The sequence below is a fragment of the Saccostrea cucullata genome, unplaced genomic scaffold (assembly GCF_032062105.1).
Source record: "Saccostrea cucullata isolate Sc308-1 unplaced genomic scaffold, CSIRO_AGI_Scuc_v1 ctg2209, whole genome shotgun sequence".
NCBI classification, from domain to species: domain Eukaryota; kingdom Metazoa; phylum Mollusca; class Bivalvia; order Ostreida; family Ostreidae; genus Saccostrea; species Saccostrea cuccullata.
This window is the reverse complement of record NW_026936807.1, coordinates 5,001-73,018: the sequence shown is the minus strand read 5'-3', so window position 1 is coordinate 73,018 and position 68,018 is coordinate 5,001. Positions and strand designations below refer to the sequence as shown.

At 36.0% G+C, this 68,018-nt stretch overlaps 2 protein-coding genes and 1 long non-coding RNA gene across 8 annotated transcripts; all 3 read right to left on the bottom strand.

Annotated features, from left to right (window-relative positions):
- Positions 1–36,982: 36,982 nt before the first annotated feature.
- LOC134246642 (uncharacterized) lies at positions 36,983–45,110 on the bottom strand. The gene is made up of 3 exons (XR_009987669.1): positions 44,871–45,110; positions 44,056–44,262; positions 36,983–37,027 (listed from the first exon to the last, which is right to left on the bottom strand). It is a non-coding gene; the product is annotated as an uncharacterized LOC134246642 (long non-coding RNA).
- Positions 45,111–45,546: 436 nt separating this feature from the next.
- LOC134246643 (uncharacterized) lies at positions 45,547–57,455 on the bottom strand. 6 transcript variants are annotated; one of them, XM_062729013.1, is made up of 8 exons: positions 57,333–57,455; positions 52,312–52,546; positions 51,929–52,146; positions 51,463–51,625; positions 49,553–49,662; positions 49,229–49,390; positions 46,389–46,593; positions 45,547–45,893 (listed from the first exon to the last, which is right to left on the bottom strand). In XM_062729013.1, the coding sequence occupies exons 2-8, from the start codon at positions 52,529–52,531 to the stop codon at positions 45,583–45,585; spliced, it is 1,389 nt and encodes a 462-aa protein (XP_062584997.1). In that variant the 5' UTR covers positions 52,532–52,546; positions 57,333–57,455; the 3' UTR covers positions 45,547–45,582. The 6 variants fall into 6 exon arrangements, with proteins under 6 accessions (XP_062584997.1, XP_062584999.1, XP_062584995.1 ...); XM_062729015.1 differs by having other exon boundaries at positions 52,312–52,542; positions 57,333–57,429; XM_062729011.1 differs by having other exon boundaries at positions 52,312–52,542; positions 57,282–57,376.
- A 681-nt stretch (positions 57,456–58,136) lies between these two features.
- LOC134246640 (uncharacterized protein K02A2.6-like) lies at positions 58,137–62,057 on the bottom strand. The gene has a single exon (XM_062729010.1). It carries the CDS (start codon positions 62,055–62,057, stop codon positions 58,137–58,139), a length of 3,921 nt encoding a protein of 1,306 aa, XP_062584994.1.
- Positions 62,058–68,018: the final 5,961 nt, after the last annotated feature.

Sequence of the window (68,018 nt, the reverse complement as noted above, 5' to 3'; positions counted from 1 at the left end):
ATAACAGACTTCTACAAGAAGATATGGTCACATGCACATGCATACACGTGCGTGTACGTGCGCTGCAATCTGATTGGCTTAAACTTTAAACAGCTATAACTCCCTTGGTTTACAACCAAATGGGGAGGGATTTAGAACATAGATAGATGTAATGGACTTCTACAAGAAGGTATGGTCACCATGCTCATGTATGCACGTGCGTGCACGTGAAAAGAGTAAAATAAAAAATACACTTGAATGAGCGTATTTTTAAATACTTTTTGATTAAATACTTTAATATTTAGTATATTAAAATATATAGATTGTGTAGACAAGATGATATGGTCATTACGCACATGCATTCACATGCACACGCGTGCAATGCTAAAATTTGAATGAACTTTGTACACTTCTGGGTAAACGTTGTTAAAGTCTTAGATGCATCGAGTTTGTCTTATTTAATGAAGCTTACAGGGAATATGGCACCAAAAGGGAGTTGGGGAGCGTTTGGGGAACATCTGTAACGGTCCCCGTTACAATTAGCACTAGTTATAATTGAAATGTATATTGATATTACTAATGGGACTGTTGTAGGTATCAATGACATCATATATTTTTGTGCATTTGATATGCCGGACAGTATCAATCGATGCAGCATTGAATTGTCTCCAATGCTTTGGGAGATCGATAAGGTTAGACCTCATCATATTGCTTATTATGCTTAAAAACCAGAAATCTCTGTCGAGACTGAAACTCTACTGGTTTGTACTTATAGCAACGGGAGAGAAAAGTACTTAAGCAGTTGGGAATCGGAACTTTACAACAGCAATAAATAGAATAATGATCATTGATAAAGTCTCTTTAAGTTCTTAGTGTAGTCTACTTGCATGCCACATTATAATATTATCAGACAAAAACTGTTTTTGTAGTAGCATTTTGAGAAAATTTCACAGAAATTTCTCTTTTTAGTAACCACGGCAACACCGTTCATCGAAAGCAAAAACCGATGCACAGAATTATGTTTCTTAGTGTAGTCTACTTGTGTGCCAAGTTATATTGAAATCAGACCAAAACTGTAGGAGGAGTAGCAATTTGAAAAATTGCATGTTTACAGACACACGGACGGACGCCGGACGCATTACTATCGCATAAGCTCTTCTGGTCTCTGACCAGTAGAGCTAAACAGAAATATTATGCAAATACGTGTTCAAAATGGTTTTGATATTAAAAGCATGCCCTTTCTTTAAATGAACGATATATACTACGTTACATGCTGGATACACACAGATGATTAAAACTCATATTTATCAAAAAGTAAGATCCCAAATCTTTTTTACAGGAAAAACCACACTCCATAAGTGAAAGCTATCATCTTAACAGTAACCGCTACCTGCAGACAAGAATATCCACTGAAAGCACAATGTATTCATTTTCTCTCAGAAACATATCCTTAAGTAAGTATCACATTCCTTGTTATTTTAGGTTAAAATAATAGTTTTAAAATGTGTCGTTTTGCAAATATATAGGAAAGAAACTCTTTTTGAACATTACTGACAACTTTTTGTAGAAAATGAAAGTTGCCTTCAAGTAAAGTATTTTACACGCGATCCCACAAATCAAATGCTACGTATTCAGGTAATAAAAGATGGTCATTTGATGAGTAATAGGCTGTTCCAAGGAAGAGATTGGTCTACCGCCCGTGTTCCCTTAAAAGCACCTTCCAGGATCAAGGTATCTTTGCAGGCTTCAATAATAAAGGGAGTTCTTGGATATTTTCAAAACTATGTCTATTTTCAGTATAAAAAGGCATTATTTCCCTTTTGCATTTGTAGATTCATTTCATTGTTTATGTCTTCAATAATTTGCCGGTGCTTATAGATGACATAATCATAAGGACTAAGAGATGTGGTAATGTGTTGATATTTTTTATGTCTTATTATGTTCCCCAAACGGAGTTGGGGAACATATTGTTTTTACTCTGTTTCTTCTTATTATTTTTCTTCTTCCTGGGTACTTATTTGTCCGCGAATAATCTTGTAAATTGTTCATCTGATGTAGGTAAAATCTTTTTAGAGTAAGTAGACATGTTATGTAGATTTGCGGAATCGAGGTCATTTTGCGCACACGTGCTTGCAACAGCGCGCACGTGCAACATGTGAAATGACCAATATAATTGATATAGCCGTAACTTTTTCTATTTTCTGATAAAATGTGTTGAAACTCAGAATATAAGAATATATATGTATTAAAGACAAGAGGACATGGTCAAATTATCATGAACTCACGCGCATGCACGTGCGCTTCGCTCTGATTGGCTGAAACAAAAATCTCAATAACTTATTCGTTTTTTGACGAAATTCTTTGAAATTTAAAACATAGTCATGCATTAAGATATCCTACGATATGATATAAAATAATTTTCATGAAACCATGCGCATGCACGTGCGCTGCAATCTGATTGGCTAAAACTTTAAATGGCTATAACTCCCTCGGTTTTCAGCCAAACAGAATGGGATTTAGAACATAGATAGTCTTAATGGACCCCTACAAGAGGATAATGGTCATCATGCACATGCATGCACGTGCAATACGTATAATTACAAAACTTGATTTAGCGTATTTTCGAATACTTTTTGATTAAATGCCTTGATATTAAGTACATTAAAATAGATTAATAGTGTAGATACAATGATATGGTCATTCCGCATATGCATGCAAGTAGTGTGTACATGTGTAATGCAAAAAAATTGCAAAAAATTTGCTATATACTTGGTATACTTTAGGAAAAACGTTGTTTAAGTTTAAGATGCATAGCGTTCAGTTTATTTGATGAAGCTTAGAGGGAATGAGGCACCAAAATGAATTTGGGGAGCGTTTGGGGAACATCTGTAACGGTTCCCGTTACAGTTAGCACTAGTAATATATGGATTTAAAAACTATATATTTTTATATTAATGATATTTGATTTGATTTATGAAAAAAAAATGTGGTAAGATAAATATAACAATCTAATACACATATTCTATATTGAAATCATCGAATGTTAAAACTTTTTTTAAAGCTATTTTTACATATCTAATCTTTATTACATTTTCAACTGTGAAATACTGTAATTCATTACTGGAATAAAAGTGATATTCATCCATGCTGGGAAGAGTTATCAAAATGATATTCTTTCGTACTTTGAACAAATATAAAATGTGCGGCAATACTCTAGATATTCCTTCCGTTTACGATGGAATTGTCCATAACTGCAAAACATCGAATACCCACTATTGACAGGAGATGCTCACTCCTCCATGTCACCTGATCCCACCTCTGATGTTTTAAACATCCATTTTTTCTTTGCTGCCTATTTGTATTGTTTTAATGGACTTTGTGCTTGAATACTGTTTGTCATCTCCATACTTCAATAAAAAAAAAATGCCACAAAAAAAGAAAAGGGACGTTGTTTGTTATGCCGTCTTTCACGGGTAGATAACTCAGACTTAAAGAAAATTCAATTGCATCGATATCTTTCAAAAATATTCCTTTTAATAACAGATATGCCTGAAAAAAAGTTTTGCGGGAAAAAAATCATAGAAATGTGTACATTCTAGTTTCTTCAAATTTCCATGATTAGAATGGAACTTCAATACGTGATCAAAGTTATATATAAAATATGTAGGATTTTTAAAAAATACCCCCTTTTACTCTAGAACAGTATAGTTAAGCTATGTTAAGTCATATTTATACAGAAGTATCTTCAGAAAGTGTACATGCATTTTTTCTTCAAAATATGACCTCCGATATTAGGTCGGGCAATATAAGCTGATTTACTTGGAAATATATATATGGGGATAAAATATAAAATCGATTCAAGAAAAGCAAAAGATGATTAGTTATATTAGAAAAAGATTTTTTTTATTTGAAAAGTTAAAACCTATGTGAAAGCTTTGAATAATTAAATAAATAATAATTATTCTAAATTGTTCAAGTCATGCCCCTGGGATATAATGGAGGGGGTAGTTTTTAAGAAAATGTTTAATATTAAATCTTATTTTGATGAAATGTTTTTTAATGCATGTATACAGAATTTTCTCTTTAGTAACTGCATGACCATGAAATTACTTTGAAATTACAGGAAAATCAACAATGTAAAACAATGTTATATCCAACATTTTTTTAAAAAATTACTTTTATCTTATACAGGAGCTTGTTCACAGTGGCGTTATGGCTCAGATTGTGAAAAGGTGTCGAAATGTAACCGTACAAACACTCTTTCAATTGACCACAAAGACCACTGCAACTGCAAGCTAAACTGGTATGGTGAAAAATGTGACTGTTTGAAATCAGAGAACGATGCATGCCTCAAACAGGGAGAGATCTGTTTGGGGAATACCTGTTCATGCGCGGATGGATATAGAAGAGCTGGATTGGGGTGCAGAGGTATTAATGACAAAAAACAGTGTTTATTTTACAACTTTACAATTTTACAACTTTTGTTAATTCCCTCACTGTTTTGTATCAGGAAGGGGGAATGTTTACTTTTGTAATGTTTGTTAAATTGAGGCGTATTGTACTTAAAATTGTGTTCTTTACAGGATATCAATCTTTAGAATTATTTTTTACAGATATTGATGAATGCAGATTTTTATGTCAAAATTCTTGGCAAACATGCAAAAATACGAATGGATCGTTTTCATGTGTTTGTAATAAGGGCACTTTTGGAGATGGTGTTATTTGCTCAGGTACTCGGTTTTAATTGAAAGTTTCACTTTATATGAACCTTTTGTTACCTCTGTCACTCTGTCATGTATTAAGTCTCATATTATACATATTTTAATCAACATTGTCCATGTTGTCTCTAGCAGTGAAAGAGATTCAATTGAGCTTTGGTGAGCAAAAGGTGTCTGCCGTCCATATGTTTGTTATGTGTCAAGTTTTGTCAAAATATTTTCACATTTTTCACTTTTTCTCTAGAACAACACGGGCGATTTCAACCAAGCTTGCCGCAAAGCATCCTTGGGTATATGAATTTAAATTTGTTCTAAGGAAGTGCAACGCGAGATAATAAATCATTTGTGAAAATTTTGTGACTTCTTTTCAAAATATTCTTCTCGAGAATCACTTGGTCAGAAGAGATGGAACTTATGTGAGAGCTTCATTACAAAGTGAAGCTTTTTAGCTCACCTGAGTCGAAGGCTCAAATGAGCTTTTCTAATCACATTTTGTCCGTCGTCCGTCTGTCTGTCCGTCTGTAAACTTCACATTTACGACTTCTTCTCAAAAACCGCTGGGCCAACTTTCACCAAACTTGGTACAAAGCAGCCTTAGGTAAAGGCCTAGTCCCTTCACAAGGGGAGATAATCAAGAAAAGACAAAAATACGATGGGGTCATTAAAAAACCTTCTTCCCAAGAAACACTGGGCCAGAAAAACTGAAACTTATATGAGAGCATACTGGCATAGTGTAAATTCTGATTTGTTCAAATCATGACCCTCAGGGGTAGGGCGGGCCACAGTAGGGAAACAAAGTTTAACATAGAAATATAAAGAAAAAATCTGTGAAAATCTTTTTCTCTAGAACCACTGGGCCAGAAAAGCAGAAACTTATGTGGAAGCATAGATTCTAAATTGTTTAAGTCATCACATCCGGGGGTATGGCGGGCCGGGCCACAATGGGGAATCAAAGTTTTACATAGAAATTTATAGTAAAAATATTTGAAAATCTTCTTCTCAAGAACCACTGGGCCAGAAAAGCTGAAACTTATGTGGAAGCATCCTGGAGAAGGGTAGATTTTAAATTGTTCAAATCATGATCCCCGGGGGTTGGGCGGGGCCACATTGGGTAATCAAATCTACATAGAAATGTATAGGAAAAATCTTTGAAAACTTCTTCTCAAGAACCATTGGGCCTGAAAAGCTGAAACTTATTTGGAAGCATCCTGGGATAAAGTAGATTTTGATGTGTCCAAATTATTACCCGTGGGGTAGGGCGGGGTCACAATAGGTATGACAAAGGGGGACTTTGGTAAACAACAGCATGGTCAAAGCTTCTCATGTGAGCGATGTGGCCCATGGGCCTCCTGTTCATGACTCCCAGGGGAAGGGCAAGGCCACAACATGAGGGAAAGTTTTTCATAGGAATATATTGCAAACCACTTTGTCTTAAGAACAGCAAAGGTATCATTAGTCATATTGATATAAAAGCATCCCAGGGAAGTGTAGATTCAATATTGTTGACAACATGACCTCTAGTGGTAGGACAAAGTCATAGGGATACTGTTATTTTATTTATATTCATAGACAATTTTCGTGGATTAAGTAAAAATCACAGTTTCCAGGATACATAAATTCTTGGATGATGGTCCTTACAGAAAAAAAAATGTCATCTCTTCATATTTCTTCACTGTATGCTTTCGCGGGAACCATCATTTCATATGCAATGTTACATGTAGGAGTACGTATACTAATTTTTTTTTTTTTTTGAAAAATACTAACAGATGAAGAAACTTTCATTCATTATTTATTTTTTAGTCTGTTAGATGGCTCAAGTGAGCTTTTCTGATAATATTTTGTCCGGCGTCCGTCTGTCTGTCTGTAAACCTTTCACATTTTCGACTTCTTCTCAAGAACCGCTTCGCCAATTTCAACCAAACTTGCCACAAAGCATCCTTGGGTGAAGGGGGTTCAAGTTTGTTCAATTGAAGGGCCACGCCACATTCAAGGGGAGATAATTGAGAATTAATAACACTTTGGTGGTATGTTTTAAAAATCTTCTCCTCAAGAACCACTGTGCTAGGAAAGATGAAACTTATGGAGAAACATCTTCAGGTAGTATAGATTCAAGAGTGTTCAAATCATGACCCCCGGGGGTAGGACGGGGTCCCTATGGCCGACCAAAGTTTTACATAGAAATATATAGGAAAATTCTTTAAAAATCTTCTTCTCAAGAATAACAAAGCCATAATTGATCATATTTATATGTAGGGAGATACAAATTAAAAACAAATTGGGTTTTTTTTTTTGGCTTATTTATTCTTCTATACAACAGGGGCCCGTTTTACAAAAGAACTTACGACTAAGACCAAAAACTTTAAATGATTGTAAAATTTTGCTAAATAAATAATTCTCTGAGAAATTGTTCGTGTAAGAGCATCTTACCATATTCACTTTGAGAAGTTAAAAATAATTTTCGATTTGAAGTGAATTAAAAAGTTATCTGAAGAATTAAATTTGGTCTTAAGTCGTAAGCCCTTTTGTTAAACGGGCCCCAGGGTTCTAAGATCTAAAATTGAACATTAAGATAACATAATATATGTATATGATGAACTGATCTCTGTGACATTATTATAGTAATTAGTTCATTAAGGTATTGTATTGTATGGAATAAATAATAACAGAATTTCTGATTATTTTTACTAGTTTTCTTCGACAAACATATTTTTGCAATTTTTGTCGAATTCAATTGATGATATTTTACTTCAAGGTAGTTCTTAATTTGTTTAACTTTAAAAGAATTAAACTTGTTTTTCAAAGTAAAAATGCGAAATAGCATAGGTGAAATTTTCCAAAACAACTTAAGAATTGTATGTTTTAGAATCCTCTCTTGCAATCGCAAATGGGTCTACGCCAATGGATGGAACCGTATTGATGTGGCGAGACAATGTCTGGGGTGCAGTCTGTCAGTCCTTTGATCTATTTACAGCTATGCTAGCCTGCAATACACTTTTTGATAATATGTAAGATGTGAAGGACATTTTATTTAAAATGACTTTGCTAGAGGCACATTACTACTCATATCATAAAGAATACGTGTTAAATATTCAAATTCTTTATTTAATCCTCAATTAAATACTACTTTCGAGTCAGTGTTACAGTTAGAATTAGAATTCAATGCTAATGTTTTATTCATATCTGACCCCAGACATGGTGTTCATCTTGCTCAGAAAGGAGGCTACAAATCGCCAAATGGAGTTACATACACGTCCTTTGTATGTGATCAAAAAAGTAAAGGATTTGACCTCACAAAATGCAACGTTTCGGTAGAACCATGTGACACAGAGAGAGATGCAATGCATCTGTCCTGTGGTGGTGAGTATACGTCAAAGATATCTTCATAAAAATATATGTCTCTGAATAATTACTTAAATATTTTGCAAGAAAGGCCGTTCAGTTTCAAATTAGGATGAGAATTTTTCACTCATATGGAGACTGCAAAGTAATACCTAAACCTGGCACTAAGGACCATTGATCAGTGAAGGATATTTTACCTGCCAGCACCTAATGCGAAACAGGACCTCAGTTTATATGGTCTCATCCGAAGGACCGGTCTCCACGTCCCGCAGTAGATTCGAACCTGTAATGTAAGGATCAACTCCTTACTTCTGACTCTAGACCAGACATTTTGACGTTTCGCACGATGTTGGTGAGTTACAAAAACGTCAAAATGATGTTATTTTACGTGCAGTTCTAAGAAAATAATTTGACCTGAGTTATTTTGCTACAATTTTTATGAGGGAAAAATAAAAACCCAGTAATGACTCCAATTATATACTGAGGTTCATTGAAAACACATGTCATAAATTCTCTGCCCTATAGCATGCATATTGCGGGAGGAAAATAGAAGCATGATTTGCCTCATTTAATAAAAAGTTTGGTTGAAATTAAAAAAAAAATTGTTCGACATTGTATTTTAGATTCACATGCTTAAATCATTTGATTGAAAGAAATTAAAAACAATTTCATATCAATAGGCCCTAGAATCTGTCCTTTGTTTTCAGTTAATTGTACGATTGTAGATATGTTGCTTATTCATTCCACCGGAATATGGCTGAAATATTGCCGACTGTGCGTAAAGCAACAATAATCAATCAATCAATCTCAAGAATGATAGAATAATCAAAGTACTCAGAAGTACAGAAAGCCGGGCTCATTTACAGAGTTACATGAATCACGTTTATATTCTGATGAAAAAAAAATATTTAAAAACTATCAATGTAAATGATACTGTATGACACTGACAGTGAGTTTTTCAATCCTAACACCACGGTCCGATTTTGTCAGAATCAGAATTAATCTGGTACCGCAGCTGAATGTAAACAAATAGGCCAGTCTGGTTCCCTCTCCTGCTTTACCTCGTATTTGTAGAGAACTACGGTAACACTTATTATCAAGAATCATTACGCTAATAAACTATTTTCTTTGACTTAGGAAGTTTTCAAAGTCATTACTACTAATGATTATTTACATAGATAAATTAAAACGAAAATAGTCTTCAAATCAATTTTACAGTTGGCTTTACACAGCAAATGTAAATATAGAAATTTGAACGTCATGGATTTCTAATGGATTTCATAAGGAAAATTACACTGAATGTAAATATAAAGGGTTGACGCGCGTTCAGTGGATTACATACATGCCGTTGGGTTTGAAAAATAATGCATTTCACACGTTAAAAGTTACAATCAGGCAAATATAAAGTATGAATAAGTCACAAATGTAAATATAAGTAATAAGGTATCATTTTAAAACATATATCGGACTATAAATATGGGTAGGTACGAGATTAAATTCATCATAAAGCCCTACGGACTTAATGAAATTTAATCTCGTAACCAACCCGTATTCATTTCCCGATAGCTGTTTAAAAATTATTTCTTAATAAATCCTATTGCCTAATTCTAAATACTAATGAGAGTATACGTAAATCATAATCTAATGCTGACATTCAGGATCTTTTTTTTAAATTTTTACAAGGAATATGGTATTTTATCTTCAAATAATGAAAACGATTATGCATTAACAGATTTTCAAGTTCTCTCAAATATAGATTTAAATCACGTTATAAATTATTTAACCTTTAACATGTGAAGAAATATCTACATGAACTCGCATGCCTAAATTGAAAAAGCTTGTGGAGAAGATGGAATATTCAATGAATATATTAAAAATACAACAAAAATTTATTTAAATTAGATGTATATTAAACATATTTTTGAGTCAGGTATATAAGTATTCCCATCGCAATGGTCAAAGATTATATTGAAAAAATAGTTTTTAGCAATACACCTTTCTAACTAGTGCTAATTGTAACGGGAACCGTTACAGATGTTCCCCAAACGCTCCCCAACTCCCTTTTGGTGCCTTATTCCCTGTAAGCTTGATTAAATAAGACAAACGCCATACATTAAAGACTTTAACAAAGTTTTACCAGAAATATTCAATTTAAGCATTGCACGCATGCGCATTTGAACGCATGTGCGTAATGACCATATCATCTTGTCTACACTATTGATATATTTTAATATACTAAATATTACAGCATTAAATCCAAAAATATGTTGAATCTAGTGTATTTGGAATTTTACTCATTTCACGTGCATGCATGTGCATGATGACCATTCCCTGCTGTAGGAGTCTATAATATCTATCTATGTTCTGAATCCCATCTTGTTTGGTTGAAAATCAAGGGAGTTATAGCCATTTAAAGTTTCAGCCAATCAGATTGCAGCGCACGTGCATGCGCGTGATTTGATGAAAATTATTATATATCATATTGTAGGATATCCTAAAGCATGCCTTTGTTTTAAATTTCAAAGCATTTTGTCAAAAAACAAAAAAGATATTGAGATTTTTCTTTCAGCCAATCAGAGCGAAGCGCACGTTCATGCACGTGCAAGTATGCTTATGTTGACTATACCTTCTTCTAGGAGTCCATTATGTTTGTCTACGTTCTAAATCCCATGCTGTTTGGTTGAAAAACACGGGAGTTATAGCCATTTAAATTTTGAGCCAATCAGATTGCAGCGCACGTGCATGCGCGTGATTTGATGAAAATTCTTATATACCATATTGTAGAACATCCTAAAGCATGCCTATGTTTTAAATTTCAAAGCATTTTGTCAAACAACAGAGAAGATATTGAGATTTTTGTTTCAGCCAATCAGAGCGAAGCGCACGTGCATGCGCGTGAGTTCGTGCAAATTTGACAGTATCACATTATGTACACTACTAATCTATCCTTATATAATGAGATTCAAATCATTTCATCAAAAAATGTAAAAGATATAGCTATATTAAGTATATCAGTCAATTCACTCATTTCACGCGCACGCACGTGCATGCGTATGCGCGCAAAATGACCTTTGTTCCGCACACCTACACTACACACCTATTAACCCTAAAAAGTTTTTAGCTCAGTTGGGTGAACAGTTTCTGAGAACACTCGCGGACAAAAAAGTACCGGAGAACAAATAAGAAAAAAAATAATAATAACTAGTGCTAATTGTAACGGGGACCGTTACAGATGTTCCCCAAACGCTCCCCAACTCCCTTTTGGTGCTATATTTCCTGTAAGCTTCATTAAATAAGACAAACTCTATGCATTTGAGACTTTAACAACGTTTACGCAGAAGTGTACCAAGTTCATTCAAATTTTAGCATTGCACGCGTGCACATGTAAATGCATGTGCGTAATGACCATATTATCTTGTCTACACAATGTATATATTCTACTATACTAAATATTAAAGAATTGAATCAAAAAGTATTTAAAAATACGCTCATTCAAGTGTATTTTTAATTTTACTCATTTCACGTGCACGCACGTGCATACACGAGCATGGTGACGATACCTTCTTGTAGAATTCCATTACATCTATCTATGTTCTAAATCACGTCCCGTTTGGCTGAAAACCAAGGGAGTTATAGCTGTTCAAAGTTTCAGCCAATCAGATTGCAGCGCACGTACACGCACGTTTACGCATGTGCAGGTGACCATACTTTCTTGTAGAAGTCCATTATATCTATCTATGTTCCAAATCCCACCCCGTTTGGTTGTAAAGCAAGGGAGTTATAGCTATTTAAAGTTTCAGCCAATCAGATTGCAGCGCACGTGCATGCACGTGATTTTATTATAATTGTTATATATTATTTTGTAGGATATCCTAATGCATGGCTATGTTCAAAATTTCAAAAGATTTTGCTAAAAAACAAAAAAGATATTGAGACTTTAGTTTCAGCCAATCAGAGCGAAGTGCACGCGCATGCGCGTGAGATCTTGCTTTTTTAATCATGTGATATTGCCTATGCTACTAATATATCCTATATTATGAGTTTTAAAGCATTTCATCAAAAATGTAAAAAGTTACGCCTATATCAATTAAATCGGTCATTTCACGTGTTGCACGTGCACGCTCTTGCAAGCACGTGCGCGCAAAATGACCTTCGTTCCGCAAATCTGCATAACATGTCTACTGACCCTAAAAACATTTCACCTAAATCGGATGTGTAGTTTACAAGATCATTCGCGGACAAAATTTTCCCGAGAAGAAAAATAATAATAATAATAATAATAAGAAACCGAGTAAAAACAATATGTTCCCCAACTTCGTTTGGGGAACATAACTAGTGCTAATTGTAACGGGGACCGTTACAGATGTTCCCCAAACGCTCCCAACTCCCTTTTGGTACCATATTCCCTTTAAGCTTCATTAAATAAGTCAAACTCTATGTATTTGAGATTTTAACAACGTTTACCCAGAAGTGTACCAAGTTCATTCAAATTTTAGCATTGCACGCGTGCGCATGTGAATGCATGTGCATAATGACCATATCATCTTGTCTACACAATCTATATATTTAAATATACTAAATATTAAAGTATTTAATCCAAAAGTATTAAAAAAATACGCTCATTCAAGTGTATTTTTGATTTTACTAATTTCATGTGCACGCACGTGCAAGCATGAGCATGGTGACCATACCTTCTTGTAGAAGTCCATTACATCTATCTATGTTCTAAATCCCACCCCGTTTGGTTGAAAACCAAGGGAGTTATAGCTGTTAAAGTTTCAGCCAATCAGATTGCAGCGCACGTATACGCACGTGTATGCATGTGCATGGTGACCATACCTTCTTGTAGAAATCCATTATATCTATCTATGTTCCAAATCCCATCCTGTTTGGTTGAAAATCAAGGGAGTTATAGCTATTTAAAGTTTAAGCCAATCAGATTGCAGCGCACGTGCATGTACGTGTTTTCATGATAATTGCTATATATCACGTTGTAGGATATCCTAATGCATGGCTATGTTCAAAATTTCAAAGAATTTCGTCAAAAATCAAAAAAGATATTGAGATTTTAGTTTCAGCCAATCAGAGCGAAGTGCACGTGCATGCGCTTGAGATCTTGCTATTTTGACCATGTCATATTGTTTATATTACTTCTATATCTTTACATTATGAGTTTCAAATCATTTCATCAAAAAAAAGAAAAGTTACGGCAGTATACATTATATTGGTGATTTCACGTGTTGCACGTGCCCGCTCTTGCAAGCACGTGCGCGCAAAATGACCTTCGTTCGGCAACTCTACATAACATGCCTACTGACCCTAAAAAGGTTTCACCTAAGTCGGATGTATAGTTTACAAGATCACTCGTGGACAAAATTTTCCCAGGAAGAAGAAAAATAATAATAACTAGATGCGTTCTTGTTGCTAAAGCAACAAGCGGTCTTCCGACCGACTTTTCGTTAGATATCTATGCTGCGTCATCCCATGAAATAGGTTTCAGAATGTATTTTTCCCTTTACGTTCATTTACAGCAGTCTCTCAACATATATCATGATTATTACAGATAAACCTCAAAATATCTTTAAATATAGCTTTCAAAAATCGGCAAAATATTTCATACATGTTATAAAAAGTGAGAAAAGTCATTTACAATTGAAAAATGATAGAAACAAAGAAAAAATTTGGGATCGCCCACGGCGGGATTCGAACCCCCGACAGTGGGACAAAGTTTGGTTCGATCATATCTTTTCAATAAATGCACGCATCAAGATTCTGAATACATATTTAGAATTCTCATAAGACACACTATAAACCCTGTAAATCAAAAAGAAAAATATTGAAAAACAAAAAAGTTGAAAAATGAGACTTTTTGAATTCACTTCCGTTTGCGACCGGAAGTGCCGACGACGAAAAATAAAGGTCGTTCCCCATAATGGAGTTCGATGTTCTATCACCTCAGTGAGTTTCACTTTCATATCTTAAGCCGTTCTCGAGAAAAATGCTGGACAAAATGCCTTTTAAAAAAAACAAAAATCCCCAAAAATCGCGAACGAAAGTGAATTTCGAAAAAATAAAAAACACGTCTGGAGATATTCTCATGATGCATCATCCCTGTGAAAATCTTTTAAATCCATCCACGCACAGCTGAGATATCGCTCTAACTATGAAAAAAAGAATAATAATAATAATAACTAGATGCGTTCTTGTTGCTAAAGCAACAAGCGGTCTTCCGACCGACTTTTCGTTAGATATCTATGCTGCGTCATCCCATGAAATAGGTTTCAGAATGTATTTTTTCCTTTACGTTCATTTACAGCAGTCTCTCAACATATATCATGATTATTACAGATAAACCTCAAAATATCTTTAAATATAGCTTTCAAAAATCGGCAAAATATTTCATACATGTTATAAAAATGAGAAAAGTCATTTACAATTGAAAAATGATAGAAACAAAGAAAAAAATTGGGAACGCCCACGGCGGGATTCGAACCCCCGACAGTGGGACAAAGTTTGGTTCGATCATATCTTTTCAATAAATGCACGCATCAAGATTCTGAATACATATTTAGAATTCTCATAAGACACACTATAAACCCTGAAAATCAAAAAGAAAAATATTGAAAAACAAAAAAGTTGAAAAATAAGACTTTTTGAATTCACTTCCGTTTGCAACCGGAAGTGCCGACGACGAAAAATAAAGGTCGTTCCCCATAATGGAGTTCGATGTTCTATCACCTCAGTGAGTTTCACTTTCATATCTTAAGCCGTTCTCGAGAAAAATGCTGGACAAAATGCCTTTTAAAAAAAACAAAAATCCCCAAAAATCGCGAACGAAAGTGAAATTCGAAAAAATAAAAAACACGTCTGGAGATATTCTCATGATGCATCATCCCTGTGAAAATCTTTCAAATCCATCCACGCACAGCTGAGATATCGCCCTAACTATGAAAAAAAGAATAATAATAATAATAATAATAATAATAAAAAACAGACGAATAACAATAAGGTCTTCCGAAGGAAGTCGGAAGACCTTAATAATAAAAAACAGACGAATAACAATAAGGTCTTCCGAAGGAAGTCGGAAGACCTTAATAAGAAACAGAGTAAAAACAATATGTTCCCCAACTTCGTTTGGGGAACATAACTAGATGCGTTCTTGTTGCTAGAGCAACAAGCGGTCTTCCGACCGACTTTTCGTTAGAGTTCTATGCTGTGTCATCCCATGAAATAGACTTCAGAATGTATTTTTTTGGTTTACGTTTATTCACAGCAGTCTCTCAACATACATCATGAAAATTACAGGTATTCCTCAAAATTTCTCAAAAAATAGCTTTTAAAAATCGGCAAAATATTCCAGATATGTTATAAATGAGACAAAAGTTATCTGCAACTGAAAAAAGACATAAACAAAGAAAAAATTTTTGCAACGCCTCCAGCGGGATTCGAACCCCCGACAATGGGGCAAAGTTTGGTTCGGTCATATCTTTTCACTATATGCACGCATCAAGATACTGAACACATATTTAGAATTCACATAAGACGCACTATAAACCCTGTAAATCCTGAAGAAAAATATTGAAAAACAAAAAAGTTGAGAAATGAGACTTTTTGAATCCACTTCCGTTAGCGACCGGAAGTGCCGACGACGAAAAATAAAGGTCGTTGTTCATAATGGAGTTCGATGTTCTATCACCTCAGTGAGTTTCATTTTCATATCTTTAGCCGTTCTCGAGAAAACTGCTGGACAAAATGCTTTTTAAAAAATACAAAAATCCCCAAAAATCGCGAACGAATGTGAGTTTCGAAAAAATGAAAAACACGTCTGGAGATATTTTCATGATGCATCATCCCTGTAAAAATCTTTTAAATCCGTCTACGCACAGCTGAGATACCGCCCTAACTATGAAAAAAGAAAAATAATAATAATAAAAAACAGACGAATAACAGTAAGGTCTTCCGAAGGAAGTCGGAAGACCTTAATAATAATAATAATAATAAGAAGAAACAGAGTAAAAACAATATGTTCCCAAACTCCGTTTGGGGAACATAATAAGTATAGAGAATAGGGACGCTGACGCTAACGCCAACGCCTTGGTCATCGATTAGCTCATCCCGACATCGTTGTGGTGAGCTGAAAATCAACACAATTCTACATCCACACTTGTTTGATGATTTTGAAATTAAATCATAATGATTGACTCAAGTTCTTGGATAAATTATTCGAGTATAACCTGGTTTGGGCCAGTCTGCGCTGTTTTATAAATCGCATCGGAATGGATGAATTAGAGTCATTCCTAAAAATGTAAAAAAAAGTCATACCTAAAAAAAAAAAAAAAAAAAAAAAAAAAAAGAATACTCTGAATACCCCATTGATAATTCTACAAATAGAACAATATGTCAAATTGTTCAGAAAATTGATTAGCAGTAACTGTTGCCATCCTCACTTCAGAAATTTCATACATTTGATTTTCAATAATTTCGTCATAATGATACGTATACATGTATCTTTAAATATAAGAAGTTCTTTACATTTGTCAGTATTTCCTTAAATATTTTATAATGCAGTTCATACTCTAAAATGTTGTTATTACAGTCTGTGGTGGGGTTTACACATCTCAGTTCGGTCTTGTGGAGCCTCCTCTCCAAGTCCCCCCAAATACATTGTGTTTCTTTTTATTGAATCCATTCAACGCAAAGACGATCAAAGCAACATTAATTTCTTTCTTAATGAATTCAAATGATCAATTTCAAAGAAGGCGATCCTCATCAATAACACAAAGTCAATGCGACGACACTTATCTCGAGGTTTGAATGCACAAACATTCTCATCTAAATTTTGAAAAATAATGCTAAAGGTCTTGATTATATAGTACACTATATGCTTTCTTTTCATATCAACTTGACATTTACTTTTCAATTTTAGATATTTGATGGTCCAGATGCAGATTCACCTCTGATTGGACGATATTGTGACAGCCAATCTCGATTCTCTGTCACATCTACAAGACGTAACTTATTTTTTATTTATAAAACATCTAGAAATACATCAAAACACGATTTCCAGGTAATCTACGAAACAGAGGAGACTGTAGAAGAAGGTGAGTTAAACCTTTATTTCAGATGAAATTCATGTAGTAATACGGTAACAATTTCAAGTTTTTCCTGCGTCTCTGATCAAAATTTGTCCGTCGTCGTCGTTGTCGTCGTTGTTGTCGTAAACTTTTCACATTTTCTTCATCTTCTCAAGAACCACTGAGCCGATTTCAACCAAACTTGCCATAAAGTATCCTTGGGTGAAGGGGATTCAATTTTGTTCAAATGAAGGGCCACGCCCTTTTTAATAATAATAATAATAACTAGAAACGATCTCGTTGCGAGCAACGAGAGGTCTTCCGTCCAGTTCTGAAATAAAAAACGAAAAATCTAGCAGAAAAAGTAAAAAAAAAAGATTTGCACACAAGGGGGATTGAACCCAAGTTGTCAGCATGAAATGCCAACGCGCTAAATATTACGCTAATGGGACCTCTGCTCTAAATCTACTTGTATAATACTTCTGCAACAGTACTTCTTTCTAAGAATTACGAACGAGTCACTTTTCAAAATTTCGCGCTAAACGCCACGAGTTAATCTTCGCGCCTTTTCTTTGGAATGTTCTATTAAATTGTATTTCCTATAATACATTCAGATCCAAAATCAAATTGCACACACTTAATTGGCACATTTTGACAACTTGATTCCGACATGATAATGTTTACACTTAGAGCCAAATGGCCTGCAAAACGTCATAAAAGTGAGGATTGTGGGAAATATTTAGCAAGCGCGATAACTTTATCTCTCAACATGGCAGCCTCCAGCAGCCAGTTTACTCATAACTTTGATGTCTTATTACTTTATAATTAAGTTAAAACAAATGGCAGTAACAGGTAAAATTCATTATTGACCATTCAATGAATGAAATATCAAAAAAAATTTTTTAGACCCAACGTTTCCTTTAAGATCTGTTTTTCCGTGGTGCACAAAAGATATTAGGTATCGAATTTCATTTACACAATTAGTCTTTTTTCTACTTTGAGAACCAACCAAAACCAGTTATAGAAAGATGTTAGTTTGACACAGAATTGCAACGTAACTACAACGTGACAATCCAAGTAGTCCTTTACACTTCATCTATCCTTATGTTACCTTCGTTCATGCAAACGCTCGACTGATTCCGTAAATCCCTATTGCGAAATGCCGGAGACAGCCGCCATTTTGGACCCGCTTCAGATTTTTGAATGCTAATATCTAGACTTTAGATTTATCAATATTCAAACAAATTATATAGTAAGCATTATAAAAAGCATCTCTATTTATATACCAATAATGAATGAAAAATATCAAATAACAAAAAAGTTGAAAAATTGCATTTTTTAAAATATGCTTCCGGTAGATACCGGAAGTGCTGACGACGCACGAAAAGGCAATTCTGCAAACCACAAAGTCATAATTTATCATCTCAAATAAGTCTCCAGTTCATATCCTCAACCATTTTCGATAAAAGTGCGCGACAAAATTGCATTTTAAAATCAGAAAATTGTCCATAACTTGGCACCGGAAGCGAATTTCCCAAAATAAATTATCGACTGCACAAGTTCATGTAATGACGCATATTTTGTGATAGTTTCATTGAAAACCGCTGAGTAGTGTTCGAGAAATCGCGTGCACAAAATTTTGTCAAAAAAAGAATAATAATAATAAGAAATAGTAGAATCACTATAAGGTCTTCCGTGAAGACGAAAGACCTTAATAATAATACTTTATTTAAAGAGGGTAACCCGATAAGTGCAATACACTAGTCTTCCTCGGGTCCCTCTAAAACACATTCACAATAATACAATTATAAAGACATCGTACAATATTATGATAAATAATACAACATGACGTGAAAATACAAGTACATACACAGATCGATTCAAGAACATGAAATTATATAACTTTTAGTTGCGGCATGTTATAATGAATTTTTCTATATTTTTACGAAAAGTTTGTACAGTTGGAAAGAAACGGATATGCAAAGGTAATTTGTTCCATAAATGAACACCGGAATAATGAAAAAGAATTTTTAAATTGATTTGTTCGATATTTCGGTAAATGAAGGTCGTAGTTTGTTTCAGATCGTAGAACATAACTATTAGAGGAAATAAATTCAAAGGAGTCTCTTAAATATGTTGGTGCCATACCATGAAGTGTTTTGTACAGTAATACATATTTAACTCATAAATGGTCAGCCATCCAAGTTTTTCAAATAATGGTAGTGAAGGGGCATCATAAGCCACATCTAGAATAATTCGGGCTGCCCTTTTTTGCAATTTAAAAACTCTATCTATGCCAGCACCTGGCGCATTACCCCAAATAGTAAGACAATAATTCAAAGAAGGCAGAATGTATGCATTATAAAATGGTTTATTCGTGTGTAAGGGAAGAATTTTTTTTAATTCTGCGTAAAGTATGCAATTTATAAGTCAAAGATTTACAAACTGAGTCAATATGATGATTATAGCGCAATGAATGATCAATATGTACTCCCAAAACCTTTTCAGATTCAACATTTTCAATTAATTTGTTTGAAGCATATAAATTTAGTTCAAGGGAATTTATTCTTGACTTTCTTTGTTGAGTTCCCATGAGCATACATTTTGTCTTGTTGGTATTTAACACCAATTGATTTTTTGGAACACCAATTTTCTATCTCACACAAATCAAAGTTTAGGGCATTCTCAATACATTCTATATTTTTATGATATGTATGTAAGTTTGCATCATCAGCAAACATATCAATATCTGTTCTATTTACATGTAAAACATGTTTCAAGGCGAGATAATTATGAATTAGAGAAAAATTAATGGCATTTTTTAAAAATCTTCTTCTCAAGAACCACTGGGTAAGGAAAGATGAAACTCATGTAGAATCATCCTCAGGTAGTGTAGATTCAAGTTTGTTCAAATCATGACCACCGGAGGTAGGGTGGGGCCAAAATGGCCGATCAAAGTTTTACATAGGAATCCTAGGAAAAATCTTTTAAAATCTTCTTCTCCAGAACCACTGGGCCAGGAAAAATGAAACTCATATGGAATCATCTTCAGGTAGTGTAGATTCGACTTTGTTCAAATCATGACCCCCGGGGGTAGGGTGAGGCCAAAATGGGCGATCAAAGTTTTACATAGGAATATATAGGAAAAATCTTTAAAAGTTTTCTTCTCAAAAACCACTGGGCCTTGAAAGATGAAACTCATATGGAATCATCCTCAGGTAGTGTAGATTCAAGTTCGTTCAAATTATGACCCCCAGGGCTAGGGTGGGGCCAAAATGGCCGATCAAAGTTTTACATAGGAATATATAGGAAAAATCTTTAAAAGTTTTCTTCTCAAAAACCACTGGGCCTTGAAAGATGAAACTCATATGGAATCATCCTCAGGTAGTGTAGATTCAAGTTCGTTCAAATTATGACCCCCAGGGCTAGGGTGGGGCCAAAATGGCCGATCAAAGTTTATGTAGGAATATATAGGAAAAATCTTTAAAAATCTTCTTTTCCTGAATCACTGGGCCAGGAAAGATGAAACTCATATGGAATCATCCTCAGGTAGTGTAGATTCAAGTTTGTTCAAATCATGATCCCCCGGGGGTTTGGTAGGCCAAAATGAACAATCAAAGTTTTACATAGGAATATATAGGAAAAATCTTTAAAAATCTTCTTTTCCTGAATCACTGGTCCAGGAAAGATGAAACTCATATGGAATTATCCTCAGGTAGTTTGGATTCAAGTTTGTTCAAATCATGACCCCGGGGGGTAGGGTGGGGCCAAAATGGCTGATCAAAATTTAACATAGGAATATATAGGGCAACCTTTTAAAATTTTCTTTTCAAGTATTTTAAAGCCATGATTAGTAATATTTATATTGAAACATCCTAAGGTAGTGTAGATTATAGTTCGTTCAAATTATGATCCCCTGGGGGGTTAAAATTCAAGCCCCCCTACCTTAGTTAACTTTCAGTTCTGATCCGATCTGAGCGCTGTGGCCCCTGGGCCTCTTGTGTTTAATTGTTATATGTATTGTGTTTATGAGGTGAGTGTGTGTGTATGAGTTTTTAAGTTTCAGAATCAACCTATCTCTCTAGATCAGAGTTTGTTTGGAAGAAGTGAGAGTATGGTGAAGGTCCAAATAAACTGTAACCCCTGAGGAATATCATTTAAAAGGGAATATGTTTAAAGTTATAAGGATCATGTAAATTTCAGCTCCAGGGCCTGTTACTTATAAATTACTTAAATTTCAACACTCCTTTTAAACATATAGCTCGAGTGATTGTTTATATAAAATCAGTCAGTTGAAATGTATACCACATTTGATATTTGTCAGAGATTATGCAATTTTCTTTTATTAGCTTTCCTGAGCCGAATGCTAGAGTGAGATTTTCCGATAAATATTTTTGTTGTCTCTTATCATTGTTGTCGTCGTTGTTATCATCGTAAACTTTTCATGTTTTCATCTTCTCCTCAAGAATCACTTGGTAAATTTTATTCCAACTTGGCACGGGGTATTCCCAATTTGACAAGTTTTTTTGGGGGGGGGGGGGAATAAAATTTGTTGAAATGAAAGGTCATGCCTTCCTCCATGGGGAGATAATAAAGAAATAAATAAAATGGATTGTGTCATTTAAAAATCTTCTCAAGTACCACTCGGCCAAAAGATGAAACTATATGAAAGCTTTTTAACATAGAGTAGATTCAAGACGGTTAAAATCATGAACCCCGGGGACAGTTTGGGTCACTATAGGTGATCATAGTTTTACATGGAAATACTAAGGAAAACTTTCTTCTCAAGAACAACACAAACTTAATAGTCAAATAAAATTGGAAGCATAGCCTTAGGTAGTGTAGATTCACGTTTGTACAAATCATGGTCCCCTGGGATAGGGTTCGTCCACAATATGTGATCTTTTCCTTCATATGAATGTACATGAATAGGTAAAGTGATCTGCTGATGAAGAACAGAAGGAAAAAAGTACTACAGAAACCAAAATCAATTAAGATGGGTTTTTTCGGCAAATTGGAATCAATTAAAATCATACCGATTATAAGATTTGATCTTGTTTTTGTATCATTATAAAGAATGTCGTTGATTTTTCCTTTCCAGAGAGACAAATTACCAAGAAAGAGTCACACACGATTCAAATCCAATACTTCCGTAAGTAGATCTTCTCTGACTAGGCTTAGCATACTTTTTAATATTTTTAACATTTTTATGTCCATTTTTTTTTCTCTCTGAGAAGAAAAAATTCCTATATGATCAAATTTGCTCACAAGGCTTTCATCAATTTAACACACAAAAGAGTTACTTGGTTAAGACACCAATTTAACCTTTTTCATTAAAATTTTTTCCCAAAAATTTTGAATTCATCTATTTTACAGAAATTGAATCTGTATACGTTACCAAAATGTAGAAGATTAAAAATGTTTTAAATACATGTGACCCCTATTGTACTCACTGTTATGTGTTTTGTTTTAAAGTCTTACCACCCTAGGAGGTATGCAGCAATATTTTGCTAACAGACCCTTTTTATGTTGCTGGTACAAAATTCATTTGACAGTTGTTTAATTACACTTGTTTGGCTATTCAGAAGAATCCAGCTAGACAATATTTACAATACTTTTTACATTAAAATTTTATACATATCGTAGAAACTTGGTCTTTCTTCGATTACATTTTTTGTTTTTTTTTTATAAATAATAAACAATTAAGGTTGACTTATGAAAAGGTATGGTAATATTTTACATAAAATAAAATCTATATCAAACTAAGTGTAATTCCGATAAAGAAGAAAATAAACACACTCCTAAACATTCAGATAAAATACAAATAAGTTTTTTTTTTTGAATTTCTTTATATATGATAAAAGAATCTCACCGAATTTGATCTTTTTTTTTAGTGGTGTTAGGACTTGCAGTTGTTATCCTTTTCATTTTAAGCTTGACAATGGGCTTGTTCAAAGTGAGGTGTGTATGTGTAGCTTTTTAGTCTTGATTAAATGCAACAAATTCTTTAATATATTTCATTATACTAATATTTTATTAATATAAAAAAAGAATTTTTAACTCAATATGTCAATTTAAAGTAATTTAGCACAGGTATTTCTTTCTGAGAATAATTACATATCAAGTATTAGGGAAAAAAAGTGTGAAAGTCTGTTTGTGTCCTCTGTTATCTGATGAAAAGTTTGTAATATTTTTTTCATAGAGCAATTATAATGAAGACAAGAAACATGAGAAAGACAGAATTGCTACAGCTTCCTACGATTCCGAATTTAGAGGTTCCTCAATGCGAGCTAAGAGAAACTCATTCGAGATGCTCGTATAACAATCCTTACTATGTAGGCATGGAGGAAGAGGAACGAAGTCATTATCAACATTTGCCTGAACTAAGGGAAGGGAATAGCATACAAAGCCTTGCAGGACCCAGTGATAGACGGTCATGCACAGAGCCAAACGATGCAGAAATGATCTATTTAGATGTTAAGCATGACACTAACCACTTGAATGTTTTCTGCAATGTTCACCCTTACCTGGATTTGGCAGATGACACTATTTCTCAACAAGAGACACAATGGAATGCCAAAGATTTGCTGGAGATCGAAAGGGTCAACCATCCTGAAAGTTCATCTGACACTGAAATAGAAACGTACCTTTGAGAGAAAACTGATTCTTAAAGAAAGAAGGTTTTCTAAAGGTAGAAATAAAGTTTCTGTACTTATATATTTTGAGGTTTGACATTCATATGAATATGATAGCAAGATAACCTCTAAATAAACTGAGATCTAAGTAGTACCATGTAATTATTTTTGCAACGAATAAAATGATTAGGCAATGTAGTGTTCGCTGATAAAAACAACTGCTCCTTTGAAGAGCCATTTTGATCTTAAAACTTTCCTTTTTACCTTTACAGCAAGGTTCATGCAGGGGATCAACACAATGCCATATTTTTTAAAGCTAGAACATATGTTCGATTTTGTTGATGGTCGCATTTGTGAAATTATCTATAAGAAAATATTTTCTTGCTTCTAAGATGTTGCGATGAAATATATCATGTAAACTACATATTTTCATGGATGAAACATTTTCTAAACGAGGCAAAATGTGCATCGCATGTTTTAGATATTGTTTTTGATATGACTTTGAGTCTCATAACTATAGTTCAACAATTTCTTTTATAATTAAATACTAATACAATGTAGCTTGTTTAAATCATATTTGACATATGTGTAATATATGCGAAAAATAACAAACAAACAATTATCTAAAATATTTGTCAAGTACGAGCATTGTTCGAAAAGATCGTGGACGATGTCAATCTTCGTTTTATTACTAAATAGAATTTTTTTAAAAACACAATATAATATGTAAAAATATTCGTTTTGTTGATTTGTGAAGTTTCGTTTTATTCGATTTAACAAAAATCAAATTACTTCATTTTAAGATCAACATGTTTTGTGCCCCCAGAGCACACTTAATTAAGTGACAGTAAAACGTAAAAATAAATACTAGTACTAGAGTGTCTAGAATTTCTATAAAAATACTATCCGTTTACATTTCACACAGTATAATCCAAACCCCACTCATTAAAAACAGTTTTCTCTTACTTGAAATTTGTTTTCAACAATTGTTCTCGTTGAATAATTTCCTTTGTTAAGGTTAACTCAGCTTTCATAAGATGATAAACTAAACTCTGAAGCGCCTTTGTCTTTCCTTGACGTTCCAACTTTTTGTGTTTCCAGTTTTTGTTCAAATTTTTACAATTAAACTGTTTCTTCACAGATTGTTCTCATCAGATACAGACCCTCTGTCACTCAAATACTCCTTGTACTATTTGTACATAATGCATAACTCGCTTGTAAAATATTTTTTTATTCTTTTCAGAGTATAATCAGGATTTTTCCTGAGTAAAACAAAATTACATCGTTAAGTATCTGCTGCTCCGTGACCTTCTAAAACTTCATTGTTTTTGTCGTTTTCAATGAGCACTGCCTATCTTCTCAAGTTGATTTCTTTTCAGTGAAGCAAAATAATAAGCAGCAATTTTTTATTTGATTTCTTTGTTGTTTTAATTTTTTGCTCCATTTTACAGAGAATATGACTACAGACATTATTCAGTGTATTGTTTGAAACTTCTGATTTTTGCATTTCTTAAAAAACTTTTTAAAATTTTTTTGAATAAATCGTGATAATTAAAAACAATAGTAAAATCATTTGAATTTCTTGTTAAAATATTTCTACCAAAGTTGGATAACATATCACGTCAAATAAAAAAGGTATCACAGAAGTCTACGAACTTTTCGAACAACCCTCGTAGTTTGCTTATATTGTGGAACTTATGTAAACTTAATTTTATTTTATTAAGGTATATTAATTTTTTACCTGTGTAAAATTAAAATTAATTTTCATATATGTCTTAGTTGATTATTATTATCTGTCATTTAAATATAATTAAGTACGTTTTGTACATTTTCGTGTAAACTGGTCGTTAGAAAGACATTGTTATTCTAGTCTCCCAAAGCACCAACTATTTCCTGAAGCTTAGTATCTCAAAACAAAATGGGAAGTTCATACATAAATATTTTTTAGTCCTATTTCAAAATGCGTCTTTATTGCAATAAGGAAGGTGTGTAACGGTCAATCAATAACAATCATAATATTTGATCTCTTTATCCATGTACTTTATACATTTTCTGGTGTTAATTTTTGCTGCTTTGGAAGCAAAATATATAAAGGATAAAAACACAATTTTTTTTAGAAATCAGCAATATTTTTCATAGTTGTACATTTAAATTGGTAACCTAATTAATGTTTATCAAGTATAATGGGAGAGTTGTATAAGATTTTGTTATAAGGTTAAACAATTGTGCAAAAGAAGATGGGCGAACAAGGCGGGCAAAATGCCTATAGTGGCAGATAATAAGAAATTATATTTAATATGTGAATTGATTATTTAAATCAACTTCTAATTATTGAAATTTTTGAAATTATGAGAAAATAAAACTTTCTGAGAGAGAAAAAATCTCTTTAAAAACTTTCTTTCATAAAAAAAATTATTAGATGGTATTCGTGGGATTCGAACCCTGGCAATAAAAGTCCCACGTATCAATAGCATACTGCTTTGAGACTAACGCGTTAACCACTATGCTACACCACTCATGGTGATTTTTGGCATTTAAATCATGTTTGTGATATGACCCGCGACTTAATGGACTTGAAGTAATTCTCGAAAAGATGCTAATGTTGTGTCATAAAAGTGTTCTTTTAAGGTATAGTGGGTCTTCGCTCCATGTTTTTGAAAACCAAAAAATGTGTATTTTATTGCACACTTTTAGGATCCTCTTTCAAAAAAATGGAGAGAAGACCCACCCATATTGAAAAAATGTGTTTAAGTATGAGAAAATGATTTTTTTTGTTCTTTTTAGTGTGTGTAAGCTTTTTCAAAGGCAAATATTTTCAGTCTTTGTGAGATTTTTGTAAATTGTAGAGATTTTACATAAAGTATACTTTAATATTAGATGAAATATCAAGTAAAATTTGGATATCATTGAGATTAAAATTTTGACTTCTTATCTGTCGCACTATAGGCAATCTGTCCGCCTTATTCGCCCATCTTCTTTTGTTTGAAATCATATAGAAAGCAAAACAAAGTCATATCTAAGCACTAATGAAAATCTACGAATTCTTTATATTTCAGGGTTAATTATTTATGTCATTTCAAATCAAAATCGTTAAAAAAAATACGTTTAGTTTTTTTTTTTTTTAAATGAACTAATGTGTAAATCATGTCAGTCTTTATTCTAGAGTTTTCATATTTTTGTACATAGTTTGTACATAGTTTCTTTTCATCTGATTTTCACAGAATTGTATTTTATCTAACATTATTTTATTACTGTTATCATTGATTGCTGCAGATTCGAAGTTCGCTGTTCGGACACAAATGCAATGGGCGGTCAGAGAGCAACAGTGCTACCAAAATGAAAAACAATATTTTTTATTTCCCACGAAAAAGGCGCCAAGTTATTGATGTATTTCTATCTATTTTTTGAAACTGTTACCCTGTACTTAAAAGTATCTTTGTCCATGTGTTTGCAATATTTTCTACCAGTTATTGACTGTCATGGGTCTGATATTGAGACCATCAAAATTTCGGGTAGAAAGATAAATTGGCCCAACGCGATTCGTGCAGATGTCATCTATACTGAAAGGAAAAAGAAACGCATAATAAACTTTTGATTAAAATTAAAACTTTTATTTCCAATATGTTTTGCAGTATTGTTATCAAACATTTTAATTCAACTTTAAACAACAAGTAACCGAAATCTTGTGTGAAATTGACTGATAATTCCTGAGTTATTGAAATTGATATGTCGAAACCCCCGAAAATTAAAATAAAAATTCTTATCTCCCTTGCGCATCACTAACAGCCTTGATTTTCTTGTGCATTGAGTTCACAAGAGCATTTATCTTTCTCATAGGATTATCATTCAAGCCCTCCGATTGTAGTCTTAATGGCTGAGAGTAGCTTTATTATTCAAAAGCTAACAAATCCCCTCGCCCAATGAATCCCACGAATTTTCGAATTAGAATAGAATTTACAGAATCTAGCTGATTTGGTTCACGTGAATGTTTGTAAGGAATTATCGACAAACACTGGCTACATTTTCACAGCGTGAACATGCTAAAAGCAATACGCATACGGCGCGTACGTGCGCGTGTGAGAGTAAAATCGACGTAAAATTGCCAAGCTTGCGTGCCAAATTAGAGCAGAGAGTTTCTGTCATTATTAGGGTGAAAATATGAGTAGGATTGCCTGCCGTAAAAATATCGGTTTTTCAGTGATAATGACTTGACAATAATCGAGGTAACATGATAAAAAATTCCCTTTCTTGATGTGACGTTGTTACGCGCCAACGTCACCCTCATGGTTGGTTGGGAACCTTTTAAGTTACTCTCTGACAACCGAAAAAACTTGTTTGGTTGAAAAGTTAAAAACAAACTGCACAGCAACATGTTGTTGCCTTTTTATTCACTTACGCAATTCAATTACTGGAACCATTGTAACTTCCGTCAGCCATACTATGATTGCAAGAAATTTATACAGACTGCAAATATCGGAAAACGATGTCTATAACTCTAATGCATCTCTTGGCACTACAAAATGTGATCACAAAATTGTCAGCATCAACATGCACGTCGAGTATTTGGCTTCATATCACTTCCCCTACGTGACACCACACATTTCATGGTTGAGTAATTTTGACCAGCGATTTTAGTGCACAGTAACCAAATCTGACACATCTGACCAATTTTCATAATTTTCGGCCACATAGTTAAATATTTTTCGCTATTATGCTACTATGCGTTTCTTTTTCCTTTCAGTATATATGAGAGAATTGATAAATGTCTATGGAATTTCATTTAAGTCACCTGGGTTACTCGGGTGACCTATTGCAATCTGTTTTTGTCGTCCGTCGTGTGCCGTGCGTTAACATTTGAATAAATTTTAGCTAATTGTGGCATAAAGCATCCATGGGTGAAGGGGAACAACAATTGTAAATTTAATAGTCCCTGTTCCACTGGGGCCTGACGAGTGAGGCCAAAATCATTTAGATTAATGCAACCTTTCAAAATCTTCTTTACTCCTGTATTCTCAAATAACAATGGTAATTTTCATTCTCATGTCGATACGATAGATCCTAGAGAGCTTGAGAGAAAAGACAACACAGAGTCTGCCACATTTGATTCATATTCGGATATTTTATTTGATTAAGACGTTAATGGAAATCTAACAATCAAGCTCTATAATAAATGAATTCTTTAACTTTTCCATCGTCAAGTTCCCTTACTAATGCAGCAAAAAACCTGCATCACCTCCATACGAAGTTTATATCTTTCATTTGATTCGATACACAAGACCATGTTCTACCTATGAACATTTTCTAAAACGAGGTAAATTATTGACAAACAAACGGATGAAACAAGAATTTCTGCTGTCCCGTTTAAAGTCATCATTTCATAAGTTGTATGGTCAATACAATAACCTTGTCAGCAAATACAATTTATCATTGAAACAAATGCTGACTGCCGTTTTTCATACTAATTGTTAGTCCACTATTTATACACTGATTTGACGACGGATTTTTTCGTTATTTCCCAATCATGACAAGGAGCACACGGTGACCGGTCGGCAGGGGATGCTTACTCCTCCATGGCAATAGATTCCACCTCTGATAATTTGGAGGTCCGTGTTTGCTCTGCTCCTATTTTGTATTGTTTATGGATTTTGATCTTTAATACTGTTTGTTATCTCCATATGTTTCTTATTGGACATCAAACAGGCTAACTATTGGCATGATTGTAATCAGCGTTGAGTCCTCTACCAACTTTTTTAAATCTATAGCCCCAGAGTTAGGGGTTCTAGTGCTAGGACGGGGCTAAAAAGCTTATATAGTGAAAGTGCATTATTTCTTTGAAGCTCTTCTTCTCTCCTCCTGGGCATAAAATAAACTAACCAAGTAAATAGTTATGTTAAATAAGGCTACCTCTTCCAAAACTTTGAATTTCATGGCTCCAGAGTAAGAGCTCGAGGTTCTGGTGCCAATGATCTATTGCAAAAAAGAAGATTTAAAAAAATATTTTCACTTAATAATCAATAGAGCCACAACGGCTCTATTCATTATAAAGTGAAAATATTTTTTTAAATCTTCTTTTCTGCTCCTGTGTATCAACCAAACTTACTGAGTACATAGTTACACTGTATAATGAGCAAGAATGCCTCTTCCAAAATTAAGAATTTTATGGCCTTCGGTCGTGCGTTCTGGTGTTAGGATGGGGCTCTATTGATTTCATAGTGAAAACACATTATTTTTTTTCTGGGTTTTTGCTCCTGTGTATATATCATACCAACCAATACCAACCAATACATAGTTATGTTGAATAAGGCTGCTTGTGAATTTTATGGCCCCAGGGTCAGGGGTTCTGGTGTTAGGGTGGGATTCATCTATTGATTTTACAGTGAAAATGCATTTAATTCTTTCAAAATCTTATTCTCTGCTCCTGTGTATTTAACAAATGAACTATGTACATAGTTATGAAGCGGAAGGATGCCCCTTCCAAACTTGTGAATTTCAAGTGGGTCGGGGGTTCTGGTGTTAGGGTGGGGTTCAAATGATTATATAGTGAAACACATGAATTGTTATTCTTTAAAAGAAACTCTTCCTTTGCTCCTGGTAATTATGCCAATGATCTAAGTACTTATTTATGATGAAGAAAGATGCCTCTTCCAAAATCTGGTTAATCTCAGGGCCACTGGGTCAGGGGTACGGGGGGGGTGGGGGGGGGGGGTCATTGTCTGAAAATAAATGAATGCTTTGAAATCTGCCATTAACCATTTATGTTGAAATAAAATGTTATGAAAAAAAATTCCAAATTTTGAAATATGTGGCCCCAGGGTCAGTGATTCCTGTGGGGTGATGTGCACAACTGGTTTTAACGTGGAAAAGCTTTCTTCTCTTTAATACTCTGATCTACTTTGGGGCATCAAGTAACCAGAGTAAGCATTCTATAATCAGGTGCGGATCCAGGAATTTTATCCAGGGGGGTCCACCAAAGTCAAAAAATATCCAACTCAACTAAAAAAAATTTTGACAAGCAAATTAAAATTAAAATCCTATTTCGTGGGGGAGGGGGGACAGAAATTTGCTGACAAACTTTGACTTCTTATGATTTATACCTATTACTTTTCATACGAAACATGTCAGCGTTCTCAAGGGGGTTGTGTATCAGTTTAATATCTCTGCAAATTCCAGGGAGACCACCCTCTAGATCCGCGCATGACAATGTGCTAAATGTATAGTTATGATAAGCAATGGTGCCTCTTTCAAAATTTTGAATTTCATGGACTCTGGTTTTTAAATCACAAACAAAAATCAAGTGTTGGAAAGTTGTATATTATATTCAGGTGACCTATAAGGTCCGTGAAACTCTTGATTAAATCGACCTTTTGGGAAGTTGGCAAATAAATCTAAAACTAATCGCATTTCCGCACAAAAAATATATACCGGTAGTTACCATTGGTGGCACTGTACATAGCTTTCGGTCTGTCAATTCTGTTTGGAGAGCTGTAATTCTGGAGGAATATCAATGATTGATTGCTTATCTATGTAAAAGTAATTTGGTATTTTAATCCGGAGTTTATCTGTTATTTCGTACTATATTTACACTATTTTTCGATAAGAATTCTAAGTAAATTTGTTTCAATTGATTATTGGCAAGTTTTTCTTCCGGAAGCTGGCTGAATATATGTCAGAAAAGGCCCGTGCGCCGAAATGTATACATTTTTTTCATGCATGGTGAACCTTGCTTGGATCTTTACGTTCTCTTTGCGGAGTATACCTGAGATTCAGGTCTAAAATCTAGAAAGACGACGGAATGTTGTACATGTTTCTGAGTGCCATAGCTCAGTGATTGAAATTTGTAAGTTCAATTTTCTGACGACTAGTTGTAACATGATGTAGGCTCTTAACAAGGCTCCAGTATTTGTCCGTACACGAATGTAACGCAAGTGTAATTCATGAGTGGTAGTGTTTATTACACTTGTTAGGTCCAGATCTAGTAAATGAAAGGTTCCTTCAGATGTATCAAATTTAGGAAATAAATTCTTTTACTGATGTTTTATAACTTCAGCTTGATCAATTATAGTGTTTCAGGGATAATTTGTTAGTAAACAAGATGAAAAATTATATTTTAAAGTGTCATTTCCAATGAAAAATTAAGAAAAGCAATCATGAATATGGGATTTTTTCCATACCATGCAGACAATGAAATGTATCCATGCCGATTTCCTGCTGTCCTTCTGAAACGTTAATTTGTATGTTTCTGTCCTCTTCTTTTATATATATGTAATGTAAAATTTAATTATATTGTCATTTTAAATTGAATTCCATGAAATGATTTTTTCTGCATAATTTATTTTCTACATAATTCTATTAGAACCACTCTCAAGTAAGGGAAAAAGAAAGTTGAAAGTGATTTTTTGTTCATGACAATGAGGTCAAGACAGGTCAAGACAATGAGTGAGTAAATATATAGAATATGGTGAATCTGGAAAAATTTCTGAGCAGTTGAAGACATCAAGATCCTGGACTAAGAGAATTGATCATGTCTTGGCTCTGTGTGATTGTCCTGAACATGTATACGTACTGCAAATATGTAGATTTGTTGGGTCACCTGAGTCACTCAGGTGACCTATTGCTATCCGTTTTCGTCCGTCGTCGTCCGTTGTCCGTCGTGTGTTAACATTTGAACATTTTCAGCTTCTTCTCTGAAACCACTGAACCAATTTCAACCAATATACAGCATCTATAGGTGAAGAGAAACAAAAATTGTGAATTTTATGGTCCCTGTCTCCCTGGGACCTGAGGGGTGGGGCAAAAAGCACTGAAATTAATGAATTCTATGAAAATCTTCTTTTTTACTCCTTGATATCAAACAGTCAAACTGTTGGCATGAATGTAATAAGCATTGAGGCTTCTACCAAAATTGTGAATTTTATGGTCCCAGGGTCCGGGGTTGTAGTGTTAGGACGGAGCTCTATTGATAATATAGTGAAAATGCATTAATTCTTTGAAAATCTTCTTCTCTGCTTCTGGGTATTAAATAAACTAACTAAGTACATAAATATGATGAACAAGAGTGTCTCTACCGAAATTGTGAATATTATGGTCCCAGGGTGAGGGGTTCTGGTGTTAGGGCGGGGCTCTATTGACTATATAGTGAAAATACATGATTTCTTTGAAAATCTTCTTCTCTGCTCCTGGGTATCAAATAAACCACCTGTGTACATAGTTATGATGAGCAAGAGGGCCTCTACCAAAATTGTGAATTTTATGGCTCCAGGGTCAGCGGTCCTGGTTATAGGGTGTGGCTCTTTTGACTTTGTAGTGAAAATGCATTAAATCTTTGAAAATATTCTTCTCTGCACCTGGGTAATAAGAAGGTGAACAACCTATATAGTCAGTTATGAGGAGCAGGGGCCCTTCTTCCAGATTTGTGAATTTTAAGGCCCCTGGGTCAGGGGTACCATAGAGGGAGGGGGGCTCTACTGATATACTGAAAATGAATTAATTGTTTGAAATCTGCTCCTTGGTATTAATCAAACATTTTTGATAAGCAAGGGTGCCTTTTCAAAAAATGTGCAATGTGTGGGCTTAGGTCAGGGGTCCATGTGTGGTAGGGGCACTACTGATTATTGCTGAATATTACTTATTAGTTGAAATGCAGTTTTCGTTCCCCTACCCTGCCTATCGGTATCAAGTAACCAAACTAAGCAATTGCTAAGTGTATACTTATGATTAGCAATGGTGCCAAAATTGTGAATGCCAAAGCATCTAGCTTAAAACGTAAATCAAATTAAATCATTTGAAAGTTGTTGCATGATGCCCAGGTGACCTACAAGGCCCATGGGCCTCTTTTCGATTTTTCTATTTATAATTAAAAATCATTGCCATTTGCGAAAACATGCATTGCTTACTCGTGACATTTCTTTGTTCCTTGAACATCTTTAAAGTTTATTCAGGATTTTTCCTAAGTGTAACACAAAACTGCCTCGTTATCTGCTTCTCCGTGACGTTCAAAAACGCCATCGTTTTTTGTCGCTTTCAATGAGGACTACCTTCCTTTTTAACATAATTTAGAATAAATATATAAACAAAACATTTTTCAATTTAAAAGTCTAGGATTTTTTTATCCATTCTACAGGTGGATAGGTTTGAAATAAATCAAGATACTTTAAAATGTCTCATAAAAATCATTTAAATGTATTGTTAAAATATTTCTACCAAATTTGGATAGCATATGGCGTAAATAAATAAAGATATGACAGGAATCCACGAACTTTTCGAACAACCCTCGTATTTATCAATCGGACTATACGTTTCTAAAATATTTTAGTGTAGAGTAAAAAGGCTTGGTAGAAAATTAACTTGAACCTGCAATGTATCTTTTTTGTAAAGGATTTTGATGAAATTTCCGAATCCAATATAGAAATAGTATTTAGAAGTTTATTCTAGTCGTTGGGAATACTAGTATTAAAGGAATTCATAACTGACTTTTAACTTTCTAGAAGTTCCTTCTAAGAAAAGGAGATATGGGTATACATGTAAGTTGGATTACCAACTTGTAGAATTAAATTCCAGTTCTTAAAAAAAAGATGTCAAAATGTCGAGCCTTCTACAAACAAATACAATGTTACCTACTTTTTTCCAGCTAGGACCAGTATGTATATATACTGATTGTGTGATGTAATGTAATGTATCTAATTCCTAATGCCTGGTCCATCGACTGGTGCAATTTCCTTAAAATTCATAAAATTTATGAAATTTTTATGCCAGCTGAAGGACAGAGGTTCCTTATTATTTTGCCCTGTTAAAATAAGCCAATTAATTAAGGTCCTCATTTTTACTTATGTTTATCTCACCAGTAATAACGTGTCAAGCAAGACTATAGTTGCACCGTGAAGAACAGAACAGAACACGATGAAAAAAAATGTTTCGGATGCTCGATATCCAAGCTCTGTAACTAAAGTTTTCATGTAAAGAAAACGTTTGGTCGCAATACTCGATGTTTGTAGGAATTACAGGGTGTATTCTTCAATTTGAAATAATTGAGCTGTGGACTCGGTATCGACCCGTGGTACTGCAAAGATGAAAAACCCGGGTTGTTTTAGCTGTATTTTAGCTGTATTTTCTTAAGTATATGGTGGTGATTTAGAAATCCTATAATTTATATTAAATGGCCTAATAATGCCTAGGTCACATTCTCCGGCCGGTGGCCGTAGACCGGTGGTAATCGGTCGTAATCCGTGGTGTTAACGATGCCCCAACATCGGTCCACATCGGCCTAGTAGTCCTTAAAGAATCAGTCACATTATCCAGCGATTGATACACGATGGGCAACCAATGCGTTTTATGATAAAAATGGCGTGGTTGCCGGCCGGTCTTACAAAGGCCCAGCGAAGCATTGCTAATCATAAAACGATGTTCTAGGATAATCGGCCGATTTATATTACATCCCTCATACATTGGTGAACATCGTTCGAACATCGGTTGACTACAGGCCAATGTTTGGTCGAACATCGACCGATGATCGGCCGTTATCTGTTGAACACCACTCAACACCCCGATGACCTCAGATTCAACGGACGTTTGACGATGCTCGGCCATACATCGGCCGATCCGTGTAAGATGTGTTAATGATGGGTTGCCGATGAGGAGCGATGTGAGGCATCGTTGGAGACATCGCTGAATTTTAACTACGAATTATTTCCTACCGATGACCCCACCGATTCGCAAAATCGCCTCAGTCACCGTCCGATCACTAGTGGTACCCGGCCGGCAACCACGCCATTTTCATCAAAAAACGCATCGGTTTCCCATCGTATACCCCATCGCTGGATAATGTGACTGATACTTAAGTCGTGTGATAATCGTAAAAGTATGTTTACGATAAATCATAGGACACCCCTTACTATATAAACAGAAAACACTTAACTATAACAAATCTGTATAAAGATCAAATTACATGTCACTTGATTATAGAATGGAATCAAAAATCATTTTAATATGAAATAAGAAGTAAAATACAACACTACAAGTTAGTAATAACAATACTCAATTTCTTCATAAAGCAACTGGTTCAGACTCAGATAGAGAACCAGGCGGGTCTTGAAGCACGTGATTTTAGTACTGAATCAGAAGCATGTAATTATTTAAGGAATTACTGCTAGACTGTTTGGTTTCATGACTACGATTAAGGGATTAGCATTGATGATAACTTTATGCATAAATGCCTTCGGCGTTCATGCAAATAATCACTCCAACAAATTGCTTGATCAAATTATGAAACCAAAAATATTAGACAATTATTCCTAAATTAATAATATTTTAAAAAACGAGATGTTTGTAAAACACTTATGCCCCTCCCCTCCCCGCACATTGGAATTCAAAGTCTAAAAGGGCATAAGTCTGTCTAAAATGGCGCGATCGTACCCAAAACAAAACTTGATCTAGATATTCATCTGATAAATCTGTATACTAAATTTCATTTCAGTAATGTAACCTCTGCGAAGAAAATGAACGGAAACTGCAAGTAATTGGAATTTTTCTAAGTACAAGGGGCATAACTCTGTCAAAAATTGTGCGATCACACCCAAAACAGAACTTGACCTAGATATTTATCTATTCAATCTGTATAATAAATTTCATTTCAGTATGTGCAACCTCTGCGAAGAAAATGAACGGAAACTGCAAATAATTGGAATTTTTTCTAAGTCTAAGGGGCATAACTCTGTCAAAAATTCTGCGATTGTACCCAAAACAAAATTTGACCTAGATATTATCTGAGATATCTATATATACCAAATTTTATTTCAGTATGTGCAACGATTGTGAAGAAAATGAATGGAAACTAAGTTACCGACAGACAGCAACAAAGCAATATATGCCCTCCCTTCTTCGGATGGGGGCATAAAAATAAAAGCAACAACAAATGCAGATACTTTATAATTTTAACAAGATTTAATAATGGGGATAAGTTTTCTTGCATGAGGTTTTATACAGTCATAATATAATATAATATTTATACATGTGTATAAGAATTCCGTTACATAGAAAATACTTTCAAAATCTAAATAAATAGGATGTAATAAACAGCAAAGATGAACACAAATTCAGATATATATAATATCGTGTAAAAAAAAATTGTTCATATTCTCAAATATGGAAGATTATATAAATTGTAACTTTTTGTTCATATGCTAAAATATGAGAGATGATACTTCTAAATTGCAAATTAACTGAAGATTATCATGATTACATGTATATGGCACAAAAGAAGAAATGAAGTACATAACAGTTTTATAAGCTGTTGTCTTAGAGGTCTTAGAGGCCTAATCATGTTAGGTGATAGGAGGCCCTATTACTTGGTGCCAAACACCTAACGGAGGCCTAATGGATGCCTAATGGGAGCCTAACGGTGGCCTAATCATGTTAGGTAGCAGGAGACCCTATTATTTGGGAGCCTAATAGAAGCCTAACAGAGGCCTAATGGGTGCCTAATAGAAGCCTAACGAGGCCTAATGGATGCCTAATAGGAGCCTAACGGTATAGGGCTGTCAGCAAGTATATAAACAGGGTATGAGAATGCATTTTAGGCACTTCTCCCTTATTTCTTGTATTAACAAGATGTCATGTTGATGTAAATTTCCATAATACAATTCGTTCTACAAAAGCAAAGTGTTGTTCTCATTGATCTATAAAGATCTGTAATCCTACGCATATATTGCGAGTAGCACAGGATCCACATTATTTTGTGACTGGCCTGAGGTTGAAGCAGAGTTGGACATAATCGCTAGCTATATTATCCTCAGTTGCGTTACAATTGGTGGCAGCGGTGGGATCCTTTGAAATTATTCAAGTGCTATATTGGATTTATACTACACTGAGCAGGATGGAAACACCAATAGTTAGGAGAAGGATAACGCCGAAAAAGGTAGATTGAACAAGATTTTGAAAGTCATTTAAACGACTCCGGAATTGGAAACTCACCAGGGTTTGAGGGAGATGCGCTACCCACAAGTCGAGTAGGTCCAGGCACACCTAATTATCAGGAGTGCAGGCCCACAAGTATCTCGCAGGTTGCTCTCCTGTAAAATCTGAGTTTCCTATGAGTGTCTACAGAGAGAAAAATGAGTCTAGACCGAGCTTAAAGAGAGCCCTTTCTGTTTGGTTTCTTTTTGCTTTGGTTGGATGTTGTTTAATGTATATAGCCTGGACTCATTTTCCATATCATGAAATTGTCCGACAGTCTTATAGAAATGCAACAATTGTCCTTGGATCAGTTGCAAGTGTAATACTATTACTGATCATAATAGTATCATGGAAATATGTGGGAACAAGCTCTGAAGCTAACGACCAGGTAACAGAAATTCATCAGGGATCAAACTTTGGCTTATTTGGTGGCAAGGCATCTAACAACCCAAAAGGTACCTATCAGGAACCTAACGTGGTTGGGCATCTGAGGCCTAACGCCCCTAATGTAGGTCAAGGTTCTCCTGGAATGGGACATGACTTAGAACTGCCGTTTGCTGATGCAACTCCAATAAAGAGGACACAACATGAGATGAGTTCGAGGGTGAATGAATATCCAGTTAGGAGGACCTTTTCCGGAGCAAACAATGACGTTTGGAATGAATTTAATCAATATTTTGAGAATATTGCTGAGCTGAACTCATGGGGACCAGAGAAGTCTCGTCGAGTACTGCTGAGTACACTGAGAGGTCAGGCAGAGAGTTTTGCCTACGGGATACCCCTTGCAGTTCAAAAGGATTACGAACAACTTAAACAAAAGATGGAACAGCGATTTGGCCATTCTGCTATGAAGGAACGCTGTATAGCAGATGCTAAACTAAGAAAGCGGCAATCTGGAGAGTCCTTGAGAGATTTTGGACAGGCAATTGAAGACCTTTACAGGCGGGCTTATCCAGAAAACCCTGACATAGTGGAAGAAAATGCCATTAAGTCATTTTTAGACAAATGTGGACAGTCCGAAGATTTTCGTCTGGCAGTGAAGCGAACCAGGCCTAAGACATTGCAGGAAGCTGTCATAAATGCTATGCAAGAGGAATGCCTGCGAGTTGGAGAAAGAGAACTGTTAAAGGACCACAAAGTCGTCCACCGACAGATATATGAAATTGGAACTGAGACCGGGGAGAATAATTTTAAGGTAGTTACCGGTTACGGCATGCGCATGCGTGAGCTGAATGAGAGTCATGATTTTTCGAGCTCTGAATATAAGATATTTTCAGTTTAAAAGTAACAAACTTTGGGGGATTTACCGAATGATTTCAACTGCGTGTTATGAGGCCTAAAACATCTGGAGGTGGATCCAGCGGTTCTAATGGAAATAAATCTAAGAAAGGGAAGAAAAGAAAAGAAGGCCCAGATTTGAGCAGTGAAGCGCAACAAAGAAAAGTAAGTGTTATGAGTACTTCTCAAGACAATGTAGACACACAAAGAATCTCGCAACCGTTATTCTCAACTCCAATAAACAATCAAAAGAGTATGCAGAACAATCAAAATAATACATACCAAATACCACAAATGTCTCAATTGCCTGTAATGAATTACAGTTTCTCGCCTGTAGCGCCTGTTCACCCTGTACAACAGGTACAACAATATCAGGGTGGATTACAGCCAATTGATTATGGTAATAAAATACACAATTTGGCCAAAACATTGGACAAAGTTTGCCAAAAATTGGATAAACTTGATCAAATTGAATCTAGAATCAGCAAATTTGAAGCAACAATGAATACTGTCACAACTGACGTGCTTGAATTGAAAACAAAAATGTCAGACATTGAAAAAAACATTATATTCACTAGTGAAAAGTTAGATGAGAATGAAGAAACATCAAAAGAGATAGTAGCAGAAATGAAGAGATCCAAAAAAAGACATGAGAATTTAGAAAAAGAGAGTGAGGCACTTAGAGAACAAATGACAATTATGACAAAAAAAATGTTAGATCTAAAAGACCAGCAAAATGAATTACAAGCAAGGTCTATGCGTGACAACCTTATATTTGTGGGAATTCATGAACCAAAAGATGAAACATCAGAACAATGTGAGCAGGCACTAAAAGCGTTCATGTCTGAAAAACTCGGAATAACGGATGAAATTCCATTTCATCGAGTACATCGTATGGGCCGGAAGCAAGAGGCAAAATCTCGGGCAGTTGTGGCAAAATTTGTAAACTTTAAGGATCGTGAAAAGGTCCGAAAAACTGCAATCACGGTGATCACCGATCTACGGGAACGAGGCGATCAAGGCAACGCAGATTTCAGTGTATTCGAGCAATTTCCCAAGGAAATAAACGATAACCGGAAAATATTATACCCGCATTACAAAGAAGCTAAACGACAGGGCATCAAAGCGCAACTGGTTATGGATAAACTCTATATCAACGGCGAGCGATTCGTGGCACGCACAACTTTTGGAATATTTAATGCTCGCCAAACTCACAATAAACTACCACAGAAAAGAAAAGAATGGTTTGATAAAGAATGCAAAATAGCACAAAAAAAATATAGGAAATCAAAACGAATGTTTAGGAAATATCGTTCAAGCATCTTAAAAGAAGAAGTACGTATCAATGAACGTAAATATAAAAATACTATGGATAAAAGTATGAAAAAACATAGAAATTTAATTATGAAAAAAATTAGAAAACTGAGAAGTAACGATCCAAAAAGTTATTGGAAAATAATTAATAAAAGGCCGAACAACAAAAAATGTGATATTAATATTGATGAATTTTACAATTACTTTAAAAACGTCAATAATAGCGATGTAAATAATGACGAACCACTATCAAATGAGATTAGAAATACATATACTAATGAAGAACTAGACTCAGTGATAACTGAAGATGAGATAAAACACGCAATTGAAAATATTAAAAATAACAAAAGTTCTGGAAGTGATGAAATTTATAATGAATACATAAAATCCTCTGCTAGTATTATGTTACCGGTATATGTTATGTTATTTAATATTGTTTTTAACTCAGCAATTTTACCTGAAGCTTGGATTGTTGGTGATATATTGCCTATTTATAAAAATAAGGGGAACGACAATGACCCTGAAAACTATAGACCTATAACTTTATTAAGTTGCATGGGTAAATTATTCACATCCATCTTAGCTAAACGATTAAATAATTATGCTGAGCAATATGATATACTAAATGAAAATCAAGGGGGTTTCAGATCAAAGTATTCTACAATAGATAACATTTTTACTTTACAATCGCTAATCGAATTATCCTTTTTATTGAAAAAGAAACTATATTGTGCATTTATAGATTTTAAGGCTGCTTTTGACAATGTATGGAGAATAGGACTATGGCAAAAACTCATTCAAAATAATATTACCGGAAAATGTTTTGAAGTTATAGTGAAAATGTACTCTGAAAGTAAATCCAGAATAGCTGTTAATGATATGGTTACTGAATATTTTCCATGCAAAATAGGGGTACGACAAGGGGAAAACTTATCGCCCTTTTTATTTGCTTTATTCCTGAATGATGTAGAATCTTTTTTAATTGCACATAACAATATTGGTGTCTCAACAATATCAAATGAGATTGAAAAAGAACTTGGTGTCTTGTTAAAAATGCTGATTATTTTGTATGCAGATGATACAGTTTTACTATCGGAAACACCCGAAGATTTACAGAATCAGTTGCACAGTTTTTTATTGTATTGTGAAAAATGGAAGCTAGAAGTTAATATAGAAAAAACAAAAATAATGATTTTTTCAAAGGGACGTATACCGCATAAAGTTTTTTATTACAATAACAAAGAAATTGAAATTGTTAAACATTTCAAATATCTAGGAATTATATTCTCAACAACAGGCTCATTTATTAAGACAAAACAATATGCTACTGAAAGAGCAACGAAAGCTATGTATGGTATTTTGAAAAAGGGTAACCAATTACATCTTTCTCTTTATGACCAATTGTATTTGTTCGACAAGATTGTAATTCCAATTTTATTGTATGGTTGTGAAGTGTGGGGTTATGGTAATGTTGAAATGATAGAAAGAGTACATTTAAAATTTTGTAAAATGCTTTTTCATTTAAAACCAAGTACTCCAAATTTTATGATCTATGGTGAATTAGGTAGAGTACCTTTAAGTATACATATCAAAACAAGAATTATTGCATATTGGTCAAAAATTTTATATGGAAAACAATCAAAATATTGTTTTTTAATGTATAAATTACTTCGTGCAAAATTTGATAATGGACATGAATCTAAATGGTTAAAGAATTTGAAATCAATTTTAGACAATTGTGGATATAGTAATATTTGGAACCAGAATCAATTAATTAATAGAAATTGGCTTATTAAAAGTTTGAAACAAAAATTACTAGATCAGTTTCAACAAAATTGGAATTCAACCTGTAAAGATTCTTCAAAAGGTGTGACATATAATCTATTTACAAATTTACACTTTGGATGTCAATTTTATGTAGATAGCAGGTTAAATAATTATAAGAAACAAATTTTAGCTAGATTTAGAACAGCAAACCATAAATTACCCATTGAAACAGGAAGACGGGAAGGTATTGAAAGAATTAATAGAATATGTCTTTTATGTAAAAATGATCTTGGTGATGAATTCGACTATATTTTATGTTGTGAAAAATTAAAAGATGAAAGAAAATTACACATTCCGAAATATTATTTTACAAGACCAAATATTATCAAATTTAATGAATTGTTTTCTTCAAAAAATGTTGGACTATTGAGTAAACTCTGTTCTTTTATTAAAATTTTAAACGAGAGAGTCAAACCTCCAGGTTAACATCAATGTAAACATATATGGAAATACTTGATTATAAGCACACTTTGTATATATGTTATATGTTATGCTCACGCATGTATATATATATGTTATGATAATATGTATTGATCTCTGTGTTGTTAAATAACAACCAAAGAGATGTTAATAAACTGGTAAACTGGTAAACTGGTACCGCCAAGCCCCCAAGCGCGGGTGAAGGATTCTACGGTACCCATGAAAATCCGAGAAACCCCGAAACTTGTAGATATGGAACTCTAGGAAGAAGGGGACGCCCTTATAATCCTAAGCGCCGTAATCCAAGGGAATTGTTCAAACAGGGATACAATAGGTACACAATTCCTTGCGAACCTGCGAATTGTGTGGTAAAAGAGAAAAGGCAAGATTTGAACTAAACGCGACTGGTGCAGAAGGCCGGGTATCAGTCGGATTTAAGAGGCCTAATGAAAATAAAGACTACTAGGCGAGAAACACTAAATGGCATTATAATTAGACGAAATCACCAAATATCAACATCTCAATTTCTAGACCCAGAACAAATTGACTGGAGGGATTTCTTTTCGTATCTCCACAGTGAAATGATGGAACACGCTAGGGCCCAACATGAGAGGGAATGTAGTGCAGAAGAACTAGACTAAAAAAAAACTTGTTGACTTGTTAGTTGTTTTATATTGTGTTCAGTGAGCTCAGGAAGCATATGCTTTGACAATTGTTATTTTGTGTCCATTGTTTTAACATGTTTTCAAAATCATTCTAATCAGATATATGTAGATTATTTTTCTAAATCGGTAAAGTAAGTTTGTACATATTTATTTTGTTAAATTGTCGTGTGTTTTTTTGATGGACAGTGGAAGTCCATAGTTGTTAAGGAGGGACCATTGTAGTGTTTTTTTAGTGTTTTTATCGCGTAACATATATACAGTTATGAGTAGATTAGATTTCAGTAGTTAAACTTTTATACTTGTAGTTAATTTTCTTATCACTAGCAATAGGTAGCCTAATGGTATCCTAACAACATTGGGTGTCTTAGAGGCCTAATCATGTTAGGTGGTAGGAGGCCCTATTACTTGGTGCCAAACACCTAACGGAGGCCTAATGGATGCCTAATGGGAGCCTAACGGTGGCCTAATCATGTTAGGTAGCAGGAGACCCTATTATTTGGGAGCCTAATAGAAGCCTAACAGAGGCCTAATGGGTGCCTAATAGAAGCCTAACGAGGCCTAATGGATGCCTAATAGGAGCCTAACGGTATAGGGCTGTCAGCAAGTATATAAACAGGGTATGAGAATGCATTTTAGGCACTTCTCCCTTATTTCTTGTATTAACAAGATGTCATGTTGATGTAAATTTCCATAATACAATTCGTTCTACAAAAGCAAAGTGTTGTTGTCATTGATCTATAAAGATCTGTAATCCTACGCATATATTGCGAGTAGCACAGGATCCACATTATTTTGTGACTGGCCTGAGGTTGAAGCAGAGTTGGACATAATCGCTAGCTATATTATCCTCAGTTGGTACTAAACAGCTAAACAGCTAAAGGTAACATGTGTCTTGAGTATTACAATGGATAGTTCTCATATTTAAATTGTAATGTAATATAGTGCTAAAATTACAAGAATTTCTGTCAGAGTCAATTTAAACAGCTTCATTGTCACATCTAAGGTTTCCTGACCTTTAAGACCTGTTTATTATGATCAATAGTAAGTCTATCTAAAATATCCTGACCTAGATATAACATGTTTACTGTGATCAATAGCTAAAACCCCAGTCACATTTCCAACGGGTTTTGAAGCAAAAATGGGATTCTTCGGGTGATAGTCGTCAGTTCATCGGCCGTTGTCTTGGCCGATTTTGACCTCTTTTTTTGTCGGCCGACCAATTTTTTGTCCATCGGTCCGAGTTATAATTTTTCATGCGTCGGTAGCCGATTTCTTCAACTGAAGTTATCCGTCGACCAACCTTCGATTATCGTCCGACCATCGGTAGTCTTTTTGTTAAGTCGGTATTGTCGTTTTTATGCAATTCCATAACAAAATTTTGCACACATTTTCAACATTTTATAAGATTCTGCCACTTTGCCTTGCAAACATTACTCACCTCATCTATCTAAATATAGATCTATTAAAAACTATTGCTGATTTCTAAAGAAAAAAGATTTTTTGTGTTATTTATCCAAGTCATCGGTGTCCCTAGGAAATACTGTGACTGCTCCGTGTCGCCCGATACTGTGTCGGCTGATCATGTTCTTTCAGCCGACAACACCAGAAAAAGTTAGTCGCCCGACCATTGGCTTAAATGTGACCTAGGCATAAGTCTATCTAAAGTATCCTGACCTATAGGATCTGTCAATCATGATCAATTTTAAGTCAATTCCATTTAACAGCTGAAACTGCAGAATTATAGTCACAATACAATGTCATATAACTTTATCCCCTGTTGTTTTACTTCACAATTTTTAACAAGAAATTCACTGAAATGCTTGGTTGGGTAAAAGGGGGGGGGGCATAGGATATAAAATTTTTATATTAATATTTTTACATTCTTATTTCCAATTAGCAAAAAAAGATGTTAAAATGTTGGACACTTTGAAAACTTGCGGGGTATAGGTATATATTATACAATTATTGCTGTTTTCTAGGTCAATACGATGATTTAGACACCTGAGGAGTACAATATTCACTGAGACCGAAGGGCGAAGTGAATATTGTACTTTGAAGGTGGCTAAATCATCGTATTGACCGCAAAAAACAGCAATAACTGTTTTATTATATGATTAAATGATAGCAAACTCCTAAAAGACTGTTTCTTTGCTTTAATTCAAAGTTTTAACAAGAAATTTCAACAAGAACACATTGTAACAGAAAAAATTGAACAGCTCAATAATTCCTTATATTGACCTGCAATAATTCCTTGTATTGACCTGAAACATCAAGTGCAGGTCAATACAACGTAGTATTTTTCTAACATAGTAATAGTTGGATCTCAGCCAATCAGAGAGAAGGAAATTATTCAATCAAATAATAAAAATATATATTTAATATGTTTTTATTTCCAATTAGCAAAAAAAGATGTTAAAATGTTGGACAGTTTCTTTGAAAACTTGGAGTCAGTCATGTTTTTTCCTTGAGTGAAGATAATATCTTTGGAGAGCTTATGTATGGTACATGAAACATTGGTGTATTTCTTTTTACCATAGAACAACCTGCTAGACATGACTGCTGTGATTTCCCTCAAAACTTCAAGGAAGTCAGTATTATTGTCTTTAAGTTTTCCATTTCCATAAAATTTTTCTACAGCCTCATACAAGAACTGCAACATGTAGCTGCCATCTTCTTTACTCCTAAAAGCATACATTCCTAAAAGAAGAAAAAGGAATTCATAAGTTTTTGATTTAATTTTAGTTAAAATACATCTCAATCAGTCCTGATTAAAATGAAATTAATGTAATCATACTGAAGGTCTTAAATCAATCATTCAAAGAAGTATTGATGTTATTTATATTTCTGAATATTAAATAAATCATCAAACTCAGTGCTTCTATTGATCACAAGATTCAAAGATTTATCACCTGAACTACTGTTCAGATGAAAAGTTTCTCATAATAAAACAAGATCTCATAACAAGACAACAAAAATCAAAACCATACCTTACAATAGGACAACAAAAGTCAACAACAAATTTTACAACAGAACCAAAAAAACAACACTAAACCTTACATTGTGATGACAAAAGTCAACAATGCACCTTACAACAGCAAAACAAAAGTTGACATCACATCTTATAAAAGACATCAAAACCTTCAAACAGGATAACAAAATCTTGCAACAGGACAATAAAAGTCAGAACCTGACCTTGTGGTGATGCAAACATGATGAGCATATCGTTGTGACAGGGGACAGACGTGATATGGACTGGGGCCACCGTCGGCCGATATCGCCGCGCTTTAGGTGGATCCACGTCATCTCCCAGCATTCCCATCTCTGCTGGAGGATGTAATCTGATTCCTCTTGCTGGATCCAGCTCATCCTCTGTTTGTTCCATCTCAGGTGATAGAGCCTACAAAACATACAGCTGTGTTGGAGAACTAACAGCTACTTATAACTAGTGCTAATTGTAACGGGGACCGTTACAGATGTTCCCCAAACGCTCCCCAACTTCCTTTTGGTGCCATATTCCCTAAAAGCTTCATTAAATAAGACAAACTCTATGCATTTGAGATTTTAACATCGTTTACCCAGAAGTATACCAATTTCATTCAAATTTTAGCATTGCACGCGTAATGACCATATAATCTTGTCTTCACAATCTATAGATTTTAATATACTAAATATCAAAGTATTTAATCCAAAAGTATTAAAAAATACGCTAATTTAAGTGTAATTTTGATTTTACTCATTTTACGTGCACGCACGTGCTCACATGAGCATGGCGACCATACTTTCTTGTAGAAGTCCATTAAATCTATCTATGTTCTAAATCCCACCCCATTTGGTTGAAAACCAAGGGAGTTATAGCTGTTCAAAGTTTCAGCCAATCAGATTGCAGCGCACGTACATGCACGTGTATGCATATGCATGGTGACCGTATCTTCTTGTAGAAGTCCATTATATCTATCCATGTTCCAAATCCCATCCTGTTTGGTTGAAAACCAAGGGAGTTATAGCTATTTAAAGCAATAGCCAATCAGATTGCAGCGCACGTGCATGCACGTGTTTTCATGATAATTGCTATAAATCTTATTGTAGGATATCCTAATACATGCCTATGTTTAAAATTTCAAAGGATTTGGTCAGAAAACCAGAAAGATATTGAGACTTTAGTTTCAGCCAATCAGAGCGAAGCGCACGTGCATGCGCGTGAGATCTTGCTTTTTTGATCATGTCATTTTGTTTACGCTACTAATATATCCTTACATTATAAATTTCAAAAGATTTCATCAAAAAATAGAAACGTTACGGCTATATCCATTATATTGGTCATTTCACGTGTTGCACGTGCCCGCTCTTGCAAGCACGTGCGCGCAAAATGGCATGTTGACAATGTCCTTTTATCTACATTTATAATATGTCTATATATTCTAAATATCAAAGCATGACATTAAAAAATGTTAAAGTTACGGCAATTTCAAGTATATTGGTCATTTCACGTGTTGCACGTGCGCGCTCTTGCAAGCACGTGCGCGCAAAATGACCTTTGTTCCGCAAATCTACATAACATGCCTACTTATCCTAAAAAGGTTTCCCCTTAATCGGATGTGTACTTTACAAGATCATTCGCGGACAAAATTTTCCCAAGAAGAAAAATAATAATAACTAGTGCTAATTGTAACGGGAACCGTTACAGATGTTCCCCAAACGCTCCCCAACTCCCTTTTGGTGCCATATTCCCTGTAAGCTTCATTAAATAAGACAAACTCTGTGCATTTTTTTACTTTAACAACGTTTTCCCAAAAGGATACCAATTATATTCATATTTTAGCATTGCACCCAAGCGCATGTACGTGAATGCATGTGCGTTATGACCATATCATCTTGTCTACACTATCTATATATTTTAATATACTATATATTAAAGCATTCAGTCCAAAAGAAATAAAAATCACTCATTCAAGTGTATTTTTAACTATACTCGTTCTAAATGCACGCACGTGCGTGCACGTGCATGATGACCATACCTTCTTGTAGGAGTCCTTTACATCTATCACTGTTCTAAATCCCATCCGGTTTGGTTGAAAAAAAAGAGAGTTATAGCCATTTCAAGTTTCAGCCAATCAGATTGCAGCACACGTGCATACGTGTGATTTCATGAATATTTTTCTATACCATGTTGTAGGTTATCCTAATGCATGACTATATTTTAAATTTCAAAGAATTTCGTCAAAAAACAAAGGATATATAGCCATTTAAAGTTTCAGCCAATCAGATTACAGCACGCGCACATGCGCATGCTTTCATGAAAATTCTTTTATATCATGCTGTAGATATTCATAATGTAGGACTATGTTCAAAATTTCAAAGGATTATGACAAGAAACAAGAAAGATATTGAGACTTTAGTTTCAGCCAATCAGAGCGAAGCGCACGTGCATGCGCGTGAGATCTTGCTATTTTGACCATGCTATCTTGTCTATACTTCTAATGTATCCTTACATTATGAGTTTCAAAAAATTTCATCAAAAAATAGAAAAGTTACTACAATATCCATTATATTGGTCATTTCACGTGTTGCACGTGCGCGCTCTTGCAAGCACGTGCGCGCAAAATGACCTTGATTCCGCAAATCTACATAACATGTCTACTGACCCTAAAAAGGTTTTACCTACATCGGACGAACAGTTTACAAGATCACTCCCGGACAAAAAAGTACCCAGGAAGAAGAAGAAGAAGAAGAAGAAGAAAAATAATAATAATAAGAAACAGAGTAAAAACAATATGTTCCCCAACTTCGTTTGGGGAACATAATAAGAAACAGAGTAAAAACAATATGTTCCCCAACTTCGTTTGGGGAACATAATTATGTCCCACAGAAAATATGCTATATGTAAATATTAACTCATCCAAAAGACATAAATAATAATAAATAAAAACATGTTCTATGGACAATTAATCTTTTTTAAGTGTACCAAAAATGCAAAATGTGTTTAATATAATAAATGTCCTTCAAGTAAAACCAATATTCCAGACTGGACTTACCCCTTCCCCTCCTGCTGCTTTGTGAGTATTTGTTTCTTTGTTGGCCTCCTGGGTGTAAACTCTACCAAGCTGCCAGACCTCATTTTGTAATTTCTTTAAATTTCTGACAATTTCTATCTGTCTTTGTTCCAAATATTTTTCTACATCTGATGTGTCTTGTTCCTGCTGAAACAAAAAATTAGAAAAATACATGTAGTCATCATTACAACTAGGCTTTACTTAAAACTGAGTTATACCAATACATGTATTACACAGTCATGCTTCTGAGTTCTGTAATTTGTTGAACAATGTCAATTTTACCAATACATTGATTGTTTAACTCACCTCCCGTGTGTCTGTATCCTGACTGTTGGTTGTGGGGAGGTCAGTGTCACACTCAAGGTCAGAATCCTCTATGTCTGTGTCAGACACCTCTCCCTCCTCTGTGTCAGACTCTACACATGACAAAAATTACATCGTACAGTGTACATTTAAATTTGTATGAGGAAAAACCATAAAAAAAAAAAACAGGTAAGTTTGGGTGTTGCTAAAACGCGAAACAGAACGGAAAGCGGAACGGAACGGAAAACGGAAAATTTTTTGTCAAACAAATAACATAGATTCAATATAAATCAGATAAAAGAGCAATATTCTTGTGGTAAAAGTCATTTCTAATAAAAATTAATTGTATTAAACTATTATATATTCATGAGTCATACACACCCTCCGTGGAAAAAATGCTACTGATAGAAATCCCCCCCCCCCCCCACACACACACACACGAAATAGGATTTTCGTGTTTGGGCAAAGGACATATCCCCCCCCCCTTTTTTTTTGCTTGTCAAATTCGTTGTATATTGGAAATTTTTTTCTGACCCCCACCCCCTCTTTCAATTTGTTTCCAATGTCAATGTCTGAAAAGACAAAAATAACTAGTTATGCTATTCAGATTATGCACGCAGTGTCGAATTCGCGAGTCATGAAAGGGGGGTGGCAGTTTCGGGTCTGCGTAGGGGCCCACAGCCACATTAAAAATTGATTTATTAAACCTTATGTACATTTTGGACACAAAAAGGGGGGGCAGACCTATTACAACTTTTAAGACATTTCCGATGAGCGGGAAAACAAACTCATTTTTACGGGGTCATTCATATACGCCTCCCCTCCCCAAACAACCCCCCACCCCAAACATGCACACATATGTGCCGCAAACAAACAAAATTTAACTTCAATGAATGCAAAGATTCTGCAGTCTGCATTATATCTACCACAACTTTGTCTATCCACAAAAGGACTCTATTTTTGAATAAATTTTAACAACCAGTGTGTATAAGAGATGTTTATTCGAGCCGTAAAGTTTTGCCCTAAACGTAATCTTAATAATTTTTTTAAACATTTTTTTTTCTCTTTCCATGGTTCATTTAGATATCAAATATTTGCCCCCCCCCCCCCCCACCTCAGTCTTAACCTTTTTACTACGGAAATTTTTGTTCAAGTTCACATTCTCACCCTTTTTGTGAATATAATAAATGTAGTAAGTTAGTGTAAAAAATAGTACTGAAAGATGTTGGGAGTTGGAACTTATCCCCCCTCCCGAATCAAACAATTGTTTTCTTTTTGTGTTTTATCTCCCCTCCCGAATCAAACAATTGTCTTCTTTTGTGTTTTTTGCTTGTCAAATACTTTTCAAGTTCGTTTACCCCCTCCCCCCCCCTTTCAAATTCGATTCTATGTGACTGCTATTTTAGCGACTTTTGTAAATAAGAGATTGAGCATGACAAAATCAACTTGTATTTAATAGTGGGGGATTGAATGTGTACAAGATATATCATTTATGATAAAATTTGTGTATTTTAAGTGATTTAATCCAAAATAATATATTCCGTTTTCCGTTCTGTTCCGCTTTCCCTTCCGTTTTCCGTTCCGCGTTTTAGCAACACTCGGTTTTTCTGGCAACACTTCTTCTGTCCATCAGAAGTAGCTTTCAGATATAATTTTTTTTCTCTTGATTACCATACAAAGGTTTTTTTTCAATACATAATAGTAAACTATATACAATGTACATGCTGATTCTAATGCATAGTATATAATTATCTTCAATCCTCTTATTAACATCCCCTAAAGTATGCATACGTTGTATGTGTCAATTATATGGAAGCAACCTTATTCACAAGAGGGAATACTGAAACATTTTCTTAAAATTAGTCTACAGAGTGTATATATTTTGAGAATACATCAAGTAGCAATAACTGTACCTTCATCAGAGATCCCTTCATTGTCCTGATAGTCAATCTTATCATGTCCATCTTTGTTATGGCCTGGTTCCCCTCCCCCTTGTTTGTGTCCGGCGCCGTGATCAAACCCTATGCCTGCGTCTCTTTGATCTTCAGTTGCTTTACTCTCGGGAATTCTACAGGCCTGACAAACACATACATCACAAATCAAAATTTCAGAGGTCCACATTATTTTATTTTCTGAAATGAATATACACGTATATACACTTCCCTTAGAATATAATTTATTTTTGTTTTTACATTTTGTTGTTACATTCTTTTGATGTATAAAGCTCCTTACCATGTTTACAAATAAGTATAAGTAATAATGAGGCCATCTAACCAATAAAGTTTTTATTACCCTGAAATATCTCTAAGACTGTTGCCTAATCTTAATTACTTTTCTCCCAGGATAAAAAAAACATGAACATTTTTTTCATTTCAATACCTGAATAAAGAACAGTTTTGGTTTGTTTGTCAGTGCTTTACATGCTTTAGGGCTGAAGTAATCCAGAACGTCTTGGGTGTCAAAGAATTCATCATCAAACATTTGTATAGCATGATGATGGACCACTTGATCTTTTCCTTTCACCTCTTTTTCAATTCCATGTGAACTGATAGCAAATACAAAACAATCATACTCTTTCAGACTCTTGTTTTTGGAATCTAAAAAGGAAAAATCAGAAAAGTCTAATATGCAATACGATTAAAAACAGATTACGAGAAAAAAAACTGTCTCAGTCTGATTCATAAAGAAGGAAATTTAAATTTTGGAAAACAATGCCAAATAAAATTTTATATGTGTTTCAATTTAAAAGTTATTGCACTTACATGAGTTCAAAAGTGACACAAATTTGGATGTTGTTAAATTTTCATGACAATCTACTTTAAATCCTAGTCGTTTGAATGTTTTCTTCATGTACTTGAGGTCTTTGTTGGCGCCCCTCCTCTTGTGTGGCCCTGAGGTAAAGTTAGAGATCACGAGGGCGATTCCCTGGTATTTCCTACTGACGTGGAACGGATATCTATCTGTATCCTCCTCTGTATCCATGTCAGACAACTCTAGCTTTAAAACAGTATTAAACAAATTTAAATATAAAATCAAAGACCTTGTCTACGGCTATTTGAATTATATGGGTTGCACAAGAGAGTACATCAAAAGGCGACGTATGGGTCCTTCCATGCACATGATGTAACAAAAACATCAGAGGTATGGCTATTATAAAAGGGAGGTATAAGATAACACATGTACATAACATAATTGTGTGTATATATATTAACTCTGTACCCATGACATGTGCTGAAGCTATTTTGTTTTTTTTCTTTATTTCTTCTTGTAATAACTATAAAGAGCAATGACATTGTAATGTCCAGGCCATAACATGAATAATGAAAGAAAAAGTGAGCAAACTCACATACCCCACGCTCCCCCAAAACTCAGAGTGCTGAAATTGCCGGGAAAAATAAAGGAATATCAATTTCCTGTTGCACATCTACATAATGTGTCCTAAATGTCTGCAAAGTTTGACAAAATTCTGTGCAGCGGTTAAAATGGTTAAAGAGGATTTACGCTGCCAAACTGACATCTCTTTATTCAAGGTATGGCCAAAATGTATATATGTTGAAAAGTGCCAAAATTCCCGGAAACAATAAAGGAATTGGAATTTCCTGGTAATATGCACATTTACACATTGTGCCCTAAATATGTGCAAAGTTTGACCAAATTCTGTGTAGCGGTTTATCATGTTTATGAGGAGTTGTGCTGACAAAAAAAGCAGTACTAACGGACTGACTGACACACTGACTGACAGACAGGTCAAAAACATTATACCTCTTGCAACTTGTTGCATGGGGTATAATACGTCTGTATTTGGAAGTGAGGTTCCTTCCTTCTCTATATATACCACACTAGTAGGTATAGGTCTAATCAATACAAGAAGTCTGTAAGCCAGTGCTCACTAGTGTTGGAGTCTGATGGGTTTGATCACTGGTGGCCCAGCTAGATCAGGTAGTACCTGACTGAGATTCAGAAGGTCCCAGTATCATATGATATATTGAACTCCGCATTATTTTGAAGGCTGGTTTAAATCCCAGTCTGGTTGACTGCATTTTTATCCATTACCATTACCCTTGAAGCCACACCATGCCCTTGAAGTGACGGATGAAAGACCTGCCAGGGAATAACTGAGCTGGTGTCTTCTAGGGCTATTAGAGGAAATTGTGACGGTCAGTTGGGTTTGATGGCAGGTGATCCAGCTAGTCCAGTTCATACTCTCATGTGAATGGCGCAGTGCATGGTTAGAGCGTCTGCTCTAAGAGTCGCATTTAGGAGTTATCCTTACGTTGTGGGTTCAAATTCCACTGTGGGAAGTACAGTACGGTCAACGCGGATTAGGCATTAAACCGCGCTCCCCCCGCGGTGTTTTGATCCTTTCCGCGATACACCCCCGCGGTTATTTCATCGCGGTCCTACCTGTAGCCAGGTATAGACCGCGGCGATGTGACTTACCGTTGACTGGCTTATCGGATTTCTTTTACCTGTACGGCCGTATAATATCTATTTAACTGCATATTGTTCGGTCTGTAAAATTGCAGGTTTTGAGTAAAAAAAAATCGAGCTATTACAAATATTATACAATGTAACTACTACCCGAAGAATTTAACAACAAAAAAAAACCAAAAACAAAAAACAAACAAAACAAAAAAAAAAAACAAAAAACAAACAAACAACGACAAAAAAAAAAAATCAAACAGTGTATGATTGTTTTTCAAGTTATTCTGATGTTTGATAAATGTAAGATTTTAAAACATGTTTTTAAAAAATAAATTATATCTCCAGCATAAGCGTAAACTTTATTTCTCTAAATTAATGACTATACTGCAGTATACCGTGTATCACTTTTACAATGAAACGCATACATGTTTCGATAAATATTCGATGGATGGAAGAGCTAGATATTCTGAAACATGTTTATAGGCAATGTGCAGTAAATCTCTCTCTCTCTCTCTCTCTCTCTCTCTCTCTCTCTCTCGTATTATCATTTTTTTTTTAATCGGCAAAATTCATTTTAAACGGCAACGCATTTCCGCTGGAAAGCATACATTAAGATAACTCCTTGTAAGTACGAACAATGTTCATGTGAAAAACGTGTTAACTGAAAACACTGAGTAGTAGAAGTATTTGAATGCAGTTTAGTGTTACTTAATTTATTAACTCTCAATATTCAAATAAAATAAAAGAAAGCTTAAAATTTTCTTTCCGCATAATAAAATTAAACAGATGAAACGGGGTGCTTTGTTGTGCATACCGTTGTGCATAATAAATTGATATATCGTCCTTTTGGCATGTATATGTAAAAGAATTAATATTATTTCTACCATTTACATGTACACCTCTATAGCCACCCCTATCAACGTATGGGATTAACTACGCAATGAAATACATTAGCTTGTCGTCATTTTGGAGGAACATGTACACAGTACATATAGGACAGCCCTCGGTGTTTACATTTCTAGTTTTTTTGTATTTGTAGAAGACCAAGCATAAACAGGGAAAGTCATTTAAATTTATTAAGATCAGTCTTATTTTTGTGAATCCATTATAAAGTTACTAATATTGGGATAAATTAATGTTATTGAAACATACAACCTTACATGTATGTTTAAAAAATATATATATGAAGTTCATGCAGACGGCAGAAGGGGAACCCGGGGGGGGTCGAAAATTATAATCCACCCAGTATATGATTTTATATTTTAAAAGTGTCAAAATGTTGCGAAAATCCAAATCATTTGTCTTTCACAAAGGTGTGAAATTAAACCCAATACAGTGTCACTGTGAGACAGGAAATCCCTCTCCGCTTGAACGCGCTCAATACACAGGATTCCACCAGTTACTAAGGAGACCACGATTAGTCCGTGCAGCTACACGTACACTGTGTATACATGTACTAGATCTAACAAGGACCAAAAAATTACTTACCAATGCAAAATGTACCTAAAATGTTGTTCCGATATTGTTTGTGGTGTTTATGAATTTCTTTTCAGTAAATTTTTGTTTACGCGATATAAATAGTTCTAATAGAATTTTGCATTAATAAGCTTAGTAGTTTTTTTTTGGCACTGTTTTGGTTGAATTTTCATACATGAATACAATATTTTCTAAATCAACTTAGTTTATATCTACTGATATTGGGAAAATAACCCCCATCCAAAGTTGTGATTGTGCTGAGTTTTGTGTAAGACACATTAATAGTGTCCAAGTAAATAAAAGGGGGAAGGGGGATGATTTTTACATCAAAATTAACTTTTTACACGAAAGTAATCATGGTAATCTACATATCGTAAATTTAAATAATTTTAAAATTCAAATATGTATTAAATTGTATGATCAATGTAAATGTCATTGTGAAGTATGTTAAACATGTACGACAGTTGAAATTTACTGACCCGCTTTCGGGCACGCACGTGTACACCAGGGGTAGGGCTGGTGCAGGGGATCGCACCTTGTCAAGTGTACAGCTGTGAGAACCAAGTATGCGTACCAGGTCTAGCTCTAGACATTATGTAATTTTATTTTATTCTCCACGGATTGGTAGGCCATCAAATTACACACACATACACATTCTACTAATTTCAAGAACATTGCCCCAGAATAAAGGAATGACACTTTACGACGACTCGGAGAATGCTGATTACATAAAAATCTTCTGCGAATTATAATCCTATATTTGAAGATTAATAAGTTTAAAACACTTTCATTTATAGCCCCAATGAAATTGACACTACGATAGATCGTTTCTTTAATCAATCCACTATCAAAATTAAAAAAAAAACACGTTACGAAAATATGAATTAAAATTGAATATCACGAATAGCACACTGGGTGTTTTATCTTGTATTGTCGTATAAATATATCACAAACAGTAATTTATATCAAAAGTCATGAATCTAAATTTATAGAATGAAAACATTTTGAAAAAGTAATTCAAGGATTAGTAAACGCTACTTGAAACTTGTTTTGACGATTTTTATAATTATTCAGATACGTGCGAGTATATTTTTTAGAAAAAATAATTTTCATTTTGTACTTAAAATATTTCAGCGACTATAAATGTTAAAATATCATTAATTTCGTTTTATTTTGTTTTGGTTGATATTTTCAAAGGGAGGTAACTCGCGTTTTAGACCAAGACTGTTTTTTCACCTGTATTCGGTAAGATGCACCGCGACGGTGTGATTTACCTGGATTACTGAACCGCGGGGGCACGCGGTTTTTACCTGAGACACCTGTACTAACCGCGATGAGATTCACACCGCGGGGGTGCGCGGTAAATGCATAAACCGCGTTGACTGTACTGTATATAGTCCTTTGAATGTGACCATTTAAACTAAGGTTCCGTGTTGCAGTAGGTGCTGGCACAAAAAAGATCCCTCACAGTCATTGCTCCATGGACATGAGTGCTAAGCATAGGACAAAATTTGTAGCTCTTCAGCGGTAAGCGGAGGCGTCTCCATATGGGTGAAAAATTCTTGAGAGGGACGTTAAATAACATTAAATCAATCAATAATCATGTGAATTAACATAAGTTCACTTTAAAACAACACATTCAAACAAAAATGAATTCTACCATATGACATGTACTGCAATGAGCAGCTGCGGAGAAAATTATGACAAAAAATTGTTAGGACAGACGGACAGACACACATGGGTATACAGTATACTTCGGAGCGGGGTATAATAAATATCTCACTATCTTTCTTATCTTGACGCGTCTTGAATGACAAAATAGGCCTATTACCTGACTCGGTGCGCACCAAAGTTTTCTAGTGGAAGTAAAATTTCCACTTACTTGAAACTACTTTCACTTTCCATGGCGATTTATTTCTGCATTACAATCGACAAAACAAATTTTTAAACTTTGCCTCATAAAAATACGATAGTTTTATCATAAGTATATACACATCGAATTGAATATTAGCCTAATATTAAGCTGAAAACATTTCAGAATTTTTTCTACGAATATATGTAAGAACGAGCTAGCCTGAAACCGCAAACCGGAACCTCGTGAAGGATAATTTTTGGATACCAACAGAAAGCGAAAAGGACTGTGATGACATGAGGAAAAGACCCGATTTGCGACCTCTTTCTCGACATTTGAAGAACATGTAAGAATTTTTAAGGACCCATGTTTCTAACTTCCTATATAAAATGCATGTTGACCACAGGAAATGACAATTGATGTTTTCTTTCATTGGTGTATTCACAGGCACCTGAATTTTTATCAATACATGTGTACTGTCCGTGTTCTAGACACTTATAACAGAAAACACGTCTGCTCGGTTTAACGCTTTAATTCTAAACTACATAACTAAATGATTACACAAATCGGCGTGGCTGAAACTGTCAACATCAATTACTGAACTTGTATTTAACATATAACATTCTGCTGGTATAGCAAATTCCTAAACGTGGGAAAACATTAAATCTGAATGACTATTTTAAGATATGAACATTACATCCCTCTTCACCTTAGACAGAAAAACTAATCTTTACATAATTTCTGAAATGACAGCCTGTAATGCCAATAACTAATCTTTATACAAATACAGAATAAAGTTACAGTCAAATAACAAAAAGTCATCCTTTTCTTTTCTCAGGTGGTCACATAGTCTTTTAGATAGGCGGGTGGTTTACGTTCCCGGGTTGGTCTTCCGGTATCTGTGACAGAACGGTCTTTATCCAATTCGTCTCCTGTTTCGTCTGCGCTAATTTCCAGGTCATGCGATTCCGTTTCGTTTTCGTCGCTTGATATAAATTTCTTTATAGCCGTACAGTTTCGCTTAATCAACGATCCATTTTCATCCTCGAGAGTCGCTGCATTTCTGCATTTCTCCCTCACGATGAACTTCTCAGGAGCGAACTCGGTTGACAACTTATCGCGCTTTGGCTGACGTTGTACAACAGTGTCACCGATCTCAATTTCACACGGTATGGCACGGCGCTTCTCATCCGCTCTTATTTTAAAATCCTCTTTCCGTCTTGCGTCCGTTTCTCTTATTTCTTTGTGATCGATTCTTGCACTGATCTCTGGTAACTTGGTATGAATTTTCCGATTATATAATAACTCTGCAGGGCTTTTTCCGGTTGTAGAATGTGGGGTCGCACGGTACGCAAGTAAGAACTTGGGTAGTTCTCGTCTCCAATCTTTACCTTCTGCGTTTGCAGCTTTAATGGCTTTGAGTAGTGTTCGGTTTTGCCTTTCTACCTCCCCATTTCCTTGTGGCCAGTATGGTGTAGTCCGAATGTGTTTGATACCATTTGAATTCAGGTATCCCTTAAACTCCTCTGACACAAACTGTGGTCCGTTGTCGCTTCGCATGCTGTAAGGTAAACCGTGCCTCGCGAACATACTCTCAAGTTGAAGAATGATCTTCTCACTGGTTATCTTTTTCATAATGGCTACTTCTTGAAATCGGGAAAAATAATCTATAACGACTAGTAAATATTCCCCAGAAGGAAACGGTCCCATAAGATCTATAGCCAGATCCTGCCATGGCCCGTCGGGTAATACCGTTGTTCGAACTGGTTCGGGCCTAGTGTTGTTCGACAAGAGTTGGCATTGTTGACATGTTCTAACAAATCGCTCGGCTTCTGTATCTATGCCTGGCCACCATACCTTTTCTCTTAGTCTTTGTTTCGTGCGGACAATGCCCTGGTGTCCTTCGTGGGCCAACTGTATTGTTTGTCTCCTCAGGCATTTAGGCAGTATGATGCGCGATCCACGTAATACTATTCCGTCGACGACTGAAAGTTCCGCTTCCACAGTACGAATTTTAGGATCCAGACGGCCATGCCCTGTTTCGATCCTCCTCATAATCTCGACGAGTTCTCGGTCCTCCGACGTTTTCTGACGAACTTCTTGAATAGTGAGTGCTTTCGGTACAGCATTATCTGCGATGAAATGCGCATATTCGTCTGCAATGTGGCGTAATCGGCAAGCCTGATTCTGACTCAATCTGGATAGAGCATCAGCAGCATTCTTTGGTCCAGGTATATAGACAATCTTATACTTATACGGTTGAAGTCGCAATATCCATCGCTCGATTCTAGCTGGTGGTTTCGACTTTGGAGAAAAAATGTAGGTCAACGGCTTATGATCCGTCCAGATTTCGAATTCTAGCCCGTATATATACATATGAAACTTTTCACAACCAAACACGACACCTAGAGCCTCGCGCTCAGTCTGCGAGTATCTTTGCTCAACGTCGGTTAGAGTTCGACTTGAATATGCAATTGGTTTGAACAATCCGTCTGGTTGTTTCTGTGCTAGAATGGCCCCAAGTCCAACGGGACTTGCATCCACGATTATTCTTGTCTCGGCTTTTGGATTATAATATGCTAGTGCTTCGGCACTCACCAGCGCTATTTTTAGCATGTCGAACGCATCCTGGTGTCTTTTCGTCCAATTCCAGTGCGTGTTCTTCCTTGTAAGCTCTCGTAAAGGGGCAGCTATTGTTGAGAAATTTGGTATAAAACGGCCGCAGTAATTTGCCAGCCCCAGGAAGCTCCTTATTTCGGAACTGTTGCTCGGCGTCCTGGTCTCTGATACTGCTTTGATCTTTTCCTGGTCGGGTCGAACCCCTTCTGATGAAATCACATGTCCAAGGAAAACAATTTTAGATAGACCGAATTCGCATTTTTCTCTGTTAAGGGTAAGCCCTTTCTCAGCTAGTCTGTCAAGCACTTTCGTAAGTTTCTTGTTATGATCCGCCTGGTCCGTCCCGTAAACTACGATGTCATCAGACAAATTCCTCACTCCTTTGATACCTTGAATAACTTGTCCAATTACTCTTTGGTAGATCTCAGATGCTGAGGAAATTCCGAACATGAGGCGCTTGTAGCGATAAAGGCCCTCGTGTGTCACAAATGTGGTTATCTCTCTTGATTCCTCGTCTAGCTCTATTTGGTGGTATCCCCAACGTAAATCAAGTTTTGAGAACACTGTGCTGCCGTTCATGTCTTCAAGCATTTCATCCACAGTCGGGATAGGGTATCGCTCACGTTGAACAGCAGTGTTGACCCGTCTCATATCGACACAGATTCGAATTTCCCCGTTTTTCTTAGGCACAACGACAAGTGGCGACACCCAGGCCGTGGGGCTGTTTACCTTCTCAATTATGTCCATCTTCTCCAGCTCCTCGAGCTTTTTGTTCACGCTCTTCCTCACATTAAATGGTAAGCGTCGTAGCGGTTGTGCTACAGGGGTCACGGTCTTGTCAACATGAATTTTCAGTTGGAAATTTTCCAGTTTTCCTACTCCATCGAAAACAGAATTTCTGGAGGCAACAATCTTATCAAGTTCACTTCTAACGGAGCATAGGTCCGGCTCATCGGTTCCTATGCGTAGAACTCCTAGCTCTACCGCTGTGTCTTTTCCTAGTAAGGAAATATAATCGCCTTCAACGACAGCAAACTCTGCATATGTTTCACGCAGTCCATGCTTGGTGACTGCCCGAAATGTTCCTAGTATTTGTAATGGTTCCCTTGATCCGTAAGAAAACAATCTTTTTGTGCTTCTCGATAGGGACATTGTTTCATCGTTAGCGCTAATGGCGCTCCATACATTGTGGTTCACGATATTGCAGCTTGCGCCAGAGTCGATTAGCATCTGTATCTTAGCTCCGCCCACGCTAACGTCTATCATGCCATTTGTATCTTTTTTGTAGACAGCAAATGCGAACTCGTCATCTGAGGACTCGCTCTGCACTAAATGAACATGCTTTGTACTGCGGTCCTTACCTGGTCTAGTGCGCGGGGTATCCGATTTGGTCTTACACACTTTTGCGAAATGACCCTTTTTCCCGCACTTATTACACGTTTTGTCCTTAGTAATTGTACAGTTCCTTGCAATGTGGCCCTTCCGCCCGCACCGAAAACACGTGGCATCTTTCTGAGAACTTTTCTCAGATACGTACTTTTTCCTGTGATTTACCGACGGCCTAACAGTGTTAACATCGGAGTTTGAAAATGTTTCACAGCCCTTGAATCTGTCTGCTTGCTCGTCTACGATTTCGCCAGCTCGGGCTATGTCCATTGCATTTTTTAAAGTTAATTCCTTTTCCTTTAGGAGTCTTTTTCTTAATTTTGACGATCTACACTTTTCAACGATTTGATCGCAAATGTTGTCGTCTGGCTTCTCAAATTCACAGGTTACGGCCAGTTTGCGCAGCCTAGTCACAAAACTGTCAATTTTTTCTATTCCACCTTGTGCCGCGTTCCTGAACAAATGGCGCTCAAATGCTATGTTCCGTTTTGGTTGGAAGTACTCATCTAATTTCTTTTTGGCACCGTCCAAATCATCTCCCGACTCCCCAAGAGTATCAAATATTTCTTGAACTTCACTTCCCGCGGATTGTAGAAATAAAGCCCTTTTTTGCGCTTTATCCGTAATGCCGGATGCTGTTAGGTAGAATTCAAAGGTTTTCTTCCACCTGTCCCACCTTTGTGAGACACTTGTTTGGTCACCGTTAACATCAAATGGATTAATTGCAGGTAACTGCAATGCCTTTGCCATTGTTGTTATCCTCGTCGCCAATGTACTGTCCGTGTTCTAGACACTTATAACAGAAAACACGTCTGCTCGGTTTAACGCTTTAATTCTAAACTACATAACTAAATGATTACACAAATCGGCGTGGCTGAAACTGTCAACATCAATTACTGAACTTGTATTTAACATATAACATTCTGCTGGTATAGCAAATTCCTAAACGTGGGAAAACATTAAATCTGAATGACTATTTTAAGATATGAACATTACAACATGTAAGTCGCTAAATAAGCCAAATATCGAAAAATTCTACCCCCTCTATATATAAATAATATGTTTTACGGTGTGACAGTTGGGGCGAGCGCAGTTGTACTATCAAAAAGACGAGATCAGCCACTTCGAACGTCAAGCCGCAGCTGTGACGTCATACGACGTCACAAAGCTCGTCGGAGCTTACGGAGACAGCCGAGCGTCTGTCTGAAAATATAGAACTAGTGCAATTTTTATCGAAAAACATTGCAGAGTTATTTCTTGTTTCTTTTAAAGATTTCTACAAACTGAAAGTCTGATATATGCTTTACGTTATTATTTATTTATTTATTCGGCAATATTCGCTCAAAGGACATTGGGTAGTGCAGGAATTCTGGGAATGTTGCACAGAGAAATTTGGCTGACGTATGTACAGATTTCAATCCGAATTTCCTCTGTTCTTACACGTTAGTCTATTGAGCTCGCGTCGCTTCGCGACGCTCGCTGCGCTCGCTATAAATACACAAAGTGTATTTATGTATAGAGGGGGTAGAATTTTTCGATATTTGGCTTATTTAGCGACTTACTGATAAAAATTCAGGTGCCTGTGGTGTATTGGTGAGTGTGCAGGGCCTTGCTGGGGTTAAATGCCCCTGTAGTGTATTTGGGGGGTATTTTTAATTTGTAATTGGGATCGGGCTCGGGAGCCTGTTGATCTCTCTCTTCCCGCGTTTCCGCCAAGCTGGGTACAGGCCATGTTCTTCAGAGCTCCTTGATTTTGTTATATATCCAATCAATTGTTTATAATCAATATATTATTTTTGTCCAAAGTGATTTAGTTGTTTTGATAGTATTAGGAAATCACTTTATTGGCGTCGCCGGTAGGATATTGGGCGGTCTAATGAGACCGACGCGGTGGTTAGGGGACACCGCGTGGTTTGGCCACGTGTAGGTGATTATGTCTTAATTTATTTTGGCAGAATAGAATTAGAATAAATCATTGGAATTTTCTTGAGATCTGTAATTTTGAATATGTCTTTATGTGAATTGGATTTTCTGTTGCAATTGATTTGGATGTTTCTTTGTACAAGGTCATGCAGTAATTAGGTCAATCAAAACATCAAAACATCAAAACATCAAAACTTGTCTGTCAGTTTCAATTCGGAGTTATGAGTGAGAAGAAAAAGTTATTTGGTCAGGTTAAGAGTCCCGAGCGCATGAGTGGCATGGGTGTCCTGGGGGGCAAGGTAGCTAGGCCGGGTGGTTTGGCATGGGCCCAGGGGCATAATGCAAATGCTTGGGGTGGCTCTCAACTGGGTTTGGCAGACCAAATATCTGGGTTAACTCGGTTCAGACCACCAGTATTTGGCACTTCAGGCAGTAGAGGGGGTGAGAATAATACTGTGGTTGGGGAGGTAGACATGTCCCTTACCCTGGAAACTAATGATAGGCAGGGTATGAATACAGCCACTGACATTGGGACAGCTGTGGGTGGACCACATCAGAGCTCGGGGGTTACTCCGAGCAATGATCAGGTCCTGGCATGGTTAAAGGGAGTTCAGACCCAATTAGCCCAACTGACCCAGATCCTAGTAGAGAAGTCGGGGGGTAACCACTCCCTGGGGTCTAGTGTTGAGGAGGATAACAGGAACACTGCAGTGAGTAGGCACAATGTAACCTCATTGAGTAGCCCCACAGGGAATCACGGGTAGGGGACACCGCGTGGTTTGGCCACGTGTAGGTGATTATGTCATAATTTATTTTGGCAGAATAGAATTAGGATAAGTCATTGGAATTTTCTTGAGATCTGTAATTTCGAATATGTCTGTATGTGAATTGGATTTTCTGTTGCAATTGATTTGGATGTTTCTGTGTACAAGGTCATGCAGTAATTAGGTCAATCAAAACATCAAAACATCAAAACATCAAAACTTGTCTGTCAGTTTCAATTCGGAGTTATGAGTGAGAAGAAAAAGTTATTTGGTCAGGTTAAGAGTCCCGAGCGCATGAGTGGCATGGGTGTCCTGGGGGGCAAGGTAGCTAGGCCGGGTGGTTTGGCATGGGCCCAGGGGCATAATGCAAATGCTTGGGGTGGCTCTCAACTGGGTTGGGCAGACCAAATATCTGGGTTAACTCGGTTCAGACCACCAGTATTTGGCACTTCAGGCAGTAGAGGGGGTGAGAATAATACTGTGGTTGGGGAGGTAGACATGTCCCTTACCCTGGAAACTAATGATAGGCAGGGTATGAATACAGCCACTGACATTGGGACAGCTGTGGGTGGACCACATCAGAGCTCGGGGGTTACTCCGAGCAATGATCAGGTCCTGGCATGGTTAAAGGGAGTTCAGACCCAATTAGCCCAACTGACCCAGATCCTGGTAGGGAAGTCAGGGGGTAACCCCTCCCTGGAATCTAATGTAGGGGAGAAAAACAGGAACACTGCAGTGAGTAGGCACAATGTAACCTCATTGAGTAGCCCCACAGGGAACCCCAGGTCGGGTGGCTTGACTTGTGTAACTAGTGTACCCAGCAGCACCCAGGTTACATGTACAAGCACTAGTGTAGTCTTCTCACATGGGGGCCAATCTGGGCAGAGGAATAATGAGGGGCAGTCTAGAGTCCTGTTTTCAGGTGGGTATGGCGGTAACCCATTGAGAGTTTCCCCTGACCAGAGTGTTGGTCAGGGGAATGGGGGTAGTCATCCCTCAATCATGAGGACTCAATCACACACCAGTAAGGGGGCAGTGTCCTGGGGGGAGCCCCTCTCTAGTTTTCAAGTTCCATTAACTCCGGTTAAGTCAGATTACGCTATGCCTTGGGAGGCATAATATGAAAATACAAATAGGGAATCCCCCGGGACTCTGAGTCACTCATGTTCTGCATCGGGGCAGATGTGTGTTAGGGGTCAGACAGGCACGGAGGCTGTGCCAGGTGTCAGTTTGGCGAGTCCAGCTCTGGAGTTTAGGCCAATAAAGTTATATTTCGGGTGCATCATGCGGTAAGGAAAATACTTCTCTTGAGACGCCTGTAAGACTCCAGGGCTCATCTCCCAGTGATTCCTCAAGGTCGGGCCGAAATATCCCAGCTGAGGCCAAGAGTCTCAAGTAGTAGTACACGGGTGACCTTGAGTGGGGTCTATTCTATGCAAAATTTAGAACGTTAGCTCGATATTATAGATGGGATGATGATGATAGTCTATTGGCTCTCAGTGTCTCTGTCGAAGGACCAGCAATAAGGTATTTCTACCTGCTCTCCTCACGGGGTGAGCATATGACTTTTCAGGAGATAGCATCGAGATTTGAGCAACGGTTCGGAAAGGGTGCATTGCAGGCTGCGTCGCAAGTGGAGTTTAACTCCATGACTCAAGGGATTGACGAGAGTCTAGAGCAGTGGGGTGACCGGGTCATGGAAACCGTGCAAAGTGCTCTAGGGGCAAGGGTCCCGGGACAAGTGCTCCAGGAGCAAGCAGTCCTGCAGTTTGCGATGGGCTGTCTGGATGTGCGCGCAGGCAGGCGGCTGATCGACAGCCCCCCTGTTAATTTGGATGAGGCTGTGAGGCGAGTAAAGACTTACCAGCTAAGCCGTCAAGCCCTTACTCCTCAGCACAGAGTAGTGCACTCTGTCTCATTAGGCAGTACACCGTCAGGCGTGGAGAAAAAGTCTCTCCCACAAGCTCCATGTAAGGGGTCCTTGGAGACCAGAAATTGGAAACCAGGGAGGGAAAATTCTGGTGTCAAGTCAGGATGTAGGCATGACCAAAGGGACCCCCAAGGCAGGGGACAGGATTTCCCCTGGCAACGCAAGCAAAAGCGCCGGAGAGGTCGTTGCTCTAAATGCCATCAGCCTGGGCATTTCCGTCGTGAGTGCCCAGAACGACTTACGGGGATTGGTAAGAACATGTCAGAGCTACCGATCAGACCCCAGGCCTTGGCAGGCCAGGGGCAAAAGAGGCGCAAAGCACCAAAGTGTAAATGTGCGGGTCTTGGGGAAATGACTGTACCCGATTAAGGAGAAGGTTCGTGCCCCTTGCTCATTGAGCGGGGCTAATCAGACGACTCGTATACAGTTATCTTTCAGTTGATGTTCTTGTCCAGATGTCAAATGCTCTGTGTCCAGGGAGGATCCATGCTGGCGTGTTCGCCAATACCGCCAGTAGCCGATGGCCAGGAAGAACTGTGGAGAACTGTTTCTGTAGAGCCAATCGTGATCATAATTTGGACAGTAAATGTTTAAAAGACATTTTTTGAATATTTCATCATGTAATTAGCTTGTATATTGTACATCACAGGAGGTTAATCATCATTTTTGGTGCAAAAGTGTTATATGATTAGATTTATATTGTAAATGGCCTCCACTTTGTCGGAATTGGGACATTCCTCCACAAAATGGGGGGGAATGTAGTGTATTTGGGGGGTGTTTTTTAATTTGTAATTGGGATCGGGCTCGGGAGCCTGTTGATCTCTCTCTTCCCGCGTTTCCGCCAAGCTGGGTGCAGGCCATGTTCTTCAGAGCTCCTTGATTTTGTTATATATCCAATCAATTGTTTATAATCAATATATTATTTTTATCCAAAGTGATTTAGTTGTTTTGATAGTATTAGGAAATCACTTTACCCCTGTACTTTTGAGTGTTGACTTTAAATATTTACTTCTTCAACTTAAGAATTTTTATGTCTCTGATTTTATCATTTTCTTAAATATCATTTCAATTGTGTTTTTCAGGTCCAGTCCAAAGACTTTTTCTACCTACGTAGCTAGTAATAGCTACCTAGGTATTTATAGTTAGAATGATCTAACTGTGTCTCAGTACAAGCCCTCACCACAGTTAGAATACGTCTTATATACTTGCAATGTAGCAAATCGGAGCGGATCCACTCCAAAACGATTTTGAAGAGTATAAAAGGATTTGCACTGGAAATAACTACCAAATTAATCAAAACAAACCTTTTTGAGATTGCTTATGCTTTTTATCCCAGAAAATAATCCATCTAAAGATGAAAATCCAATTAATTTTCTCAACGTTTTTTCTCTCGCTTCAAATTTACCTGCCATGTTTACATTCGGAACTCTCTAGATTGTTCGTAGTAAAAGCACCGAGTTATAGTGAGTACGAGTTATCGCCCATGTTTATTTTGCTACATTACAAATACATGGAACGAATTCTATCGTTAAACCAGGTCCGTAGGACAATATCATTTTAACGATAGAACATTCTATCTAAGGTATTTAAAGCTACCCAGAGTAGCTATTTTTAGCTCTTCTGAGCCAAAGGCTCAAAGAGCTAATGCTATGGCCATATGTGCGGTGTGCGTAAACTTTTTAGAATATGGGCCATAACTCAAGAACCCCTTGGCCAATCAGTACCAAATTTGTCACAGGATATCCTTGGCCCAAGGGCTACCATTTATACTAAAATAAGGGTTGGGACCCATAAACAAGGGGAGATAATCAGGAAAACAAAACCAAAAGTACTGGTTGCTAAAAAATCTTCTTCTCCATAACCACCAGGCAGATTTTCACCAAACTTACATACAAGGATCAGGATATGTCAAAGATTAAAATTTGCATGGGGATTTTCCCTGGGGCAAAGGGCGCGGTCTCAAGGTCACTTCAAAGTTGACCTAAATTTACAATTAATAAAAACGTGTATATTTTGCTTACTATAAGGACTAGGATCATCAATTCTTGTAAGTTGATGCATCTTATGACTTCACATCATGTTAACTCAAAAGTA

Bases quoted from the DNA above. Each gene is read 5' to 3' on its own strand.
- LOC134246640 (XM_062729010.1), bottom strand. From the start codon at position 62,057: ATGGCAAAGGCATTGCAGTTACCTGCAATTAATCCATTTGATGTTAAC.
- LOC134246643 (XM_062729013.1), bottom strand. From the start codon at position 52,531: ATGGATACAGAGGAGGATACAGATAGATATCCGTTCCACGTCAGTAGG. The intron at 49,391-49,552 runs GTGAGTTAAACA...TTGTTTCAGCAG, and splicing joins AGGATACAGACACACGGGAG to GAACAAGACACATCAGATGT. The intron at 46,594-49,228 runs GTAAGTCCAGTC...TATGTTTTGTAG, and splicing joins AAGCAGCAGGAGGGGAAGGG to GCTCTATCACCTGAGATGGA.